At 50.9% G+C, this 64,314-nt stretch overlaps 2 protein-coding genes across 2 annotated transcripts; both read right to left on the bottom strand.

The window, feature by feature from the left end:
• Positions 1 to 13,099: 13,099 nt before the first annotated feature.
• On the bottom strand, positions 13,100 to 29,453 carry LOC139826690 (dynein axonemal heavy chain 9-like). The gene is made up of 5 exons (XM_071803100.1): positions 29,450 to 29,453; positions 20,756 to 20,921; positions 16,564 to 16,666; positions 15,081 to 15,320; positions 13,100 to 13,572 (listed from the first exon to the last, which is right to left on the bottom strand). The coding sequence occupies exons 1-5, from the start codon at positions 29,451 to 29,453 to the stop codon at positions 13,537 to 13,539; spliced, it is 549 nt and encodes a 182-aa protein (XP_071659201.1). The 3' UTR covers positions 13,100 to 13,536.
• A 937-nt stretch (positions 29,454 to 30,390) lies between these two features.
• On the bottom strand, positions 30,391 to 56,029 carry LOC139826721 (procollagen galactosyltransferase 2-like). The gene is made up of 7 exons (XM_071803129.1): positions 55,901 to 56,029; positions 43,765 to 43,852; positions 36,844 to 36,954; positions 36,472 to 36,540; positions 35,485 to 35,591; positions 34,673 to 34,794; positions 30,391 to 31,276 (listed from the first exon to the last, which is right to left on the bottom strand). Exons 3-7 carry the CDS (start codon positions 36,915 to 36,917, stop codon positions 30,971 to 30,973), a joined length of 678 nt encoding a protein of 225 aa, XP_071659230.1. The 5' UTR covers positions 36,918 to 36,954; positions 43,765 to 43,852; positions 55,901 to 56,029; the 3' UTR covers positions 30,391 to 30,970.
• Between the last annotated feature and the right edge of the window lie 8,285 nt (positions 56,030 to 64,314).

Below are 64,314 nucleotides of genomic sequence, written 5' to 3'. Positions count from 1 at the left end.
TGTGAAAAGGTGGAATGGAATCTGTGTTTTGTTGTGCAAGCTCTGTCGGGGCTCTGGCTTCTGTCTGAGTTTTGTGCTTTGTCTTTGTTTCCACTTTGTAGGCTGAAGGGGACCAGTTCCCTGCAGGACACACTGTCAGCCCGGACGAGACGTGCAACAGCAGGGCCCTGAAAGCTGGAACTTTGGAAAAGCTGGTGGAGACGCTTCCGACGGCCTTTGCCGATAATGACTTCACATACATCAGCATCTTCCTCTCCACGTACAGGGCCTTTACCGATAATGACTTCACATACATCAGCATCTTCCTCTCCACGTACAGGGCCTTTGCTTCCACCAGCACAGTCCTGGAACTGCTCCTGGACAGGTGAGAGCCGGGACAGAATGGAAACTGAGCCGTCATTTATTATACACGACAGGGGGACGTTGACAGAAAAGAATCCTGCAAAATTCAGGATTTCAGCGTAAACACACCATGTGTAAATGCACGTTGCCCACATCCCAAATCTCATTAAAGCTTAAGCGCCAGGTGGGGAAAGCGTGCGTGGTCTGAGCGCTAAGGAACCAAACTGAGACCGACACAAGAAAACCAATACAGCTTGTCCCTTAAAAAAAGACCAGTGCACGGGGGATATGTGCAAACCCTTCATCTCTGCCGCAGCTTCCCCAGCCACGGTGGAATTGTCCAGCATGAAGCCCTTGTCTTCATGCCAATTGTATATGAATATGCCAATATCTATATGTTTATGCCAATTGTATATGGATTACGCTGTTTGGGTTGCTCAGTAGAGGTTCCTCTAAACAGCCATCTCATTTTTTCAGATACGGAAACCTGGAGATCTCGGGCTCTGAAGAACATGGAACCCAGAATTCCCCCGGATCCAGCACAGTGCTCAGGACGTAAGTTTGGTTTTGCAGCGCCCAGCGAGCCCCAGTCAGGGTTCGGTGCTGGAGCGGGACGTGGGCAGCAGAGCTGTTGTTTCATTTGACAATTCACAGCCCTGTTTGCTTCAAGGAGCTTGTGTAAAGGCCAAGTATCAGCTGTCTCATAACACATCCAATAATACAACGCAGAGAAAATATGAATGACTGCGCTGGTTTCTCAAGGTGTAATTGAAGAAGCAGCCTTTAGTTTCCTATGAAGTATTATCTTAATAATATTTCTTGCCTAAAAAGAACAAATTAAATTCTGTGCTCACAGAAGTGTCCATACTGCCCTCACGTGGGGGATGAATGTCTCAGTGTTCCTGTTGTTATATTAGGTACAGATCCATGCGATTGCATCAATACCTGCTGCATACAACCCATGTGTTCTCTCTGAATTTGCTCACAGTGCGATGGCATCGATTTTACAAGCCTGGCTCGACCAATGTGCCGACGATTTCCGAGAGCCGCCCGAGTACGTGTGTCTGCAGAAGGTGCTGAGTTATCTGAAGAAGAACATGCCCGGCTCTGACCCGGAGAAGAGGGCGCAGAACCTCCTGGAGCAGTTCCAGAAAGAAGAATGGGAGAATGATGGTAAAGTACCTTTCTCTGCTGTCTGTGTGTTCTCCCAGCGTCAAGCCTGACACATCCCCTTATCCAGGGCACAAAGCTTCCTGTGCCGTGAGCCGAAAAGTCGTAAGAGCTCACGTGGTATGTGAATGAGTACTGGAATCAACTTCCAGCCTTAGTAGGCAGACTGAGTTCTACTACATGCATTTTTCTCACGTTACCTGCGTGTTTCTCAGACCCCGTTGGCTCTGGAGCGCATAACGGTAGGACTGGTGTGCAGAAAAGGCCCAGGTTTAGACTTAGTGCTGCGGCAGCCAAGGCTGCTGATCAATTCTGTACAGCCCTGCAGCCCTGAATCCAGCTCTGGTTTAGTGCCGAGTCCAGCCCAGGGCGTCCGGGGGCCTGTCCTGAAGCTGCTGGAGCCACGATTGGTTTCGTATATTTTGCATTACTTTCTCTCCTCATCAGTAGTACTAGCAAAGCACGTTTTAACTTTCCAACTGGTCTCTCTCCCTTCTCCTCCTCTTCCCTTGAAACGTGGACATAAGAGCATTCTCAGCGTAATATTTTGGGGGTATAATTGCAGTCTTGTCTCTTTGCAGTTCAGCTGTTTTTCAGAGTATAGAATGCATAGATGCTGACAAGCAGATTATCAAAGTTCTGCAGTGTTAATAAGGAGTTGTTGTGGGGGGGTTGGTGGGTTTGTTCTTTCCAAAGAATGGTTAGTGAATGGGTTAAGGCACTTCTCAGCTAAGAGACCCTGAACAGCTCAGTTCTCCCTATTTCTTTTTCTTCTACCTTCTCTTTGCCCATTTAATCTTCTGGACCTTCTCTATCTCCCTAAAATATGCAGCACGGTGAGGCCGTTACCCCAGGCAGGTCCCTTTGCATGTTCTGTTCTTCTATGTAGTGATTTTCCAAATACCTGCTTTGATTACTTGTTTTCTGTATCAATTCACTGACTCGTGTTTTCCCCGCTGGCCAGACGCGTTCCACAGCCTTTCTCCCTGCACCCCGGACGAGGAAGAGGAACTGGAGATCAGCGGCCCAGAAGAATTCTCGCTGTCCCAAGAAGACCTGGTGGCAGAACAGCTGACATACATGGACGCGGTATGTAGATCATAGGTATTACTTGAAATGCTCGGGGAAAGAGTTCTGGGCTTCTCATTGTTTGTTTGTTTGTTTTTTAACTTATATCGGTGTAAGTCTGTTGTTCCAGAACCGCTCTGTTGCTGGGACACAGAGCGCAGCTCTGCTTGGTTATCCAGACTTGCTTCATTGATTGGGCTTTTCCTTCAGTTCTTCTGAAGGTGTTTGTCTTTTTGTTATACAGTGTGGATGTAGACTGTGTGGCCTCTTTTGCAAAGTTTAGCATTTGACCCCTCAGAAATAGCGTATTTTGACTGTATCTTAGGCTACCTCACCTGAAGATGTAGAAGTACTTTGTAACTGTAGAGCTCCGATTTGGCTTATTTGTATCAATCTCTTTCAAAAGTATCATGATATAGAAATCTTTCCCCCTGGTAATGTAAGTGATAGAAAGGTGTCTTTTATTTTTCCAGGACAGTTTAGCTGACACTTCTTTTAGGGCGTCAGGCCTAAAGAGTTATACCAAAGTGTATATTTTAAACTGGAGAGAAAACCAATATTTCCCTTTTAATACCATACTGGATTCAGCTGCAGTTTGTACTGTAACCGTGCATTTCTTGCTGTGGGCAGTAGCGCTCCAGGCTGAGTTGGACACCTCTGTTTCCCTCTAGACACTCTTCCAGAACGTTGTGCCCCACCACTGCCTGGGCTGCATCTGGTCCCGAAGGGACAAGAAAGAGAACAAACAGCTGGCACAGAGCATCAGAGCCACCATCTCGCAGTTCAACGCCGTCACCAACTGCGTGCTCAGCACCATCCTGGAGAGCAAAGAATTAAAGACACAGCCAAGAGCGAAGATCTTGGAGAAGTGGATCCGTATCGGACGTGTAAAGCGTTTATTCACGACTGTTTAACGTTCCTTGTGCGGGTGCCGTGGAGCGGGGGGGGGACAGGGGGGTTGTAGCGGGGAGTGATATTTTTGATGCTCAGTATTTGTAGAGCTGCCCGCTTAGCAGGGAGAATGTGCAGCAAGCAGGACACGGGGCAGACAGAAGAGCACTGACTATTGGTGATGCTGACGTTTAACGCTCCTGTGTTTCTAACCGCTCCTTTCACAGCAATGTAGGATCCTGAACAACTTTTCGTCTCTGAAGGCCATCGTTTCCGCCTTGCAGTCCACTTCGGTTTATCGCCGGAAGAAGACCAGGGCCTGCGTTCCAAAGTAAGGCTGTGCAGTGTGTCACTGGATGTGTTTTGGTGCTTTTATCTTTTCTGTGCCCAACTGTTAACGATTCTTGAGAAAAAAATTGTACCCTGGTCTGATTCAGAGTGCTTACAAACAACTTAAATCATTTAATCTTTTCCTGTACAGGGACACAATGCTGATGTTCGAAGAGCTTTGCGAAATCTTCTCCGACTGTGACAACTTTGCGACGAGCAGGGAGCTGCTGCTGAAGGTGGGAATGAGCTTGAGTTGCCAGGTTGTGATCTCACCCAAAGCCGAGCTCAGCCCTGTTCCTGACCAATGAGCTCCCGTATGCGGTGCTTTGGGGAAGACGGGTCTGTAAATCCCGGCTTTTCTGCTGGGGCGAGAGGTGCCGCACAGCGAGATTTGACGCAGAGGAGTTACGAATGAGCACTTTGGCTTATATACCGCTCTGTGCAGACATGAACCGCTGGCTGAGATACCAAGGATGATGTCGTGAAAGCATCATTTACAAGAGCGCTGTTTGGTGAAGCAGACTAGTTGTGTTTTGTTTGCTTCCACAGGAGTATTCTAATTAGTATAATTATGACTTCTCAGTCAATTAATCCACCATTGCTCTGACCGTTTGCAGGGAGTCACACAAGGCACGGTACCTTACCTGGGTACCTTCCTCACTGACCTCGTCATGCTGGACACAGCCCTTCAGGACTATCTCGAGGTAATTTGGGGCAATTTTTGGAATCCTAAATCTCCTCCCTCCCTTGCAGACACTGTGTCTGCTCCTGCATCTTCCACTGGGTGCTAGTGCAGTTCTTAAAAAGAGAGGAATGTATTTAACAAATAGACTCAGGTACACGAGTGCTGTGGCTTATCCTAGAGCTGGAAACGGGTCTTTGTAGAGGCCTTTGGTCAGGGCAGCTCTGGCCCGTCCCTTGGTGTCGCTACTTCATCCTGTTCATCCTGTTTGTGATTAACTCCAGCCGAGCCTGTGCTCTTCTCCTCCGATCCCTTCTCTGTCCTTCCAACAGGGCGGCCTGATCAGTTTTGAGAAGCGGCGAAGGGTAAGTGGAACGGTGACTGTTCTGTGATCGTTAGTGCCTGACGCTCTCTGCTAGAGCGTTCTCTTGGCGAGGCCTGTTGTCTTTGCTGGGCGTATCCAACAGCCGCTCACGTTACTCAGAGGGTGAGGAAGAAACAGTCCCCGGCACGCTGTGAACCTCTGCCGGGCTGTGCGGGGCGGCGCGGGAAGAGAAATTCCTTTTAGATGCGGGCAGCAGGGGAAGAGGAGCCGCAGGGCACTCGCTGCCGCGGGAGTTACGTCTGGGGCACGTTCCCCCCGTTTGGTGTTCACGGGAACACGTTACACGAGCGTGTTCTGTGTGCTGGGAGCGCATCAGACCTGCTGGCGTGAGACCTTTGCTGGCCACAAGATGCAGTCTGTGACCATCTTCCTTGTGCTGCAGTAAATAGTTGTGGGTCAAAGGTGCAGCGAGCGAAGCGGGTACCTGGGACCGAGAAATCAAGGCTGAGCGTTGCCTTCCAGCCTGAGCCTTGTTGGTCAGAGATCAGTAGGAGCGAAGGTGCCGGGGTTTCCTCTGTCCGAGGGCAGTTTGTCCTGGATCTGTTGCTGCGTGTGTTTAGTGTATTAACGAGACTGGCTTGATTTTTCTAATTAGAATTCCTATTTTATTATTTGTTTTCTTAGGAGTTTGAAGTAATCGCACAAATTAAGCTGTTGCAGTCCTCATGTAACAGCTATTGCGTGACAGGAGATGAGAAATTCGTGCAGTGGTTTAGGAGGCAGCGGCATTGAAGTGATGAGGAGAGGTAGGGTGTCAGCCCAGCTGGCGAAGCAGCTTTTCTTCCCCCGCAGGCAGGTTCAGGTTCTCTCAGCCTTGAGCTCTGCGCTGCCAGGAGCTGCTCCCGGAGAGTGGAAATACACACGCACAGAGCTGCGCTCCTCCTCGTGGGGATGAACCCTCTGGGACGTGGGAGTGACCCAGGGCTTCTCAAATATGGCCACTTTGAGATATTTAACTAACGGTATTGCCTGTTCTGCAGTTTCCATCTGTCACATGAAATCGAAGGAGCAGCTCCTGACCAGAGCACCGCAGCGGGCAGAGCTCAGAAGAGCGTGGTGAAGAGATTCAGCCTGTGAGTACAACGGGGAGGGGGTTTGGTGTGTGAATATGAACTGGAATAAATCAAACACCAGCTGACGAACCTGGCTGGGGATCCAGAGCACTGCAGTGCTGCGAGGAGACACCGCCAGCTAGAAATACGTATTGCTGTTGTCTCTTTCTATTGGTGTAAGTAGCCATGAGGGTTATCGACTAAAGACTTCAGAAATAACTCTAAGGTGTCAAACAAAGGAACGATTTTAGTGCTGGATTATAAATTCAATTCAAATTTGCAGCAGCAAAACAGAGCAAATAAGGATAGAGTCTAATTTGCTATACACACACAAACAATAGGCCACTCGAGATAGGAAAACACAACAGCAGGTCAGATTGTTGAAGCAAGTGACAGCTGTGCTCAGCCCAGCTCTGTTGTGCTTTCTTTTCTCCCCTAGGCCGTTCCTGGGCTTGGGGGTGAGCGCCCTCAGCACCCCCGTCAACGCGCAGCCCAAACCTGCTCCAGGTGGGAGCTCTGGGGACAGCACCGTCACCATCGTCCCTCCCACCGACACTGCTGAGGAGCCTCAGCACAAGGTAGGGCCCGGGCCCTGTGTTCAGCACAAACAGCCTGTGCGAGGCTGCTGACGCTGCCGGCGGCCCCAGGCGCTTGCCCAAGCCTGTGGATCTTGACTGGAGCGTTGCTGGCAGTGGAATGGAGGGACCTGAGCTCTGGGAAAGGCGATTTTGGGGGGAGGGCTCATGTACATCAGCCCAGCCTAATTCTGGGGCAGGCAGAGCAGCTGAGCAAGTGAGAAGCAGGTGAGGTCAGAGCTCACCAGCCCTGTGGTTTGACCTGCCAGGAACTGCCCAGACCAAGCCTGGGCTGGGCTGGGTTCCGTTCCCAGGGAGCTTTGTCCTGCAGACTCTGCTCTCTTGACCTAAGCTGCCTTAACTGGGTTGCCGAAGCCCTTGTTAAGGCTGTTGTGCTGAAGAGTGTCATCTTTAGCTTTTGGATCTTTGAAATTCAATGGTAATGAATGTGTTTGATCTCGTCTCCCCCCTTGCTGCCATCTGATGACAAGTGCTCCAAGAAGTGCCCCGGCCCCGTGACTCCCGTTCCATCAAAAGAAGTGCCGCCAGTCCTGCCAGTCTACAACCAGCAGAGCGGAGAGAGCTGCGTCATCCGCACCAGCGTAGAAGAGGACAGAAGCGGCAACATCTACAGGAGCATCCTGGTGAGCGGTGGGAACAGCAAAGCGCTGTTACTGTGGGTGGTGTTTTCACCCCAGGTGACTTGAATGGTGCTTTTAGTTTCGGAAACACCTATTCCCCGATCAGACCTCCTTGACAGGGAACGTGACCGATGTTACAAATCAAAACATGTGGAGCAGGGGATGAATGAGAGGTTTGCAAAGAGCATCTCTCAAGGTTTCTGGCCTTGAAATTGAAGCTTGTATTTGATCAACAATGCCAAGGGAAGCACTCTGAGCAAGTGCCGGCTTTGCTGCCCCTGCTCTTCTGCCAGCGCCAGCTGTTGTGTGTCCAGCTCAGCACTGGGGTGTGTGAGCTGTGACACAAGGTGCCCCTTCCCCAGCAAACCCAGCTCCAAGGCCCAGAATCTTTGCAGGACATCGCAGAAAGTGTTTAGCAGGGGAGACTGTGGATTAATGGATGTCTGCAAACAGCAGCTGGGGCAGCTCTTGCTGCGGATTCGATGGCTGCTGAGAACAAGGTCTCACCTCTCCGAGCGGTTGCTCAGGAGAGCAGAGGCTGTGATTCCCTGCTGCATTTCTAGAGCAGTGTCTGTTGTCTTGAACTAACTCCACCCCCAGGTGTCGCAAAGAGCGTGTTTTAGCGTCTGGCAGAATCTGCGACTTGGTTACCAAGCGACTCCTTGCAACTCCCTCTTTGCAGCTGAGTAACCAAGAGAAGGCTCCTGCTGTCACCCAGCGAGCCATGGAGAAGCACAACCTGCAGTCTGGCTCGGCCGAGGATTACGAGCTGGTCCAGATCATCTCCGAGGACAAAGGTGGGGAAGCAGAACTCTGCTGCTGCTGCTGCTGGAAGAGCTCTGCTGCATTTTGCCGGCCAGAGTAACATGCGGAGCGACGTCAGAAACGCCATCGCCACGTTGTCCCAGCTGCCGGTGAGAATAAACCCCCAACGCTGAGTGGGGCGCCCATGAACGCTCGCTCTGCTCCCTCTCTTGCGGAGCTGGCGATCCCACCCAAGGCGAACGTGTTCTACGCCATGAGCACCCAGGGCAACTTCGACTGCATCCTGAGAAGAAAAGCTGCAGCACAGGAGGAGCCCGCACTTCATGGGTTGTAATGGCTGAGCTCTGGATAGGATTTACTGTTTATATTATAAGTATGTAAACTTTTTTCCCCCCAGTTTTAGTCTGGAGTTCATATATTTTAATATGTGACCTGTATATAATGTTTGAGCTTTGTATCATATTTAATATTTCTATAACGAGTATATTAACTTTTTTCCAGTGTTTGTCTGCAGTTAATGTATTTTAATACTCGATGTGTTTATCATATTTAATCTTTCCATACTTCTACAGAAACCTTCAATATTATATCATCTTTTTTCTACTGATGTCTGCTTGGAGTTCCTATATTTAAATAGCTTAGCTTTATAGCATATTTTAGCTTGTATAATATTCAGTATTCACAGAATAAGTACGTAAACTTTTTCCACTAATTTCTCCTTGGAGTTAATATATTGAAATGGTTTAGCTGTATATAGTATTTGAGCTTTATTTAATATTTTTTATTTAACATACTGATATTTAATATTTATGTGATATTTTTATTTAATGTACTAATGTTTAATATTTATTTAATATGTTTATTTAATGTACTAATATTTAATATTTATTTACTATGTACATAGACCTTCCCCAATAATTATTTTCTGGAGTTGATATATTTTATTATTAAATCTTTATACAATATTTGATCCTTGTATAATATTTAATATTGATATGATAAGTATATCAACTTTTTTCAACCCATTTTTGTCTGGAGTTAATGTATTTTAATGTTTCTTCTGTAGATAGTGTTTGAGCTTTATATCACATATCTAGAGATGCATGTAAAATAAATAGAGAAACTTTTTTCCACCCTTTTTTTCTGGAGTTAATAGATACCAATAACTGAGCTTTATAGAACACATCATCTTTATTTAATATTTATAGAATAAATACTTGAACTTTTTTCCACCAATTCTTGTCTGGCATTAAAATATTCTAATATTTGATCCCTATGTCATATTCAATCTTTACATGGATGTAACATCTCTATCATAAATACGTCACTTTTTTTCCACTAATTCTTCTCTTGAGTTAATATATATTAAGATTTGAGCTTTTATATCATACATAATCTTTATTTAATACATAATCTTTATTTACATAAGAAATCTGTGAACTTTTTTCCCCCACCAATTCTTGTCTGGCGTTAAAATATTTTAATATTTGATCCTTATGTAGTATTTAGTTTTTATAGATATGTAACATTTCTATGACAAATACGTAACTTTTTTCAACTAATTTTTGTCTGGAGTTAATATAGTTTAATATTTGATCCTTATATCATATTTAATCTCTATATATTATTGAATGTTTCTATAAAAATACGTAAACATTTTTCCAGTATTTTTTGATCTGGAGTTACTAGGATTAATATTTAAGCTTTATATAATACATAATCTTTATTTAATATTTATATAATAAATACTTGAACTTTATTCCACCAATTCTCGTCTGGAGTTAGTAGATTTTAGTGTTTGATCTCTAGATAATATTTGATCTTTATATGATATTTAATCTTCATATAATATTGAATGTTTCTATAATAAATGGATTAACTTTTGACCACTAATTTGTGTCTGGAGTTAATATATTTTAATGTTTGATTTTGTATTCTATTTAATCTTTATTTAATATTTAATACTTATATAATAAATATGCAAACGTTTTCCCACCAATTCTTGTCTGGAGTTAGTAGATTTTAATGTTTGATCTTTAGATCATGTTTGAGCTTTGTATAATATTTAATGTATCTATAATAAATAGATGAACTTTTTAACACTATTTTGTGTCTGGAGCGAATGTATTTAAATATTTGATCTCGTGTAACATTCCATCTCTCTATAACCTTTAATGTTTCTATGATAAATACGTCAACTCTTCCCGCTCATCAGTGTCTCGTTCATCTCTTTTCCTCTCAGACTGCACCGCGGTCTGAGAGTTTCCACCTTTTCCCCGTTGTCTCCATCACGGCATTTGTTGCTCCTGGCAAAAAGACGACCCCGAATTTAAGCTGCCTCTTGCGTTCTGGTTGTACTTCAACTGCCCGGGGAGCCAGCACACTGTTGTCAGGTTGTCAGGTTCTGGTGACAGCCTTAGAACCGGTGACGTGCACCAACCCTGCCTGTGCCCTTGGTGTGAGCAGCTCCACTTGCTCCTCACCCTGGGGAAACTGCTCCTGGCTCCGGGTCTGTCACCCTCGCTGCGGGGTCTGCACCAGCCGGGGCTCCGGGGGCTTCGCTCTCGTGCTCCACAGCAGAGGACAAACCCCACGCTCACAGGAGAACACAATAACTCATGGAGCAGCTGAGCTTCACAGCAAAGGGGAAAAAGAGCAGAAAAAGAGCAGAACAGCGGAGAAGGGTTTGCACTGGCTCCTGCCTTCCCAAAACACAGTCAGTGCTGAGCAGGGAAAGCCCGGACAGCACCAGCCCAGGAGCTGAAAGCACAAGTGCGATCACCTGCTGAAGTGAAGGGTGTTTGGGGTTGCACTGGGAAGCAGTTTTAGTCCTTCTGGGTGAGCAGCCTGGGTGGTGCTCACCGCATTGGGAAGAAGAAACCCAAAAGAACAAACAAGTAGAATTTCTGGTAGATATGGGGGCAACACTAATGAAAACCTGAAAAGAAGAAACTCCAACCCCATGATGGGAGGGACCTTTTCTTGTTTTGTTAACTACAGAAACAGCTGTTGGGAGGGCAGGGAAAGGATGGACACGCGTCTCTCGAGTTAGAGGAGCCCTGACGGAAGAAAGAACCTGGAAAGTAACTCAAGAACCAGGGGAACTGAAATTGAAGTTGACACGGGATTGGTGATGTAACTACTATTAGTGTTATTGATGTGAATGCCCAGTATAAATGAAAATGAGAATGGCTTAATAGCTAAATGTGTTGAACCGAGTTGTATATGTAATTCTCATTTTATATTTGATGTTTAGGTTGTAAATGGACTGTGGTATAAGCATATCCACAAAGGGAACTTACCGACAGGATTGTGTAAGAAATGTCTAAGAACAGAAGATAAGGAAACCGGGGCTCGGTTGAGGATTCCAGTTGCCGCTGGAAGAATAGAAAAAGAATAGCGGAGAATGGTGGGAGGTATTTACTGAAGGGGTGAATGGGAATTTAGAGCCCACCAGTGATGAGGAGAACAGAGTGCAGACAGAGAAACCACATTCCGTGTTGCTCCTGTTGTTCCTGGGAAGTGAAGGCCAAGAGTTGGGAAACGATAAAAAGTCGCCACGCTAACGGTAAAAACAGGAAAGGCGGGGACACGGCCCTTGCTGCCGAGAAGATGACGAACTCGGCTGCGGCTGCAGCCTGGTCGGCCAGAGAGGCAGAGGGTGCAGAACCCTGGACCTGATCCCCTTGCTGGCAGTGGTGACTTATTGTTCCCAACTTAGCCTGGCCAATCCCTGTACCAAGTGCTACGAGCGTGTGAGAATAGGGAGACTAACCCAATATGTTCTACATTATCACGCTCCTATTAATTCTGGATGTTATGATAGAAAAAAATTGGAGAAGTGTGAAATCCAAGGGCAGGAATTATGGGTAGCAACTAACCTAGAGTGTAGTGGCAGAGCCCCCCCCCGCCCCAGGGGGATGGGGTTGTCGCCAGCCTGGCTGAGAGGTGAAGCCAGAGACAAAAGAGACTAAAGGAGCACCATTAGAAGGTAATAATGAGTGAGCAATCGCCGGACACATGCGTGCAGAGCGCGTGGACAGCACATGCAGCCTAGCATGTTATTGTATAACACGAGTTACAACCAATCACGTTGTTGTAAGGCGCGTGGACAGGGCAGCTTTGCTATAAAGCCAGCCCGGTCCGACAATAAAGCGAACTCTGTGAACATCACATTGGTGTGTCAGGTTCCGTGGCTCGCATGGATAAAGCAACAAACGTTATCTGCAGCGCCCTTGGCAGAGGAGCAATGCGGAGGAGCTGGAGCTTCAGCCTGCGAAGCCGCGGTTGGGGGGCAGTGGCTGCAGCAGCAGCTTTGGCTGTTTTGCCTTTTCTCGAGCGGCCAGGAGTGCTTTTTGCTAAAGCTTCCGAAGGCGCACCGCAAATCTCAGGACTAAAAAGAGACGCAAACCTCCTATTGAACCTCATCTCTCTTAACAGTAACACAAACTGACACACATTCAGCAAACCAGATAACACCATCACAGTTCTATCAAAGCTCCAAGGATATTCAAAGTTCTCTAACACATTTGCAAACTGTCCCAGTGAAATCACAAAAGTATTGTTAGTCAGCCTTTCTAAAGATTCGCTTGACCAATTAGCAAATATAGAGCCATTCTGCTTTTTAATCTCTCCTGGAGGTTTTTCAAGGTAAAGCAGAAGCGAGTAGAAATTCATTAGCGGCTGCAGTGTAATGAAATAAACCAGTGCCATACCACACAGAATCATCATGACCGCTGTCCAGTTTCTTGTTGTTATATAATGAATACTTCGATTCAGAAAGAAACACCAACACAGATATGGGATCAGCGAGCACAATGTAGAAAATAACTGATACAACTTTTGCCATAACATCTTTAAATCAATGTAATTCACTTTGCCTTAATACCACTAAAAAATATCCGAAGCAAACAGACGCGCGAGTATCACAACTCTATGAGTTGGCACCGTGCCAAGAAAATTGAAAGGTACGTCAGAGCAGGAGAAAAGCCAAAAATCTCCAAATTTACCCCTTTCTCTTGCCCCACGTTGGGCGCCAATTATCTGTCGAGGGCTAAGATTGCGGGGTGACAATCAAACCCTGGCAGATGTGTTGTCAACCTCCTCTGCCCCCCACTTCCCCCTTTTTGCCCCTCCCTCTCCCCCCTTCCCACTCAGGACAGGCGATCGGGAGGGAAAGAAGGACAGAGAGAAGAGAGTTGGAAAAGTTAAAGATGTTTTACTGATGCTACTGATAAGAATAGAGAAAATAATACAAAATATACAAAACCAATCTTGTAAGTCTGAGCAACTGCAGAGCCAGCACCCAAAGTCCTGGATTGGACTCTGCAGCCAACCGGAGCTGGATTCAGTCTCTCACTGGCCTCCGTTCGCAGGGACGACCAGCAAGGTCCTCTCCTAATGTCAGCCATGAGGAAAAAAAGGGAAAGAGACAAAAGGGGACGAAATCCTCGTGATCTCCCACTTTTATATGAAGTATTCACGTGAATGGAATGTTATTCACCGTTGGTCAGTCTCTCGATCACCAGTTTCTCGTTGCCCCTCTCGCGAGATGTCCATCCGTGCTTATCAATAAGTTTGCATTCCCTTGCTGGGTTTAACCAAAACATGTGTCGGGTTCTCCAGGAAAATGCAGCTAATATGAAGGCTTTAGCTGACAGGCAAAAATTCGCTAAAAGAGAAACTTGTTTTTAACAAAACCAGGACACAGGAGATCTCAAAAACTCAAGAATATTTAATGTGAAGGAATAATCAAGAATGAATCCAAAAGGTAAGGAAGGATTTCAAGAAAAATTGGACCACTATTTCAATAAACATTATGAAGCCCAGGAGCCAGACTCCCCCACTCCTGAAGCCACGTGATAAACAAAACAACACCTGAGCTCAGTCGCTGCTCCTGCCCCAGCATCCAGACCTGGCAGGACATTTCCTAATATCCCACAACCTGAGCACCTTTCAAGCAGGTTACAGTTAAAATTAAAGCTTCCCATGGAAATGCTGCTTTTCTCTCTCTGCCTTTCAAAGCACAGATTAACTAGAAGTCAGGAGTTAACACGACCCACATCTAACATCAAAAGCTGCTGATGTTTAGCTGAGCATAAGTGACAGGTCTGATTCTTTCTTGGCACAAAAGAGTTATTAACTTTTTCAAGGCCCTGTTTTTGCATTTCCCACTACGTCATTACTTCAGTTCTTGTGTGATGGACCAGACCACAAGGCACCAAACTTTCAGTACGTACTTAGGAGAACAGGTGTTAAGAAGGACAGCAACAAGTTACAAACCGGGGTTCTACAAGAGTTTATGGTGTTCCAAACCTCTCGATTCGGCTGCTGAGAACCTTCTCAAATTTTACTAATCAGCCTTAAACTCTGAAAGGCTCTTTGAGCAGTAATATCTACTGCTTCAAAGTATGAGATTTCAGGGGAAAAAAAAGTCTCTCCGTTGTTGGAAGAAAATATTTCTGAATCTGAACAACTTCCCCTTGGTACAGAACTGGCTCTGGTGGAAATTCAGTTTTAGCAATTAAGTCAAAGCTGGGTTTGATTCAATTATCACCTTTTTAAATGCCACCCTTCATGCACATACTGAGCATCTGACCATCAAGAAGCTCAGAGGACATGCCAGTACAGGCCAACAAGCTAAGCTGGATCTAACTTCAGGGCCAGTAACCCACTAACTATCCACCACCTGCTTCAGTACAATAAAATAATTTGCCTGTGTGGTGGAACAGTGCCATTAATCCCCACATTTACACGTGTGGAACTGAGGCTCCCAAAGATGAGCGCAGCTCCATCGCACTCACCATCAGTCATTTAAGTACTGAAGTCGGAAGCCCAAAGCTCCCTTCAGCTGGTCCCTTCTACAGCCAGAGGGCGTTTCAACCCACCCCAAACCTGCACATCCATCTGGAACTACTCATCCCTCCCCGCTGACCACAAGAGGCTGGAAAGTAACTAAGCTTCTCAAAGCCATGGGCAATGGTTCTGGAATCCATCCAAAACTAACAAGGAATTAAGGAATGGCCTAAGGTCACCCACTTTACTCAGGGCACACATGTGCTGTGTCATTTTTAGGTAGGAGACTGCATTCTGCCCACCAGAGCTAGAGGAACACAGCTCCGCAGCCTCTTGTAGCATCGGGACAAGCTTCAAGTCCCACAGGACAGCAACTGCACTTACTTGGAAGATATTGGAGAAGTCTCTCAAGTTGAAAATGTAGTGGAACTTGATGGCTGTTGGAAGGAATGTAGCGGCTACTTTCTGGTGCAGTCCCAGGGCAAGGGCAATCAGCTGCTGAGCTGATTTTTGCACAGCCCCCGAGAAATTTCCACTTGTCAGGTGCTGCGTTAAAATGGTGCTATAGATCCTGGACAAGGCATCCTGCCCAGGGATGGACAGCGCGAAGACACAGAAGTGACGCTGAGGGAGAGAAAGGAAGGCATGGAAAGGTCAGAGAGGTAGAAAAACACCTTTCAAGCAAAATGCCCTTGGGGATTTGCTGTGATAATCTCATCTAGGCTCCCTTTCCCATGAAATGCTGGACCAGATGATCTTTTGAGGTCCCTTCCAACCTGGGTTGTTCTATGATTCTCTGATTTGCAGTCCACCTGAACAAGGTTATTTCCCTCTCCCAGTTTGCCAGCAGAGCTCAGGTGGGAAGTGACATCACTCTGCTCACTAAACCAGGGATTTTCAACTGCATCTCACCAATGCTACACTGGAAGTGCAGTCCATTGAAGAGCCAAAGGGCTCTGAAGGTCCCACCGACCTCTGACAAAGCCCAGTCACTGTCTCTATTAAGAGCAGCCCCTGGAAGGTGCCATCTCCCAGAGGACCTCTTTACTAATTTGGAACTTGCAAAGTTGCCCATGGGACACTTCATTTTAACTCCACACCTTGCTGAAGAGGAGCCAGGGTCCAAGCTGACTCTGGTCATTAGGTTTCTCCATGATGAAATGAATTTTGCTCACTGCTACCCAGTCCCTCCATCGGTTGGCAGCTCCCAAAAATCAAAGTCTAATGTTTAAGATCTCTTCCCAAATCTTCTGTTATCAGCAGCGCTTGAACTGCTTTTTGTTTGGCTTGGGGTTTTTTTGTTCGGTTAGGTTTTTGGGGGGATTTGGTTGGTTGGTTGGTTTTGGTGTTCTTTGTTTTGTTGGTTTTGTTTGGTTGCTTGGTTTGGGGTTTGTTGGGGTTTTTGTTGTTGTTGTGTTTTGGTGTGGCTTGGGTTTTTTTTTAGTTTTGTCTGTTTTCTTCGTTTGGGTTTCTCCCCCACACCTCTTTTTACTGACAGCTGCATCAGACAATTCTGGAAAGCAGGCGGCGTTAATGCACCATGCTTCAGAGCTAAATACGAGCTAAATGAAGGCAAAATCTGCCTGTATGGACCAGAAGGTTGTCCTGAAAGTAGGTGTTAAGCTGGCTGGCAACTTTTGACTTCCTCCTCTGACGGAGCTGCAGAATGCGAGGAAAAACAAACAAGGGAATAAGGGACCCAGTTCGGTGCTTCACTATTAGGAATCACAGTCACTCGACAGATTCGTGCCATTTGTACTGATAAAACAACAGCAGGATCTGCCAGTGGTTGTCCTCTAACCTCACGTTTAAATGATCCACCCCAAAATAAACCCAGCGATGCACCTGCCGTTGTGCAGGGCTTTACCTGCAGCCGAGGGTTGATGGTGAAGCTCCCCGCCGTCGGGTTCATGCACGACACATACTGCACGTTCGTGATCTCCTTCAGCGACAGCTTGGTCCGGTCGTACCTTCGGGCAAAACACAAGCAGCAGCACAGTGACCACGGCCACTGCCTCTCTCAGTACGTGTCCCTGGGCTGCCAGAGGCCGCTTGTCTTCAGGGGGTCAAATTCTGCGTCTTGCCAAGATGAGGCCCAGGCCCAGGTTGCCGGCCTATCTGTACACGGCCTGGCACACGCGAGTCCTGCTCCTGGTGGAAATCCTTCAGCTTCAACAACCTGTAGCTAATATTTCTATCAGTAATAAGCACTGAGCAAAGCCCCTGGGCCATACTCTTCACTTGCATGGAAATGGCAGAAAACAGCAGGAGTGTCTCTGGTTTGATCCCAACCCGGGACAGGGTGTGAGAGACTACAAGGGTGACTCTCAAACACTGTGGCAAACCCAGCCCTGCAACACCCAGTCATGGGAGACGGGCCATCGTGAGCAGGTGAATGGTGATTTACACGTCAAGGCCGAGGTGACAGCCACAGACAAAGGCTGGGTGACACAGGCAGTGCTGTGTTGAAGGACACGCAGCCTGTGCGCTGACAGGCCCGACACGGTGTCAAGGCCCAGGCTGAGAGACCCTTCGGGCCTCCCCCATCTTCCACAATCACCCCCAGTGACGCCTGCACAAAAGCCCAGGTGATCCCGAGGGCTATAAACCCTATAAAACCTGTGCCAGCACGGGCAGGGTGCCACCCCGGGGACCCTTCCACCCACCGGGCTGACCACGGGAACCGAACCACACACCACAGGGTGCTGAACCCTGACTACAGACCCAAGCATTCCTGCATAGGAACTGGGCCTGAGACTACAAACCCCTCAAACACACCACGGAGCCCTAAGGGTGGTGAGACCTTTCCTTTCCCTTTCCTTTTCCTTCCCTTCCCATTTCCTTCCCCCTTCCTTTCCCCTTCTTTTCTTCCTCTCTCTTTCCTTCCTATATTCCTATTTCTTTGCCTTCCTTTTTGTGAGTAATACAGTAACATAAGGTTTAGAGCCCCACTTGTGCCACAAAACTCTTTCATGTGAATCTTTTCGCTGCTAAACTGTTTATCGATTGAGCTTAAGTAACATAAATCCTTCTGCCACTGAGTCATTTGCCAATTGGACCAAGCTACAAAAAATAAAGGTCTTTTGTTTGTGGACCTTCAGGATTGTATGTACTTTTTTCCAACCCAGGGGACTGACAAATCTCAGTCACACTTCCCCCAACCATAGCGCCAGGTGGGACATGACAAGGGTCAGCAGGCTGCTGCTGCCGGGGGAGGACAGGGAGTCCTGGGCTCCCTGGTTTAAGAAGGACAAGGAATTACTGGAGAGAGTCCAGCGGTGGCTACAAAGATGCTAAGGGATCTGGAGCACCTTTCTTGTGACAAGAAACTGAGAGAGCTGGGGCTGTTGAGCTGGAGAAGAGAAGCTGAGAGGGATCTGATCAATGGGATCAATATCTCAGGGTGGGTGTCAGAGGATGGACCAGACTCTGTTCAGTGGTGCCCAACGCCAGGGTGAGGGGCAACGGGCACAGACTGAAACACAGGAGGCTCCATCTGAACATGAGCAGAAACTTGTTTGCTGGGAGGTGCCAGAGCCTGGCCCAGGCTGCCCAGAGCAGGTGTGGAGGAATTGAAAACCATTCCAGTGGTTAAAATTCAGACAGTCAAGAAAACACACCTTCAATGAAAATAAAGAAATAATGGGAAGGGTTATTAGAATGGAGTCGTGAGACAGGTAAACTGAGCCTTGGCAGCTAGGAAGTGTCAGGTAGTCTGTAAACCCTGCCGTACCCAACCAACGGGGAACTGGGGAGGGAATTTGCAGTTGGGATTAGGGGTGGATATAAGCAGTGGCTTTTTGCCCTGTTTTGTGTGCCTACCTTTAGGTGGAACACCCGACCTTGCAAAATCGTTAATAAAATATGCTGTGCTGAGAGATCCTACCTGAGCCTATTATATTGGTGAGATGATAACTTCCTGCATGCAATACAGTGCCCAGTGGGCACTGCTGAGCACAAGGGCAGAAGGCCTCGATGTGTCTGGGAGGGGACCCATGGCATCGCTGCATCCGCCCGCACCTCGCTGCATCCCCTATACGTTGCTGCATCCGCCCGCACCTCGCTGCATCCCCTGTACGTTGCTGCATCCCCCCGCACCTCGCTGCATCCCCTGTATGTTGCTGCATCCCCCCGCACCTCGCTGCATCCCCTGTACGTTGCTGCATCCGCCCGCACCTCGCTGCATCCCCTGTACGTTGCTGCATCCGCCCGCACCTCGCTGCATCCCCTGTACGTTGCTGCATCCCCCCGCACCTCGCTGCATCCCCTGTACGTTGCTGCATCCGCCCGCACCTCGCTGCATCCCCTGTACGTTGCTGCATCCGCCCGCACCTCGCTGCATCCCCTGTACGTTGCTGCATCCCCCCGCACCTCGCTGCATCCCCTGTACGTTGCTGCATCCGCCCGCACCTCGCCGCATCCCCTGTACGTTGCTGCATCCGCCCGCACCTCGCTGCATCCCCTGTACGTTGCTGCATCCGCCCGCACCTCGCTGCATCCCCTGTACGTTGCTGCATCCCACCGCACCTCGCTGCATCCCCTGTACGTTGCTGCATCCGCCCGCACCTCGCTGCATCCCCTGTACGTTGCTGCATCCGCCCGCACCTCGCTGCATCCCCTGTACGTTGCTGCATCCCACCGCACCTCGCTGCATCCCCTGTACGTTGCTGCATCCGCCCGCACCTCGCTGCATCCCCTGTACGTTGCTGCATCCGCCCGCACCTCGCTGCATCCCCTGTACGTTGCTGCATCCCCCCGCACCTCGCTGCATCCCCTGTACGTTGCTGCATCCGCCCGCACCTCGCTGCATCCCCTGTACGTTGCTGCATCCCACCGCACCTCGCTGCATCCCCTGTACGTTGCTGCATCCGCCCGCACCTCGCTGCATCCCCTGTACGTTGCTGCATCCCCCCGCACCTCGCTGCATCCCCTGTACGTTGCTGCATCCCCCCGCACCTCGCTGCATCCCCTGTACGTTGCTGCATCCCCCCGCACCTCGCTGCATCCCCTGTACGTTGCTGCATCCCCCCGCACCTCGCTGCATCCCCTGTACGTTGCTGCATCCCCCCGCACCTCGCTGCATCCCCTGTACGTTGCTGCATCCCACCGCACCTCGCTGCATCCCCCATGCCTCACTCCATCCCCCACACCTCGTTGCATCCCTCTGCGCCTCACTGCATCCCCCTACTCCTCGCTGCAGCCCCTTGTGCCTCCAACGCTCCCTCGCAGCTCCCTCACCCTCTATCTGCCTGACTTCCCTGACACCCACAGCCCAAGATTTCTGCCTCCGCTCCACTGTCTCTGTTCCTCGGAAGCTTTTGGCAGAGCTCAGGCATGCACACAGCTGAGGAGAGTGGAAATTGCAATGCGTCCCTGCCCTGTATTCCCTGTGGAGAGATGCAAATATTCATGTCCCACACAGAGCTGCTGGCTAAAGTGTAAAACACACCAATCTCCTTCCAAAACAGTCACTGCTTTTCCTTCAAATCCCCTCTGCCTAGATAATGGTTGTTTGCTGCTGCCTGACAGAAGACAATGTTAGGTGCTCACAGCAGGGGGGTTCACCCCAGCTGAGGCCAAATCCACAGCCGCCTCTGCTCTCAGCGTCGCGGGGCAGCAAGGCCGAGCATCGCGCTCCCCTCGCAGGCTTTGCACTGGGACCACAGTCACAAGCCACAGCAAGAGCAGAGCAAAGCTCCTCTCAACCCAGCTATGAGTAAGCAATCAAGCGGTATTAAAGAAGCGATGGACAACGTCCTCGGACACACGGTGTGAACTGTGGGGTTGTCCTGTGCAGGGACAGGAGCTGGACTCGATGATCCTTGCGGGTCCCTTCCAGCTCAGGACGTTTTGTGATTCTAAGTGAATTTGTTTGCTGGGGACAGGGGAAGCCCTGAGGGTGCTCAACTCTCAGTTCACCCAGAGCCTCCCAACCAGCTCTAGCCCAGCAGTATGCAATGGGAAGAGGGACCCACGCTTCGAGATTCTCTCAAACCCACTCCCCAGCACTGGAGCTGAACAAAAAGGTCTCCGACAACCAAGCCCAAGCAGGCTCCTACCAGTGGCCGTAGTCCAGGTGCTGCCGGATCAGCGTATGGGGCTGCACTGTCCCGTAAGCGTCCACCTCGGGCATGTTGAGATCATCAATGAAGTACACGAGCTTCTTGGTACCTGGAGGGCCATAATTCCTACCAGCCTTTTTCTCCAGAGGTTTCTCAAGCATACCTGTAGGGAGGCAGAGGTGCAAAGCTCATCTACTGGGAGAGCAACTGCTGCAAAATAAAAATGATTTCTCAGCCCAGCTCAATGCTGTGCTGTGTGTAGCTACAGCGGCCCCTCAAGGAGCTGAGATGTCCCCCAGCTGCAGCTGTATGAGGAGCAGCTGAGGGGCCTGGGGGTTCAGCTGGAGAACAGGAGCTGAGGGGAGACCTTCTGATCTCTGAACTGCCTGGAAGGAGCTTGGAGCCAGGGGGGGTCAGGCTCTGCTCCCCAGGAACAAGCGCCAGGAGCAGAGGAAATGGTCTCAAGTTGCACCAGGGGAGGCTGAGGCTGGATCTGGGGAACAATTTCTTCCCCAAAGGGCTGTGGGGCATTGGAACAGGCTGCCCAGGGCAGTGCTGGAGTCACCAGCCCTGGAGGGTTGGACAGACGTGGAGATGAGGTTCTCAGGGACTAGAGTGCTAGAGCTGGGTTACGGTTGGACTCGATGATCCTGAAGGTCTCTTCCAACCAAACTGATTCTATGATTCTACAGTGCAGCTGGGAGCCCTGCAGGGACCCTTGGTCAGCACTTTGGTTTGACTTAATCAGAAAGCTCTCAACTCTTCCTTCCAAACAAAAATACAACAAACTTCGTCTGCTACAAAACATGTCTACCTCAGAGCAAACAAGAGCTTTTCATGCAAGATAAAGCCTTTTGAATCTCTTCTGCATAATTTTTTAAACGAAATCTTGCTTGCAGAGGTGGCTGTGCCAGAGCAGTGAGCATCCCCTGCTGCCTGCCCCGGCGATGCGGCAACTGCAGCGTGGCCAGGGCAGCAGGCACTGGGCGCTGCGATGGAGAAAGGGAGATGGATGCTGTGGGCACAGAAGCCCACGAGCAAAGCTGCTGGTTTTGTGAATATATGCATCTTTTACCCTGTTAGACAAAAATAGGCGATCTCAGGGCCAAATTCCTGGACATCTTCAGAACAACCAACATGACACTTTTATTTAAATGCATCAAATAATCATAAGTTCCCTGATCTTCTCACCAGCGTTACCCAACCCTCCAGATAATGTGACAAGACTTAATTCCAACACGAGCTGTCAAATTACCACCTAGTTTCAAGTAGGGTCACGCACACGCAAAGGAAAGCACGGAGAGAACAGTTTCGCATTTCAAAGCCTTGGAAGACTTTAATTTGTTTTAGCAGAAGGCTGGGGTCATATGTTGCTCTAGCTCATAAAACGTGGGGAATATTTATAATCCTGGGCTGATATTTAATAAAAATCACCCCACGTCGCTGCACATCATGTTCTATAGGTTATTGATTCCTCTGATTGCAGCCCAGGCAACCTTTACTGTCTCAGTAAGTGGAAAAGCAAACGGAAGCAACGCTCCTCTGCCCAGACCCCGGGTGGGTTTTCTGCCCTGTGCTTACTCGAAGAATTTGTTTCATTAGCAGTTTTGGGTTGGCAACAGACCTATAAGGTGCTATAAAGCAGCACACGGTAAGTAGCAATTCTTTGTAATTAGGGAAGACTGGCAAATGTAAACGGGACTGGGAGTTTTTTTAAGCCATTTATTATCACGTGCAAAAGTTGTTAAGGAAGATTTATATTCCGTTGGTTTGTTTCAGATCACAGACCTTTCAAAACGCTGGGTTTTTCCTGCTTGGGTGCACTGCAGACAGCTCGCCTTGCTCACCACTCAAAACGCAGCTGATTTCTTGTCACAGACAGGTGCTGCACAAAGGAATGGATTGTGCTACGAAAAATGATGAATCTTTCCTCAGCGGAGCCTCTCTCCCCGTTCAATAAAACCACAATATTTGAAATTTCTGGTAGCAAGTTAAATTAAGTGTTTCAAATAAGCATTTAATTTAAATTTAATTAGTCCCTAATTAACATATAAAATCAGCCCTTTTTGAGGTTAAACAAGTACGCAAGAGATTCATCACACTGAAATGCAATTACTGGGGATCAAGTGACATGTTCGTGGAAGTGGTATTTTAATTCAAAGCCGTATCTCACAATAATAATAAGGGGCGGTGTGTCTGTGTGAGATCCTGACACATACTCAAACCAGCACCTCAAAGAAACAGTCTGGACACCTCGTACCTTCTGGTTGGTGAGCAAGGGAGAGGGAAAAAAAGAACCCAAACAAAAAAACCCACAAGATTTATTGCAATTTCTCTGAATGACAGAAGTCAGGGCCACATCTGATGGAGGGGCAGAGGCCCAAGAGGGCACGAAGCAGAGCGAGGCCCAGGGCAAATGCCACAGAATGTGGTATTTAGTCACAATAAACTACAGAAAATCCCCAAACTGGCCCCAGGTTCAGGCAGAGAGAGTGTTGGGCTCCTTTTAACCCCTGTGCACATGGCGCTTCTGGAAGCCACAGGATGCAGGGATGGGTTGAACAACAACTCTGCTTCCCCTAAGGGCTGCATCTTATACATCTCTGCAGCAACAGGCACCTTGTCTAAGGAACTACTGGAACTCAGGTTAGGATCTTTTTTAAGTAAGAAAAAATCCAAAATTACTTTGTGCCCATGTTTTACAAATTTAAAGATGTGCCTGCTGGGGAAAAGAATAAAGCAGCCAAGTGACAAACTACACAAAAAGGGACAAATTAACTCTAAAAAATGAGCAGCAGGGATCCAGGCCAAGCAGTATAAATCATGCTTCTCAATGCAAATCTCACCACCACATCTTCATCCACACACAAGACAACTTGCTCCTCTGTGCAGGGGAAGAAAATCACTGACTCAGCCCACAGCTCATGACCAGGGACACGGTGCCAGGTCTGCCTGTACAAATAACACCTGCACACACTCGCCCATCCAGCTGGAGACAAACGGCTGCACATTCACAGAATCACAGGATCCCAGGCTGGTTGGGCTGAAGGGACCTCTGCAGATCACAGAATCACAGAATCACAGAATTGGCTAGGTTGGAAAAGACCTCAGAGATCATCAAGTCCAACCCTTGGTCCAACTTCAGCCCATTTACTAGATCATGGCACTAAGAGCCATGTCCAATCTCAGTTTAAAAACCTCCAGGGACGGTGAGTCCACCACCTCCCTAGGCAGGCCATTCCAATGCCTGATCACTCTTTCCGTAAAGAACTTCTTCCTAATATCCAGCCTAAACTTCCCCTGGCAGAGTTTAAGCCCATGTCCCCTTGTCCTATTGCTAACTGCCTGGGAGAAGAGACCAGTTCCCACCTGACTATAACTTCCCTTCAGGTAGTTATAGAGAGCAATGAGGTCACCTCTAAGCCTCCTCCTCTCCAGGCTGAACAACCCCAGCTCCCTCAGCCTCTCACCATAGGTCATGTGCTCAAGTCCCTTCCCCAGTCTTGTTGCTCTTCTCTGGACCCGCTCCAGCACCTCAATATCCCTCCTGAACTGAGAGGCCCAGAACTGAACACAATACTCCAGGTGTGGCCTCACCAATGCAGAGTACAGGGGAAGGATCACTTCCCTTGTCCTGCTGACCACACTATTTTTGATACAGGCCAGGATACCATTGGCCTTCTTGGCCACCTGGGCACACTGTTGGCTCATGTTGAGCTTGCTGTCAATCAGTACCCCCAGGTCCCTTTCTGTCTGGCTGCTCTCCAGCCACTCTGTGCCCAGCCTGTAGCGCTGAAGGGGGTTGTTGTGGCCAAAGTGCAGGACCCGGCACTTGGCCTTGTTGAACTTCATCCCATTGGAATCAGCCCATTTTTCCAGTCTATCCAGATCTCTTTGCAGAGCCCTCCTGCCTTCCAGCAGGTCAACACTGCCCCCCAACTTGGTGTCATCAGCAAATTTGCTGATGGTGGTCTCAATCCCCTCATCTAAATCATCAATAAAGATGTTAAACAGGACTGGACCCAACACTGACCCCTGGGGGACACCACTAGTGACTGGCCGCCAGCTAGATGCAGCCCCATTTACCAGCACTCTCTGGGCCCGGCCCTCCAGCCAGTTCTTAACCCAGCAGAGAGTGCACTTGTCCAAGCCATGGGCTATCAGCTTTTGAAGGAGTATATTATGGGAGACAGTGTCAAAGGCTTTGCTGAAGTCTAGATAGATCACATCTACAGCTTTCCCCTCATCCACTAGGTGGGTCACCTGATCATAAAAGGAAATCAGGTTGGTCAGACAGGACCTGCCCCTCCTAAACCCATGCTGGCTGGGTCTGATCCCTGGTCCATCCTGGAGGTGCTGTGTGATTGCATTCAGGATGATCTGCTCCATCACCCTGCCAGGCACCGAGGTCAGGCTGACAGGCCTGTAGTTGCCAGGGTCAGCTTTGCAGCCCTTTTTGTGGATTGGGGTAACATTTGCCAGTTTCCAATCATTTGGGACCTCCCCAGTGAGCCAAGACTGTTGGAAGATGATGGAGAGCGGCTTGGCGAGCTCTTCTGCTAGCTCCCTCATCACCCTAGGATGGATCCCGTCTGGTCCCATAGACTTATGAGGATCCAGATGGCTCAGTAAGCCACCAACTATTTCCTCTTGGAATACAAGGGGACTATTTGGCTTCCTATTCCTGTCAACCATCTCCAGAGGCCAGTTATCCTGAGGGCCATCTGTTTGACTGGTAAATATTGAGGCAAAGTAGGTATTAAGTACCTCAGCTTTCTCCTCATCTTTGTTAACTATATTTCCCTCAAAGTCCAGTAGAGAATGGAGGTTTTCCTTGCCCCTCCTTTTGTTATTAACATATTTAAAGAAGGACTTTTTATTATCCCTAACAGAATTGGCCAAATTAACTTCAAACTGCACTTTTGTTTCCCTGATTTTTTTCCTGCACGATCTAGCTATTTTCCTAAATTCTTCATAGGTAGCCAGCCCTTTTTTCCACAGTCTGTAAACTCTCTTTTTATTTCTGATTTCCTTCAAAATCTCCCTGTTTAGCCAAGCCGGTTGTCTTCCCTGTCGGCTAGCCTTTCGGCGCACTGGTATAGCCTGATCCTGTGCCCTCAAAACCTCCCGCTTGAAGTATGTCCAACCCTCCTGGGCCCCCTTGTTTTTAAGCATTGTTTCCCAGGGTATGCTCTGAACTAGACTTCTGAATAGGCAAAAATCTGCCCTCCGGAAGTCCAGTGTAGAGGTTTTATTGGTGGCTCTCCTTGCATCTCTAACTATTGAAAATTCTATTATTTCGTGGTCGCTATGCCCCAGGCGGTCGCCAACCACTACATCTCCCACCAGCCCTTCTTTGTTTGTAAACAGTAGGTCTAGCAAGGCCTTACCCCGGGTAGGCTCATTTACCAGCTGATGAAGGAAATTGTCCTCTATACACTCTAGGAAATTCCTAGACTGCCTCTTCTGTGCAGTATTGAGCTCCCAGCAGATATCTGGCAGGTTAAAGTCCCCCACAAGAACAAGGGCTGTCGATTTTGAGACATCTGCCAGCTGCTTGTAGAATAATTCATCTCCTTCATCATCCTGGTCGGGTGGTCTATAACAGACACCCACAAGGACATCAGCCTTGTCGGACTTGCCCCTGATTCTGGTCCACAGGCACTCAACCTTGTCACTACTGACCTCAAGTTTAACAGAGTCAAGAGACTCTCTAACATATAAAGCCACCCCTCCACCTCTCCTGCCCTGCCTGTCTTTTCTGAAGAGCCTGTAGCCACCCATAGCAGCACTCCAGTCATACGAGTCATCCCACCACGTTTCTGTGATGGCAACTATGTCATAGCTTTCCTGCTGCACGATGGCTTCCAGCTCCTCTTGTTTGTTGCCCATACTGCGTGCATTAGTGTACATGCACTTCAAGTGGGCTGCTGATTTCACTCTTAATTCAGGCTTTTTGTCCTTAGGCTGATCTTTGGAGAGCCCAGTTTCAATCCCTTCCCCCTTCAAACCTAGTTTAAAGCCCTCTTGATCAGTGCTGCCAACTTATGGGCTATAGTCCTCTTGCTCTTCCCAGAGGGATGAAGCCCATCTGATTTCATGAGACTAGGTACCATGGAGTTTGCCCCATGGTCAAAAAAAACAAAATTTTTATGGTGGCACCAATCCTTTAGCCATCTGTTAATGAGATGGGCTTTTCTGTTTCTCTCTTTATTTGCCTCCTCATCCATTCCGGATAGCACAGGAACTGAGGCAAATATCACCTGTGCTCCTGTCCCATGAACTGACTGACCCAGTGCTTTAAAGTCTTTTTTAATTGCCCTGATACTTCTTCTGTTAATGTCCTCACTGCCAGCTTGGACTACTAACAGGGGATAATAATCTGTGGGCTGAATTAGCTCCGGCAGTCTTCTATTGATATCCCTCACCCTGGCCCCAGGAAGGCAGCAGACCTCCCTGTGGGATGGGTCTGGGCGACATATAGGGCCCTCTGTTCCCCTCAGAAGGGAGTCACCGACTACAACCACCCTTCTTTGTTTTTTCCTTATAGTTGCGGTTGTAATTCTTTTTGTAAATGAGGTCTGTCTAGGAGGCTCTCCAGGCAGATCTTCTTGGCTGTTCTCTGATGGACTTTCTGGGTCCAGGGCCTCGTATCTATTTGTTAAGGGCACCAAGGGTGGTGATGGTGTTCGAGAGAGTGCTCTTTTGCCTCTCCGATCAGGGACCCGTTTCCATTCCCCCTCATCAGCTAGTTCTGCTCCATCCGCCTTATGGCAGGAAGGATGGGGCTTCACCATCTCTGGTTGCACACCCTTAGGAGCCAAGAGGGTTTGACTCCACCAGTCAATTTCCACTTCACTTTCCCTAATGCTCCTTAGTCTCTCCACCTCTTCCTTGAGCTCTGCCACTAGGCACAGTAAGTCATTGACCTGCTCGCATCGTACACAGGTGCCTCCCACACCATCCTCTGGTACCAATGCCAGGCACAGACACTCTGCACAGCCAGAAACCTGGGTGGCTGCATCCTTCTTGGAGGGTAGTGTCTGTGTAGACACCTCCTGTGTAGACACACTCTTTGTATCAGCAGCAGCAACAGCTTTCCTTTTTCTAGAAACCATTACTGCCTTTATTTAAAAACAAACAAACAAACAAAAAAGACCACCCAAACGAAATGAAACCCCCAACAAACTCACCTAAAAGAGCTGGTTGTGTCCAGCCTACCTGCACTGCCACGCCCCAGTCTGTGTCACCAGCAACAGGTGAGAGGTCTAACAGCAAGGGGGAACAGAACCTCTGCACCCCACTGCACGAGCTACCACCGTCGTTGCTGCGGCAGAGCGTGGGTAGCACCCTCCTGCCTCACAGGCTGGCTCACCTCCCAGCACCTGGTGGGCAGCGACGCGTCGCTCCCCTCCCACAGGCTTTTTCAAGGCAAAGTGGAGGGGGCGTAACCACCGTCACCGTGGTAACGCCCACGCCACGTCAGCCGCCTCCGCAACGGCTGCCGGGGGCTTCCGGGTAGCGAAATCGAAAACGAAAACGCGACCTGAAACCCCTTTCTTTACCCTCACCCACCTCTGTAGCGTCGAGATTTCGCTCGCACTCCGGTCGAGCTGGCTTCAGGCAGCTGATCCCAGGAACTGAGTTGATATTAATGGATTTGGCACTGATCTAATCAACTAATCTTATCTGATCTCCGTTTTTATCTTCCGCTGGCTTAAACACAGTTCATCTGCATAGATTCACACCAGTATTTCTGTTTCTTCTGGGATAAAAGTTACTTCAAAATGGTAAATCTACCTTAAAACGGGGAGGGGGACTCACTCTCCGGCTCTGTTTTTATAACAAAATAAAAGTTTGCTACAAAGGACAGAAGGTTAGAGATACTGGTGTTACTATCAGCCTTTGTAAGGCAGTGAGCAGGGTTCACAGTCATATGCCTTAAATAAATCCACAGTCATATTTAGGCAACCTAAATTTCCCCCACATCCCTGCGACTGGACATTCCTGGTTGGCCTGAGGTCTTCAGAGCCTCAGGCTGAAGGAAGCTCAGAAGGTCTGGCCAGCTCAACATCATCTTGCCAGTGCAAAGGGCTCTACGGAGACCGCCCTCCTCAATAAAACACCTGCGCTGGGTTTTGTTCTGTGCTCCGCAGCCCACGCCCTCTCGGCAGAAGTGGGACGGGTGGGATGGTCTCTGTGGAGCATCACAAACCGCCTGCTTCGAGCAGAAGATTCACTGCTGGAAAAATCAATGGGTTGACCTGAGGCGTTAAGCGCAGTACTTGGCCCAGACAAAAGCCAACATCGTTTATGGTTTCAGGGAAATAAGTGGAATTACTCTGAAGAGAAGTATACCTCAAAGTCCATACATTTTTCACATTTCTGAACTTGGATGTCATCCTTTTGTCCTGGGTGACAAAACTCAGCCCAGGACACAAGCCAACAATCTGAGAAGATCAGCGGGCCAGACTGCCGAGGTCAGCTCTGGAAAAAGCTGAAGTGTTCTAGGATGGAAGGAAAAAATGATGGGTTTGGATCCCTGAAATATTTCTGAAGCAGCTGGAGCTGATGCAATGCAGTTCCCAGACTAATTGGATGCTGTCAGAGGGAACAAGGGGCAGGTAGATTTGAGGGAACCTGCTTTGCTCACTGGACCTAAACCTCTGTTCTCTTTTGGAGCCAACATACCCATGTCCTGACTCAAAAGGTCAGGGCCCCAAAAGTGCCCTGCAAACTCCCATCTTCCTCTGCCTCCCAAGGGCTCAATTTCAGCTCTTGTTGCGTCTCCTCTCCCACTCATCCATGCTCCACATCCCCTGGAAGCTGAGTTTTAAAAAGCCCTGCTTATCATGCCAAGAACACTGTCTTTCGCAGTGCTGTTTGCAACAGGAAGGATCACTCAAAAGAAAGCTGCCAACAGTCGCTGCACTGCTCTGTAAGTGGTGGGAAAGGCAGATTGCTCAGCCTGGCTCTTCTCTAGAAGCCACTGTTGAGAAGCCACACTTCTTCACTTTCCCTCTACTTGTCTGCACCCCAAGAACAGCCCCTCCTTCTCACCTTAACTTTTTACAAGGAGAGGACAGATAACACCAGCTGCACATCACTCAGAAGACCCAAAACCCGACTTTCCCCAAGTAATTCACCCCAGTAAGCCAGCAAGCCAGTTGTGAAGCTCTGAACAGAAGCGCGTTTCATCAGTGCCGCTGAGGTTTCATCAGTCATTTTTTCCTTTATAAGGCCCCAAACTTTGCCCTTTTCAACACAGGAGGGCAAAGAACAATACAGATGGTCATTAAAAACATACCCTTCCCAGGAGCTCCTTTCATAGATGGGACACAGTTCTGCCAGCCAGGACTTCGCTAGAGACAGAATACCCACCAGATCCAAAAATAAACAGGACTAATCATCCTCAGCAGAAGAACAAGCAGCTGTAGCAGTGGTATCGTGCACTAAGAGACAGCGAATCCCCCAAGATACACGGAGCTCTGCACACACCAACAGCCGTTCCAGGTAGAAGAAGACACTGAGGTGGTGCCTTGGCCCGAAAGGACTCCTGAGTTTCAGATCTAATTGAAATCCTCCCAATGTCTGGTAGAAACTGGTCCCAGTACCAGCTGGAGCCCCAAACATCTCAAGGACTGGTTCTTGACTCATTCTCCCAAAGTCCCAGTGAGGCGTCAGTTCTGTGGAGATTTTACCGCTCTCACGCCAGCACGAAATTTCCTCTGAGCACGGCCCACAGACCCCACATCACTCCCTGAAAGTTGCACTGATTTTGCTTAAAGCAAACAGAACCAACAAAAGAAAAACCTCTTAACTCTCAGACAATTCCTGCTGAGCTGCCACAAAGCAAAGCTTCATCAAGCACTGCAGGCAAGCAACTTGGGTTTTATTTTGCACAAACACTGCAACGTCTAAAAAGTGTCTCTTGTCCTCACCCCTTCCTCATGGAGTCTCCTGGAAGTGGTGAATTTAGACAACTACAGAGTGCCTTCCACTCTCACAGCATTCACTTGTGCTCGCTATCATCTCACTGTGACAAAAAACAAAGGTAGATGCCACTAATTTTGTCTCTGAAACATTGCCTTCGGCCCTAGAATAGTTCCCATGTCTTTTGAAGCTATCTGTGATTCAAAACTGCACTGCCACTCACTTGCTGCTGGTTGTCCCTGACCAGATCCAGAAGAGAAAAGGGAACAGGGTCTTAACTCACCACTGAAGCCAAAAAATTGGCTTTTGGCCTGTGAACTCCAAAGTAAAGATCTGCATGTCTACGAGTGAATCCTGCCCAGCAAAGTCTCCAGACACACCTGCCTGGCGACTGGAGAAGGCAAAGACCATGATATCGTCAAAGCTCCAGGTGTAGTCCTGATGCGGGGGGTAGAACATCAGCTTGGTGGAGGCTTCTTTCCTCAAGTCGATGAGGAAGGTGGAATGAATCATCGGGACAGCAAACCAGCCTGTCCTCTTCCATTCCCGGATCAGGGGGTAATCCAGGGTCCTTTTGTAATAGCCCTGCAAACAGAAGCAGAGGGCTGGATGTGACAGAAGACTTCAGTTTCACAGCTGCTCCCCAGCAAAAGCTCCTGCCCTTAGTCCCGCTCAGCAGAGACGGATCAGTGCTCAGTTCTCAGATTTTGAAGTGTCCCCATTTTGAAAAGGGCTCAGTCAAGTATTCAGAAACAATCTTCAACCAAAAAGGTTAAAATATGACCTTCTCTCTGCTTTTCAGCAGCTAATGGAAATCCAAGCCTTTCTGCTACAAAATTCCCTTGCAACAGAGCTTCAAATCTCGGATTTTTTTCCCCTGGCTCTCTGGAAACCTTTTTTTTGCACATAGACTCTCAGCTCTGACCCTGGAAGCTGCTGAGCGTCTGTGGCATCCTCTGTGTTCAACAAGCACAAAGGACATTCAGTGTCTCACCGAATAGGACCTGCAAAGTATTTCTGGCCATGACCTAAAGAGCTTTGCCAACCTTTCGGCACTGAGGGTGCGACACCCGCCTTGTGCAGCTCACAGCTGGGTCTGCAGGTGCCATATGTCTAAAGCTATCAGATTTGGAAATCAATACACTGAATTCCCCCTGAAAGAAAGTCCTAATGCACCAATTAGACATCTGAACATGGCTGACGGTTGGGTCCGTAGTGGATTCTGGTCTTTACAGAAATGATGAGTCACTACAATCAGTTGAAGTTACTTTTGATTTATATTTTCCAAGAGCATCCTAGCAACAGCCGAGCAAATCACTGCAGAACCACTTTACCCTGCCCTTGCGCAGAAGCACCGTGTGGTGCGTTTGTCTGTTTGTGCATCTGTTGGTCTGCCCTTCAGAAACCTTCTGACCACGCTGTGAGGCCTGGATGTCTCAGATGTCCACGAAGAGCAGAGAGCGGGCAGAGCCCTCACCGGCATTCCCGCTGCGGGAAGGGTTAAAACATCCAACGTTAACAGACAGCCGAGAGTGCCCACAGGTGAAAGATGCTGGAAACTTCATTTTTGTCCTCCTCCACTTGCTCACTACGGGCTTGTGGGGCTTTTCATGGCTCATAAATCACCTGTAGCCAAGAAAGACTCCAACTTGTCAGCACTGCTGTGCTCTCCTAAGGACAGCTTCACGACAGCTGAATGTCAGGCTGTCTGCAGCTGGGTTTGGCTTTGTGTTTTAGGGCATTCTCCAGTTCCTGCTCCCTCCCCAAGTCTCCAGGGAGAGCAAGGCTGAGAGCACGAAGCTGCAGGACTGCGAGCACAGAAACAAGCAGCAGTAACTAAGAGAAAAGGAAAAGAAGTGGGAACTTTCCTCTTCATCTGAGCAGCTTTTTTCAGCAAATCCTGCAAGATGCATTTGCTGCTAGGTTTTTTTTCCCCTCCTTTTCTCAGTAATCCTGGTAATGATGGAGATTTTCTGCTGGAGAGGTAACAGCAGGGGCCGGGGCTGGGGCTGGCGCACACTGGCAGAGCCCCATGCCAGGCTGTGGAGAACTGCTGGTTTACATCAGGACTTCACCTTAAACACTTAAAGGACAATGCCTTTCCTATAAAGTTTATTTCTCCATTTTAAAACAAAAACTGAAACAAGTAAACACACCCCTTTTCTTATCTGTGTATTTACTTCCCAAGAATTTGGCGAGTTCAGGACCTTTTCCTGCTATTTTTACTCAATTAGTTGGTCTGACTTGTGGAACTCCTTGTCATAAGATGGTGTGGGGGCCAAAAGAGAAAAGATTCGGTGGTTTCTGTAAAAGAAAAAATATAATCACCGAGAGCTTTAAAAACAAAGACCTTCCTCAAGAAATCCTACAGAAGGAGACTGCCAGAGGATGTTTTACACCAGAAGTGGGAAATGGAGTTTGTTCTTCATTTCACTCCAGCAATAATGACAATAATTAGTAACCGGGTAGCTCTCTGGAGCAAAGCAAGAGGGCAGGAAATGGCTGGAGCATGGAGCCTCTCCAACATCCCCAAGGGATGACGGAACACCTGCCAGCAGCAGAGCAGCAAACAGGTCAAAAACCCGATCTCACTATTGAGATTTACCTGTGGGCTTGGAGAAACGAGTATTAATTATAGTCCTCACCTCAGACTGTGCGGGAGAAGAATGGACTCCGACAACTCTATGAGAGTTATAAACTGAAGCTGTTTAATGTAAAGTTTGATCAGGTTATATAGTCTTAAACTGCTGATTTTGTAGTTACATTATTTATACTTGGATAATTATAGTTAGATTACGCGCTGCTTACATTTCTCTAGCTAATACATGATTGATTGCTACCTTAGACAATCATCACCTCTCATGTCTCACCACAAACTACTTCAACTCCTCATTCTCCTCTTGCCTCATCAACTTTCTACCCCATTCTGTGTGGTCAAGGACCTTTCAATGACCCTTCCCTTGTGGCCTAGATCAGCTCGATGCAGTCTTGCTCACTGCACCGATGTCCATTTGTTTCCAGAAACGATCCCACGAGGCTGAATGTCTGAGGAAGCCCATCTAGAGCTTAGTCAAGAACATTCCAAAGAAAAAGAGTGAAAAAAGGCAAAAAATCACCGCTGACCCACACTGACCACAGCGATGTGGATCTACTTGTCAAGTGATAGCTCAATCTCATTCTGGCTCTAAAAATGATGTTACTCCTACTAGGCAGCATCTTTGTACCAATATTTACTGCAGCATCTATGATTTGAGAAAGAAGCACTAAACTAATTTCTACAAGGCAAACGATGTTGCCCCAACACATAAATCTTGTTCATGTGTGAGAAAAACAACCTATATACAACACAAAGCTGTAGAAAGAAAAGCAAATTCCTCTCTGATTAGCATCACTATACAGGAAAGCTTGTCTAAAATTATGTACCAAGAGATTTAAGGCCATTAAACAAACATATGGAGTGACCTCAAATAAATTCTGGTGTGTGTATCAGTATTTTTGATGTAGTTAGTGGGATTGTATCATTTCCCAGGACTTTTGGCTAAACAAGCTCAGCTTCCTCCAGATTCAGCTTTTTCAAGCGAGAAATCTCAGACCAGGCAGCAAGTTCCAGCTACGTGCCTGCACACCCAATGCAGAACACGCGTTGCTCTGCTCGTACCTACAGCTCGGTTAGAAAACAAAGCCTGAAAAACACTGATAGACCGCAGTGTCCTCTCTGCCCTCATTCCCAGATTTCCTATAAACGTATGGACCTTTCCCAAAGGTACCCACCAAGATTTGGGATGCTGCCACTCAGAGAGGCGCAAGCTGAGCTGAGTGCACGGCACCGAGCTACAGCAGCTTCTTTTCAGAAAAGGACGCTACAAAAACAGCCAGGAAAGCCCACAGGACAGAAACCACAACCCACCACTTCACAGACACAAGAGGCCTTTGCAAACACAGCTTGCACAGTCGCCCAGTAGCGTTCAGGAGGTCACTTGCCTGGGGGGTGATGCCACACCAGAAATTTGAGTAGAGAGAGCGAGACTCGAGCATTGGTGCCACCAAGGTCTTGTTTTCTGCTATCAACAGGGTCAGGGTTTCTGCGTTGGTCAGTGAGTTATCTGTATCAATAAATTAGAGAAGAGGGGAAGAGAAAAATAAATTTGTTATTAGATTAAATGATATGCTTGCCCTGATGCTTTCTTGGGAACAAGGCAGCCAGAGGCATGAGGTTGTCAAAAAAAACCCAAAAAGCACTGAGCTGCTGGTTTTGATACCGTAGGACACATCTCTGTTAAAGGTACATTATGAGACGGGAAGAGATGCGGAGTTTCCCTCGCACTCCACGGAATGTTCCTCCAACACTGGGGCAACGGAGCTGCGGGGGAAAACATCACTGCTGAAAATTCAGGGTGCATTTATTCTGCAAAGAGGATCACTCTTAAAAAGTGGCTGCTGCAGTCACCAAAGCCACACATCTGTTCACAACTGTTCCGTAGAACTATTCCCCTTACATTCCATCACTAACAGGTGGGGTTTCCATCTGAGGGCCCCTTGCAGGTACCTACCCACCACCAGGACTACGTTCAGTCCTGACCGCTGGGCAACAAACCTTGGGTTTACCCATGGACTTCTCTCTCCAGCTGCAAACTCTCTTGCTCATCAGACCAAGAAACGATACACGGCATCTCACTGCAGAGAGCTTTGTCTTTAGATGGACAGGAAACTTTTTGGCAGCCCCGGAGTTATCAGAGTGACCATCTGAAAAGCTTTTGCCTGAGGACAGTTAATAAATCAAACCGTGTACTTACCAGGATGTGGTCTGACCCCTTCTCTCGTGCAGCACGCAGGGCTGCCGGTCGGAGTTTCGTCACGTGAGTGAATCGGGAGCTTGGCCAATGTTTTGGCCCAAATTCTTCTGGGTAAGACGTAGCAAAAAAAACCAAAAGAAAGTGACTGCAACCCATGTCTAGAAACCTATTGCGCTAGTTAGAAAAATAAAAAGTTCCCTTACTATCTTCTTTCCAAAATAAAAACAGTGTTAGAGTCACCTCAGGCAACCCAGGAGCGGTTTTGAGAGAGAAAGATTCCAAGTTTCGTGCTGGCGTGTGTACACAGGGCACTGGAAAACAAGCAGCGCTGCAGCGTTTTGGGCTGACCAAGTGACTGAAAGCAAAACAGCACCATCAAACACACCCAGGAGTTTCTTCAGCAGCAACAGGCCCTGATGGAAGCAGAGGTTACACCACCAAAATGGGCTGAAGCTGATTTACCTCACCTGACCCTCTGGTAGAAAGTCATCTCTCCTCTGCTACAATTCAAGTTTAAACTATAAACACAGCTTCCTTGAGCCCAGTAGAATCAACAGAACGGAGGATGAGAAGATGAAGGCAATCTGGATTCCCTTGGGGTCTGGGCATCACGAGCAACTGTTAACACATCCTGCTAACAGCTCTGAAATCTACAGACACCCAACGCCCAGCGCCAGGGGCCCAAGCACGTGAGTGAAGTTACCCACGTGTCTCTGTTCTCAGGATCAGGTCCAAAAGCAAACGCTTTGTTACAAAGATGGAAGGAAACACCGGGACAGAGCCCTGTGTGGAATAACAAGTCAGGATACAAACCAAACACACAGAGTTCTTCCTCTTTGAAATTCTGCATATAAATAGGTGTTGCTTTTCATTCCTTATAGGAGGATGCTCTTTAAACCTACTATCGTATTTCAAAGCAATGATCCTGCAAGTCATGCAAAGGCATAATATGCTGAATTAAATCTAGTTCTCTGGCTCAGAACTTACTGAGAATTCGATGTCTCGAACAGAACTTTCATAGACACTAATGGGAATGGGCTACGATTTCTCTGCTTCCTTGAAAATAAAGAATGACAGTTTTTATTCCCTGTAGTTTTTGATGTGATTTGTTTTCCAGGCACAGAGAGCAGCTGCAGACGTTAAATAACTGAACGGAAAATATTTGCTAAAGTTCTGCATGAGTTGCTTCACTGAAGTCAGAGACCTTTTTATGGGCTCCATAAGGACACAGTTTAAATGGGACAGACCCGCCTCCCCCCGCAAAATCTACATTTTAAGTACACCTCCTTATTTGAGAACAGAAAATCTAGAAAACCGGAGATACAGACCAAACAGTCAGCCCCTCACTGCAGTGCTCACCGGGGCTCTTCCATCGGCCTCCACTCCACACCGTGGTAGAGGTTCTGCACGTTCTTCAGCCACTCTCTAAGCATTGCTGTGGTGGTGTCAACATTGTGGGCAGTGGCCACCCTGGAAAAATGAGAGCACAAAGAGCCCCATTAACACACGGTTTAGGTCCTTCGCTTTTTCCCAGCCAGCAATTGAGTCAAACAGAGGCACGAGCTATTTATTACAGGCACATCCAGTTCCTGGAAGAACTCGGGGCAGCTCCACAGAGGTGCAAGTCCTTGTTTAAGCACAGAGCAAAGCCCAGATTGCCCACAAAGCCAGAACGCGGGCATCCTTGCACATCTCTCCCCTCTGCTCATCTCCTCCTGCCTCATCGAGACCACAGCAGCTTTAGCATCAAGCAGGTACAGGACTGAATTCTGTTCTTAATGACCACACGGTGAATTCTCCTTGCCAACTGTCACCGTCCCTGGGAAGGTTTAAAAGACGCATAGATGAGGCTCTCGGGGACGTGGATTAGAGGTGGACTTGGCAGTGTGAGGTCAACGGTTGGACTTGATGATCTTAAACATCTTCTCCAACCAAAACGGTTCTATGATTCTAGCCATGTCCCTTTAAATGTCCAGTTCACCCACTGGGAAAGACACGACAGGCCACCACAACATGAATGGCCGCAGGTAAGTTATTACAGCTGTGAAGATCCCACCTCTAGAGGCACGGGGATTTTGTTCTGCTTGCTGTATTGTCCCCATACTCTGTGTTTAAGCTGAAAAGGCTGGGGCTCAGAGACGGCTGCTGTTTCCTCACATGGAGGTTCTAAGTTTGTAAAAACACACAGAGGAGCTTTGTGCAGATGCTGTGCTCTCTTAAAACGCTGCAATAGCGCTCAGTCTCAAACAGCGGGGTGGAAGGAACCCGCCTGCTCCTTCCCCCACCCTCCCCAAAAGCAGCATCTGAAGAATGTTGGTTTTTTTTCCTCCTTGGGGTTGAGCTGTGCAGCTGCACAAACTGGAACAGGATGCACAGATCCATGTTCCTGATGGGAATCACATGGAAACGCTCCCAAAGAAGCCAGGAGCTCATCGGCACAGCCCGGCTCCTCATTCCCAGCCTGCGCTTCCCTGGGACCACGACTTTGCGGATCCGACACCTGGCCATGGTGGATCCCACCGAAAATTCCCTCCAGCCAAAGGGCTGCTCATTTTTCCCTAGGCAAACGGCAGCACAGCCCCGTGGCAGGACACAACCTGCGCAGCCACAGCTCCACTGAGAATTTACAATCCCTTTAAATTCCTCTGGGAGTAGAAATACTCCCAAAAGGTCTCGTGGAGAGACAGCAAAGAGGGTATGGAACACATCCCCAAGGGGAGGGGGCTGGAAGGCTGTGCTGAGCCCCTGTCAGCTGCTCTTAATCGCCTCTCTTGTCCTCCAGCTCCAGAGACCCAAAGGCATCTCCCACAGCATCCTCCATCCTACTTGAAGTCAGAGATCCCTGTAGCTGGGAGGGAAGAAAGGAGGGAGGGGAGACACTGAAGGGAGAAAGGGAGCACATCCCAAACCCCAGAGCTACTCCAAACTATTTCAGGAAAATACCTCCACCCCAAGTCATCGTGTGATCCTCCAGACGACGATCAGACCATGAACCCTTTCCAGTTCATGCAATGAGAGGACATCAATCCCGTGGGGTTTAGCCTGGTTTAATTTAAAAATAAAAGGAATCAAGAACGCAGAAGAATGCAATAATTTAAGGACAGGAAGCTTATTTGTTGAGTATTTATTCCTGTCTAGCAAAGCAATAAATAAGGAAAGTTCAGCGAGCGAATGAGGGTTGGTTTCTTTGCTATTAGCTGCTCTCCTATGCCAGAGCAAGGCTGGGTTTCGTCATAACTTCGGGGTTTGCTTTTGACCAAGACCCTGGGTTGGACTGCACTGCAAATCCAGCTTCGCGAGGATGTTTAACTGAACTAAACCGTCAGTGTTGACTTGGTAGAACAGACTGGTGTCCAACTTGCTCCATGTATTTCACAGATCGCAGACTCCACCCCAGTCCCTGTTCTAATACACTTGCTTGGGCTTCCTGCTGCCCTTGCGCATTTCACTGCTCTTGTTCAGCTTTCCTCCCACACGCCGGCTGCACAGTCAACAGCTCCAAAATTCCTAAAATACCAAAGAACCGTGAAAATGGTTTTGTTGTTCATTGTCATTGCTGGAGCTGCAGTGGCACCAGGAAGCTCCTGCCACACAGTAGGACCACACTGCAAGTGCGTGTCATGCAAACCAAGCAAAGATGATGGTGGCCTTCCTGAAGAACGTCAGAGTCCATCTTACACCACAGAATCACAGTTTGGGTTGAAGGGACCTTCAAAGCTCCCCCAGTGCCCCCCCTGCCATGACAGGGACATCTTCACCAGCTCAGGTTGCTCAGAGCCCCGTCCAGCCTGGCCTGGGATGTCTCCAGGGATGGTTCATCCACCACCTCTCTGGCTGGTGTTTTACCACCTCTTTGCCAGGCCCAGGCCAGTCTTAAAGATCTTGCAAACCCTTAAAGTAAGCCTACAAATCCTAGAGTCTGGTGTACATGCCCGTTTCTCTCATCAGGCCCCATCCCAGACCTTCTATCCTTGTGTAAGATCAGTGGGGACAACCAGACCCCATACACCTGGGGTTCTCCATCCTGCTCCTGGCAGGGCAGCATGCTCTGCACACAATCCACCCCAGAAGACCCCAACACCTGACAACCCCCAGACAGACGTGAGACACAGGAATCTCTACATCTACCCACAAAGAAACTGCCAGAAGAAAAATGGCATTTTACTGCCCAAGCTGTAATGGTGGTGTTATTTAAAAGGTAAATTCACAGCCCAGTAGACCTTTAACAAGGACACTGATGGGACAAAACTGGCGCAAATACCTAACTCAAGTCTCCAGGACCATCCACCCAGCAGCATTTCTAAGCCCAAGAGTTCTCAAAGGCAGTAAAATTTGTCACACCCTGGACGAAACATGCCCTACGACCAGCACATTGGCAAACCTTTGTTTTTCCAGCTTGGAGCCTCAAAAACAACACAATTTAAAAAAAAACCCAACAAATGACTCAAGCTATTCTGAAAAGTAATTATCACTATTAGTCTCTGAACAATTAACATTTAAGATCAAACAAAATCTGCGCTTACTCCTATTTTAATATCTGAACCAGTCCACCTATCCCCCCGGAGAAAAAATAGCAGCTATGGTATTTGCGTTATCACTGTATGGAAAAACAGACACTTCTTTTTTTCCTCCCTTTTTTGAAATAACAACCCCCGCACAGGAAAAAACAGGCAAATAAAAATATGAGCAGGACTTCCCACTGGCAGTGAGAGCTCCTCAAGCCGTAAGAGGAACATCAGGACAGGCCCCATCGTACACATTCTGTAATAGTTTGTAGGATGTCAAGAAGCTGAGCAGACAGTTAAAACTTCATTGTTCTAACTCGGATGGACCACTTGGATTCTAAATCCATTTTGGAGACTCATAAGGGCATTTCTGCTGCAGATGTCACCACCGTCACTGGTGGTCTGTTGTCCATGGTGCACATCTCCTTGTTTCTGGCAAACTGAGCGTCCTTTCCCTGGGTGAGGACAGTCAGGAAGGGTTGAGATGCAGGGATGGAGTTGTCAACGCTTGTGACAGGGCTGGTACAGTGAGACGAGGCCATGAGATGAGACCGTAGGTGTGATAAACCAAGGGTAAGAAAGCACCACATGGAGGACACTGCTGGCAGCATCCCGTGCTGACTCCCCTTGGGAAATGCTCCTGATCGGTGAGGTAAATCACATTTTTGGAGTGGATTAGTTAGTCCCCAGCCTACATCCCTGTGAAGGGTTCTTCCACCCCAGGTGCAGGACCTGATGAAGTTCAGGAGATGCCCTGCAGGCACCTCTCAAGCCAAGGCCAACACACTCCGCCTGCAACCAGTTATTGGGGGAGACGGCTTCAACAGCAGGATTCCCTCAAAAGAGACCAGTTAGACCCACAACCTTTGCACTAAAAGGGAGGCAACTTCATGTTCAAGAGCTGATTAACAAAGGCTAAAATTTAAAGAAAAAAGGTCTCCTGCAAGATTTACAACCTACAGCCTGTGCGACACAACCAGTTAAGGTTGGGGGAGTGACAAGGAAGAAACAACAACGAAATATATATTAAATTCCTGCCACTCTTTTCTGAAGATAAAGCTTAATAAATTAAACTGGAACAGCTCTACAGATGGACACACCTATTCCAGTAACACGGCAACTTTTTCCATTCAGATTTAAACCTATTTCCAATAAATAGAAGTTAAATTTTAGAAAAGCTTGAGCAAGAATGTTCATATAGGGGCTTATGTCGGTATAACTATAACCACCTCAATATTTACTTTGGCTTTAAGCAGAAGTCTTACCATGGACACAAACCCTCATTGTCCATGTTCAGTAAAGTAGCCCCCTCCCAAAAAAACACAAGTACCGCTAATAGCGGAAAAGTAAGCGCAACATTAAGCTCCTACTGTTTTAATTGAGTAACATGTGAGCAGTAGCACCGGAGGAAAACTGCTCCTTTTACAGACTGCTCATATATTTAGCCTGATAATGTCTGATCAAACTGTGTTTGCAAGAGGGAGTTAATTTAGGCTTCGATGGTTCTCCTCCTGTTTTCCTCCACACCCTTGAGAATAAAAATCACCCTTTTTTACTCCTCCACATCCCAGCCTGCTCTCCCAAGCTATTTACAGTTTATTTACCTCAGGCACTAGGGCAAAGGGAAAAAAATCACCTTCACCATCTGTATAGGAAAAGTACTACAGGACAAAACCAACCCTGTGTGCCTCTGGTTCGTCAGAATCTGGGTCACCTCGTAACACAAATTGTGGGAAACTCTATGGCCAGGGGCCTGCGGTGATTTTGCTACTGAATTTAACATTTATCAATTCTTCCCTTTGGCAAACAGGCAGGGAGAAAGGGCTTTGAAGAGATGTAAGCACTTCACATTCAAGAAGTGCATCCTGCAAAGCAGAGCCAGAACTGGAGGCAGTTTCTATGATTCTATGGAAAATTGAAGTTCCTTAGAGGATCCTTTCCCATCCTGATGATGTTTCAAAGACTGTAAAGGCTTGAGGAGGGCAATGGGTTCTGCCCCCATCCCAGTGTAACATAACACAGCAAAAAAATGTACACAGAGAATGGATCAGCACTGTCTGAGTCATCTGCTCCCAAATCCTTGATTGCTACGAGAGCCAAATTCAGCCCCTCCGGTCCAAGCGGCCCCTTCCCATCGCCCTGCCAAGCACGTACATGGATGACGATGGTCAGGGTGCTGCTGACGGCTGGGGCTGCATTGAGAACGGCTCCCAGGAGGAGGACATCCTTGGCTTTCCAGGGTTGCTGCAGGACTGAGCTGGGCACGTAACCAAGTCCCAGGAAAAGCCACAGATATCCAGTTTAGCCATCCCTCTCGCTTTTTCTCCGCTTGCAGCCAGAGATCCAGTTTACCCACCAGGCTTGCTATGGGATGTAGTCCAAGATTGAGTTCCACTGAAACAAGAGCCATAAGTTGGCCACGTGCCCTAAATCTGCGGAGCCTCGTCCAAAGCGAAGCCCAAAGTCAATGGAAAGCCTGTTAGCAGATCACTCCTAACAACCATAGCACAGAAACTGGTGACAAAAGCACCAGTAGCTCCCCTTGGCCATCCTCCACAAAGCAGAGCAGCAATAAAGCATTCAGAGAGACTCTATGTCTCAAAAGAAACAGCGATGGAGGAAGCATATCTCTGCATGCCAGAGATACCCAAATACTCAGGTTGGACCTTGAACCCCTCCGTGCCCTCACATGTTTGAAGGAGCAAGACAGAATAGGAAGGAGATCACCTGCAGAGCCCCATCTTTCCTCTTTTATTAGAAATAATACAGACTCACAGGCTATGGCAGCTCGGGCCCTGCTCTCTTACTGTTGGTTAAAGTTTGGCAAGGTCAATTGACCTGCCACCTTCCAGCCTACTAAAAAAGGCTGAATTCTACAGTTATTTCTAAGAAGTTTCCTCACACAAGCATAAACCCTCATGGGGAATCTGGCTAGTCTGGGATCTCCAGAGAAGTCTAGGAGACAAAAAGGTTCTGTCACTGTCACCAAATGGCTTGGTCTTTGAGTCAGAGCTGTGTCCCCCACTCTTGCTATGAGGGCTACAGCCAAAGCTGGTCCCACCCGATGTTTCCGGAGAGCTCAGCCCTCTAAAGCAGGACTCAGCATGTTTGTGAGAGACTAAAGAAGATGGCAAGGTACTTTTGGCTTTGTAAGGGTCGCTAGAGCCCTCAGAATCATTTAGATGCTGCAGCAAAGGCCCACTTCAGCTTTCAGTCACTTTGGGCAGCTCCAAAAGCCGTCTGGTCCAAGCAGAGAACCGAGCTTAGTGTCACACAGACCGATGACTGCGCTTATTCTGGAGGTGAATTCGGCCCTGCCAACAATGGCAAAAAGAAAAATAAAATCCAGCACTGGAGTCCTAATATGAGTCCCATACACATTTGGATTTAGATTTCCCAAAACAAGCATTAAATTAAGTAACAGACGAGTCATTTCTCCCTGTCTTTGTGTTTGGATGCTGCCAGACTTAGAAAACTAACTCAAAACATAAAACCCACCAAACTGGCAGTTTCCACTGTGAATCAGTGACGAATTAGCTTGACTAGGAAACACTGCGGCTGGGAGAGCCCAGAAGAGAAGGTATGGATCCTAAAGGGAAAAAAACATTCAAAACACGACAGAGGCAAAACACTTTTAAAATCCAGCGAGAGGGAGTCTGCCAAGGCAGCGGAGAGCGACCAAAAAAGCAGCTGTACTATTACAATGGCTTAAGACAAAGCTTTTGTAGGTCTGGCTCCATCACCTTCCTGCCAAGAAACAGAACACACTACTCACCCCGTGGCTTGATGCACAAGTGAAGAGCTGTTCAGCACCCGGCTGGGCAGTATACCCAGATTTCCCAAATTCTGGTGTTTTATTCCAGCTGTGAAAACGTCCTTCTTTACCACACAATAACAAGTGGCATTGCTACTATTCATGACTTATGTTCTCCAGCTCAGCACCTTTCCCAAAATTCTGCAAACCAAGCAGGGTTCATTATATTTTTTCAAGCACTCCTGCAGCAACAGGCAGGTATGAGGCTCTTGTTCACCCAGCACTGACCGAGGAGGCTCAACTAATTAACAATTTTCTTTTAATTAGAAACACTCTGTTGCTTTGTAGATATTTTTGTGTGTGCCTGTCCTACCTTGCATGCATTAATCTGGGACTTGACACCTCAAATCCTGCAGATACCAACAGATCAGGGGATAACAAAGCTGGTGAGGGGCTGGAGCACAAGTGTGATGGAGCAGCTGAGGACCTGGGGGTTCAGCTGGAGAACAGGAGCTGAGGGGAGACCTTCTGATCTCTGAACTGCCTGAAAGGAAAAGTTTCTTCACTAAAGGGGCTGTTGAGCATTGGAACGGCTGCCCAGGGCAGTGGTGGAGTCACCATCCCTGGAGGGGTTTAGAACACACGTAGGTGTGGTGCTTAGGGACCTGGTTCAGTGGTGGACTCAGCAGTGTTGGGTTAACAGTTGGATTCAATTATATTAAAGCTCATTTCCAACCTATATGATTCTATAACGCATCACGAGATGTCACCGAGCTATCTCACAACAACGCAGTTCAGCGCCTGTGAGCAGATTTAAACCTTCCTTGCCACCACTTATTTTACCACAATTATACTCACACAATTAATAAAGCCTGATCCTTCAGGCCCGAGTTCAAATATTGTTTAAGCATTTAATCAACTTGCTAAAAATCTGAATGTACGCGTAAGACTTTTTGGCTTCATGGGGACTTGGCATTTGTTCTAGGGTTTCCATAATTAAGGACAGACTTTTGGAAGTACCTTATTTTTTAACCACTTTACCTTGGTCCCCCAGACGTCAGCTCCTGTGCAGAGATGGTCTGAGCCCCGAGCAGCGGCAGGAGTTGTGTGGGAGTGTGGAACCAGTGACAAGAGCAGCAACGCTCCCGGCTGGGCAGCTGGACAAAAACAGGACCTCACAGCCCAGGAATGCAACAAATAGCTCTCTTCTCTGACTTTTTCCCTATGCCCTTCAGCAGCTTGTGGATAATGCATTCTGCTGGCAGCAGCAGCGATTTTAAAGCCTTCAATGATCTTCCAAGGCCAAGGGAATGATTCACAGCTGTACATTATTGCATACATACGTTGAAACACACCAGGATCTTGGCTCTTTCCACACAACCTCAAACCAGACATGGGGAAGACATTTTTTTTTACACCAAGGGTAGTGAGAGCCTGGCCAGAGAGGTGGTGGCTGAACCATCCCTGGAGACATCCCAGGCCAGGCTGGACGGGGCTCTGAGCACCCTGAGCTGGTGAAGATGTCCCTGTCATGGCAGGGGTGGCACTGAGGGAGCTGGGGAGGTCCCTTCAACCCAAACTGTTCTGTGATTTTATGACACAACAAGGGAAACAACATCTCCCCAGAAAATCCATCAGGCTGAGGCTGCTTATGGTTCTCTCATGCCCATAGTTACAAATCCCCATGTAACAGCTTCTTTGGCATCTGTGTGAGGGGAATTGTCTTACAGTGCAGCAGAGGTTCTGACGGCTCCAGCCCCAAGTTCTCTCTTCATCTTACTTTAGTTCTCCCCACGGTCACCCTGTTGCAGACAAAGCTTTAGAAGCAATAAAAAAAACCCCAAAACAACAAAAAACCATCTGCATCTGGCCTTGTCAATATTTCCAAGCAGACTTGGCTTCCAGGAAACAATTCCCATAAGGAAAGCCCAGGAAATCTCATACGCACAGGATCAGGGCTGTGAGGAGCCTCTGAAATCAATTTGCTCAAACAAAGAATTAACTACAGCAGCGCTGTAATTTCTGAGGGGATAGTTTGTTCCCACCAATGCTAATTGAGACACCAGCTAATGCAGCTGTTCAAGATTAATGAAAGTGAGTAAGCCACTGGGAAGGAACACTGGTGTTTAGAAATATTCTTGGCTCTGCTCATGCAAAATGGACAGGTTTTTCAAAGAGCAGAATCAGCTCAAATTTAGGTGCCCAGCACCACTGATTTTTCAATGGGCACATTGAAGATGGACCCATACCACGTTACCAAGGGTCCCCCAAAATAGGAACATCTGCAAAGCTCTCCATCTCCGTACCAAGCTGGCAGAAGAACGAGCACAAGGCTCCCACCAGACACCCGGTATTGGAGTGAAAGGCAGACCCAGTTTATTGCACCCAGTGGCTTACTTTTTTAATTTAGTGGTGTGTTTTGTTCTGTTTTTTAATGTTTTTTCTCCCCAAAAAAGTGAGAACCATGCCCTGTAAGTACTGGTAAGCACACAGCGCTTACCTCCCAGCCCGAGATTTCATCCTCAGGTAGATCTTACAGTTCTACATACACAATACTGAGATTTTCAGAATGGAAAAAGTAGGTTTTGCGATCAGGAAAGAAAACCTAATACCTCTCTACATCTTCCTTTACCTTCCCTTGACCCTCACCTCCTTTCCAAGATTAAAGGTCCAAAGCTTGTCAGTATTACTGCAGACCAACATCTGTTTTGTGACAGTTCTGGTATGGATGGACAGACTTATTTTCCTTCAAAGTAGGCAACAAATAGTGGCATATTTATTTCACTATTATTTATCTCAGCATTACCCCACCCTGCAGAGAACAGGCTTAGCTGAACACAGCCAGGTTATGGGGTTGAGACAGTGTCCTGGTTTTGTTAAAAACAAGTTTCTCTTTTAGTGAATTTGCCTGTCAGCTCAAGCCTTCATGTCAGCTGCATTTTCCTGGAGAACCCAACACATGTTTTGGTTAAACCCAGCAAGGGAATGCAAACTTATTGATAAGCACGGATGGACATCTCGCGAGGGGGGCAATGAGAAAACTGATGACCGAGAGACTGACCAACGGTGAATAACATTCCGTTCACGTGAATACTTCATATAAAAGTGGGAGATCACGAGGATCTCGCCCCTTTTCCCTTTTTTCCCTCATGGCCGACATTAGGAGAGGACCTTGCTGGTCGTCCCTGCGAACTGAGGCCAGTGAGAGACTGAATCCAGCCCCGGTTGGCTACAGAGCCTAATCCAGGACTTTGGGTGCTGGCTCTGCAGTTGCTGAGACTTACAAGATGGGTTTTGTATATTTTGTATTATTTTCTCTATTTTATCAGTAGCATCAGTAAAACATCTTTAACTTTTCCAACTCTCTTCTCTCTGTCCTTCTTTCCCTCCCAATCACCTGCCCGGAGTGGGAAGGGGGGAGAGGGAGGGGCAAAAGGGGGAAGTGGGGGGGAGAGGAGGTTGACAACACATCTGCCAGGGTTTGATTGTCACCCCGCAATCTTAACCCTCGACAGGGACAAAAGGGGTCCCCAGGATGTCACAATGGGCCCTGGGGACAAGGGGGGGTCCTCGGACGTCACAACAGACCCTGGGGACAAAGGGGGTACACACGGTGTCAATAGTGGCCCTGGGGACAATGGGGGGTCCTGGGATGTCACAAGGGACCCTGGGGACAAAGGGGGCTCTCCAGGATATCACAATGGGCTCCGGTGACAAAGGGGTCCCCAGGATGTCACAATGGGCCCTGGGGACAAAGGGGGGTCCCCTGAATGTCACAATGGGCTCTGGGGACAAAGTGGGGTCCTGGGTTGTCACAAAAGGCCCCAGTGACAAAGGGAGTCCCCAGGATGTCAAAATAGGCCCTGGGGACAACGGGGGGTCCTGGGACGTCACAGTGGGCCATGGGGACAAACGGGGTCCCAAGGATGTCACAATGGCCCCTGGGGACAAAGGGGGGTCCTGGGATGTCACACTGGGCCCTGGAGACAAGGGGGGGTCCCCAAGATGTCACAATAGGCCCTGGAGACAAAGAGAGGTCCCCTGAAATTCACAACGGGCCCTGGGGACAAGCGGGGTCCCCACGGTGTCACAATGGACCCTGGGGACAAAGGGGGTCCCCATAGTGCCACAATGGGCTCTGGGGACAAAGGGGTCCCCAGGATATCACAATGGACCCTGGGGACAAAGGGGGTCCCCATGGTGTCACAATGGGCTCTGTGGACAAGGGGGGTCCCCAGGATGTTCACAATGGACCCTGGGGACAATGGGGGGTCCTGGGATGTCACAATGGGCCTTGGAGACAACGGGGATCCACATAGTGCCACAATGGGCCCTGGGGACAAACGGGGTCCCCAGGATGTCACAAGGGGCCCTGGGGACAAAGGGGGGTCTCCTGAATGTCACAATTGGCTCTGGGGACAAGGGGGATCCCCAAGATGTCACAATGGGCCCTGGGGACAACGGGGAGTCCTTGGACATCACAATGGACCCTGGGGACAAAGGGCGTCCTCAGGATGTCACAATGGGCCCTGGGGACCAAGGGGGCTCCCCAGAATTTCACAATGGGCTCTGCGGACAAAGGGGGTCCCCAGGATGTCACAATGGGCCCTGGGGACAAGAGGGGATCCTGGGATGTCGCAATTGGCCCTGGGGACAAAGAGGGGTCCCCTCAATGTCCCAATGGGTCTTGGGGACAAAGTGGGGTCCTGGGATGTCACAATGGTCCCCAATGACAAAGCGGGTCCCCAGGATGTCACAATGGGTCCTGGGGACAAAGGAGGTCCCCAAGATGTCACAATGGGCCCTGGGGACAAAGGGCGTCCTCATGATGTCAAAATGGACCCTTGGGACAATGTGGGGTCCTGGGATGTCACAATGGGCACTGGGGACAAAGAGGGGTCCCCTGAATGTCACAATGGGCCCTTAGGACAATGGGGGGTCCTGGGATGTTCACAATGAGCCCTGCAGACAAGGGTGGTACCCACGGTGTCACAATGGGACCTGGGGAAAAGGGGGTCCTCAGGATGTTACAATGGGCCCTGGGCACAACGGGGGGTCCCCATAGTGTCACAATGGGTCCCCAGTGACAAGTGGGGTCCCCACGGTGCCACGATGGGCCCTGGGGACAAGGGGGGGTCCCCATGGTGTCACAAAGGGCCCTGGGGTCAAAGGGGGTTCCCAGGACATTACAATGGGCTCTGGGGACAATGGGGATCCTGGGACACCACAATGAGCCCTGGGGACAAGGGGGGTCCTGGGATGTTGCAATGGACTGTGGGGACAAAGGGGGGTCCTGGGATGTCACAATGGGCCCTGGAGACAAAGAGGGGGTCCCCAAAATTTCACAATGGGCCCTGGGAACAATAGGGAGTCCTGGGACGTCACAATGGGCCCTGGAGACAAGGGGGGGTCCCCTGGATGTCACAATAGGCCCTGGAGACAAAAAGGGGTCCCCTGAATGTCACAATGGGCCCTGAGGACAAGCAGGGTCTCCACGGTGTCACAATGGGCCCTGGGGACAAAGAGAGCTCCCCAGGAAATCACAATGGGCGCTGGGGATAAAAAGAGGGGTCCCCAGGATGTTCACAATGGGCCCTGGGGACAATGGGGGGTCCTGGGTTGTCACAATGGGCCCTGGGAACAAAGGGGGCTCCCCAGGATATCACAATGGACTCTGGTGACAAAGGGGTCCCCAGGATGTCACAACAGGACTTGGGGACAAGGGGTGTCCCACCCTGTCACAATGGGCGTTGGGGACAATGGGGGGTCCTGGGATGTCACAATGGCCCCTGGGGACAAAGGGGGGTCCCCAGGAGGTCACAATGGGCCCTGGGGACAACGGGGCGTCCTGGGACGTCACAGTGGGCCATGGGGACAAACGGGGTCCCAAGGATGTCACAATGGCCCCTGGGAACAAAGGGGGTCCCCATGGTGTCAATATGGGCCCTGGGGACAAAGGGGGTCCCCAGGATGTCACAATGGGCCCTGGGGACAAAGGGGTCCCCAGGATGTCACAATTGGCCCTGGGGACAAGGGGTGTCCCACCCTGTCACAATGGACCCTGTGGACAAAGGGGGTCCCCACGATGTCACAATGGGGCCTGGGGACAAAGGGGATTCCCAGGACCTCACAATGGGCTCTGGGGAGAATGGGCATTCCTGGAATGTCACAATGGGCCCTGGAGAGAAAGGGAGGTCCCCAGGATGTCACAATGGGCCCTGGAGACAATGGGGGGTTTTGGGATGTCAGGATGGGCTCTGAGGACAAGGGGACATCCCCATGGTGTCACAATGGGTCCCCAGTGAGAAGGGGGGTCCCCATGGTGTCACAATTGGCCCTGGGGACTAAGTGGGGTCCTGGGATGTCACAATGGGACCTGGGGACAAAGGGGGTCCCCACGGTGTCACAATGGGCCCTGGAGACAATGGGGGATCCTTTGATGTCACAAGGGGCCCTGGAGACAAGGGGGGGTCCCCAGGATGTCACAATGGGCCTTGGGAGAAAAGGGGGGTCCTGGGATGTCACAATGAGCCCTGCGGACAAGGGAGGTACCCACGGTGTCACAATGGGACCTGGGGAAAAGGGGGTCCCCAGGATGTTACAATGGGCCCTGGGCACAAGGGGGGGTCCCCATAGTGTCACAATGGGTCCCCAGTGACAAGTGGGGTCCCCACGGTGCCACGATGGGCCCTGGGGACAAGGGGGGGTCCCCATGGTGTCACAAAGGGCCCTGGGGTCAAAGGGGATTCCCAGGACATCACAATGGGCTCTGGGGACAATGGGGATCCTGGGACATCAAAATGAGTCCTGGGGACAAGGGGGAGTCCTGGGACGTCACAATGGGCCCTGGGGACAAAGAGGGGGTCCCCAGGATTTCGCAATGGGCCCTGGTAACAATAGGGAGTCCTGGGACGTCACAATGGGCCCTGGAGACAAGGGGGGTCCCCAGGATGTCACAATAGGCCCTGGGGACAAAGAGAGCTCCCCAGGATATCACAATGGGCCCTGGGGAAAAAGAGGGGTCCCCAGAATGTCACAATGGGCCCTGGGGACAACGGGGGCTCCTGGGATGTCACAATGGGCCCTGGGGACAACGGGGGATCCTGGGATGTCACAATGGGCCCTGGGGATAAAGGGGGTCCCCATGGTGTCACAACACACTGGGGACAATGGGGGGTCCCCAGGATGTCACAATGGCCCCTGGGGACAAGACGGGTCCCCGCGGTGTCACAACGGACACTGGGGACAATGGGGGGTCCTGGGATGTCACAATGGGCCCTGAGGAAAAAGAATGGTCCCTAGGATGTCATAATGGGCCCTGTGGACAAAGCGGGGTCCTGGTATGTCACAATGGGCCCCAGTGACAAAGGGGGTCCCCATGGTGCCACAATGGGTCCTTTGGCCAATAGGGGTCCCCAGGATGTCACAATGGGCCCTGGGGACAAAGGGGGTCCCGACGGTGTCACAATGGGCCCTGGGGATAAAGGGCATGCCCAGGATGTCACAATGGGCCTTGGGGACAAAGAGGGGTCCTGGGATGTCAAAATGGGCCCCAGTGACAAATTGGGTCCCCATGGGGTCACAATGGGCCCTGGGGACAAAGGGGGGTCCTAGGACATAACAATGGGCCCTGGGGACAAAGAGGGGTACCCAGGATGTTAACAATGGGCTCTGGAGACAATGGGGGGTCCTGGGATGTCACAAGGTGCTCTGGGGACAAATGGGGGATCCCCATGGTGTCACAATGGGCCCTGGGGACAAGGGGGGGTCCCCAGGATGTCACAATGGGCCCTGGGCCCTGGGGACAAAGAGGGTCCCCATGGTGCCGCAATGGTCCCTGGGGACAAATGGGGTCCCAGGGATGTCACAATGGCCTCTGGGCACAAAGTGGGGTCCTGGGATGTCACAATGGGTCCTGGGGACAAAGGGGGTCCTAATGGTGCCACGACGGGTCCTGGGGACAAAAGGGTTCCCCAGGATGTCACAATGGGCCCTGGGGACAGAGGGGGTTCTCACGGTGTCACAACGGTCCCTAGGGACAAATGGGGGGTCCTCTCGGTGCCATGATGGGGCCTGGGGACAAGGGGGTCCCCAGGATGTCATAATGGGTCCTGGGGACAAATTGGGGTCCTGGAATGTCACAATGGGCCCCAGTGACAAAGGGGGTCCCCATGGTGCCACAATGGGCCTTGGGGACAAAGGGAGTCCCCAGAACACCACAATGGGTCCTGGGGACAAGAGGGATCCCCAGGATGTCACAATGGGCACTGGGGACAAAGGGGGGTTCCCCATGGTGTCACAATGGACCCAAGTGCCAATATGCGTCCCCACAGTGCCACTATGGGCCCTGGAGACAAGGGGGTCCCCCGGATGTCACAATGGGCCCTGGGGACAAAGGGGTTCCCCAGGATGTCACAATGGGCCCTGGGGACAAGGGGGGTCCCCAAGATGTCACGATGGGCCCTGGGGACAACGAGGGGTCCTGGGACGTCACAATGAGCCCTGGGGACAAAGGGTGGTCCCCATGATGTCACAATGGACCCTGGGGACAAAGGGGAGTCCTGGGATGTCACAATGCGCCACAGGGACAAATGGAGTCCCCATGGCATCACAATGGGCCCTGGGGACAAAGGGGGTCCCAATCGTGCCACGATGGGCCGTGGGGAGAATAGGGTGCCCAGGATGCCACAATGGACCCTGGGGACAGACGGGGTCCCCACGGTGTCACAAAGGTCTCTGGGGACAAAGCGGGGGTCCCCTCGGTGCCACGATGGGCCCTGGGGACAAGGGGGTCCCCAGGATGTCACAATGGGTCCTGGGGACAAAGGGGGTCCCCAGGATGTCACAATGGCCCCTGGGGACAAGAGGGGTCCCCACGGTGTCACAATAGGCACTGGGGATAAAGGGCATCCCCAGGATGTCACAATGGGCCCCAGTGACAAAGGGGGTCCCCATTGTGCCACAATGGGCTCTAGGGACAAAGGGGGTCCCAATCGTGCCACGACGGGCCGTGGGGAGAATAGGGTCCCCAGGATGTCACAATTGGCCCTGGGGACAGACGGGGTCCCCACAGTGTCACAGTGGTCCCTGGGGACAAAGGGGGGGTCCCCTCGGTGCCACGATGGGCCCTGGGACAAGGGGGTCCCCAGGATGTCACAATGGGCCCTGGGGACAAATGGGGTCCTGGGATGTCACAATGTGTTCTGGGGACAAAGGCGGTCCCCAGGATGTCATAATGGCCCCTGGGGACAAGAGGGGTCCCCACAGTGTCACAATAGGCACTGGGGACAAGGGGGGTCCCGACGGTGTCACAATGGGCCCTGGGGATAAAGGGCATCCCCAGAATGTCACAATGCGCCCCAGTGACAAAGGGGGTCCCCATGGTGGCACAATGGGCCCTGGGGACAAAGGGGGGACCCCAGAATGCCAGAATGGGCCCTGGGGACATTTGGGGTCCCCAGAATGTCACAATGGGCCTTGGGGACAACGGGGGATCCTGAGACCTCACAATGGGCCCTGGGACCAAAGGGGGTCCCCATGGTGTCACAACACCCTGGGGACAATGAGGGGTCCCCCGGATGTCACAATGGCCCCTGGGGACAAGAGGGGTCCACACGGTGTCACAATGGGCACTGGGGACAATGAGGGTCCCCATGGTGCCGCAATGGTCCTTGGGGACAAATGGGGTTCCCAGGATATCACAATGGGTCCTGGGGACAGAGGGGGCCCCACGATGTCACAATGGTCCCTGGGGACAAAGGGGGGGTCCCCTCGGTGCCACGATGGGCCCTGGGGACAACGGGGGATCCTGAGACGTCACAAGGGCCCTGGGGACAAAGGGGGTCCCCATGGTGTCACAACACCCTGAGGATAATGGGGGGTCCCCAGGATGTCACAATGGCCCCTGGGGACAAGAGGGGTCCCCACGGTGTCACAATGGGCACTGGGGACTATTGGGGGTCCTGGTATGTCACAGTGGGTCCCAATGACAAAGGGGGTCCCCATGGTGCCACAATGGGCCCTGGGGCCAATAGGGGTGCCCTGGATGTCACAATGGGCCCTGGGGATAAAGGGGGGTCCTGGGATGTCAAAATGGGCCCCAGTGACAAATGGGGTCCCCATGGTGTTCACAATGGTCCCTGGGGAAAAAGAGGGGTCCTAGGACATCACAACGGGCCCTGGGGACAAAGAGGGGTCCCCAGGATGCCACAATGGGCTCTGGGGACAATGGGGGGTCCTGGGATGTCACAATGTGCTCTGGGGACAAAGGGGGAGTCCCCATGGTGTCACAATGGCCCCGGGGGACGAAGGGGGGTCCCCAGGATGTCACAATGGGGTCTTGTGACATCCTGGGGGTCCCCAGGATGTCACAATGGTCCCTGGGGGCAAAGTGGGGTCCTGGGATGTCACAATGGGCCCTGGGGACAATGGGGGTCCCTTAATTGTCACAATCAGCCCTGGGGACAAAGGGGGTCCCCATGGTGTCACAATGGACCCTGAGGACAAAGTGGGGTCCTGGAATGCCACAATGGGTCCTGAGGACAATGGGGGTCCCCATAGTGCCACAATGGGCCCTGGGGACAAAGTGGGTCCTGAGACGTCACAATGAGCCCTGGGGAAAAGGCGGGGTTCCCAGGATTTCACAATGGGCCCTGGGGATAAGGGGGGTGTCACAATGGGACATGGGGACAATGGGGGGTTCTGACATGTCACAATGGTCCCCAGTGACAAAGGGGTTCCCCATGGTGCCACAATGAGTTCTGGGGATAAAGGGGGTCCCCAGGATGTCACAATGGGCCATGGGGACAAAGGGGGGTCCCCAGGATGTCACAATTGGTCCTGGGGACAATGGGAGGTCCTGGGATGTCACAATGGGCCCTGGGGACAAAGGGGGTCCCAGGATGTCACAATGGGCCCTGGGGAAAAAGTGGGGGCCCCATGGTATCACAATGGGTCCTCAGTAACAAGGGGGGTCCCCATGGTGTCAGTATGGGCCCTGGGGACAAGGGGTTCCCCAGGATGTCACAATGGGCCCTGGGGACAATGGGGGGTCCCCATGGTTTCACAATGGGTCTCCAGTGACAAGGGGGGCCCCATCCTGTCACAATGGGCCCTGGGGACAATGGGGGGTCCTGGGATGTCACAATGGGCCCTGAGGACAAGGGGGGTCCCAACCCTGTCACAATGGGCCCTGGGAAAAAAGGGGGTTCCCAGGATGTCACAATGGGCCCTGAGGACAAGGCAGGGTCCCCATGGTGTCACAATGGGCTCTGGGGACAAAGTGGGGTCCTGGGATATCATAATGGGCACTGGGGACAAGAGGGGTCCTGGAACGTCACAGTGGATGCTGGGGACAAGGGGGGGTCCCCAGGATGCCTTTGAGGTGCAAGGTTTGGAGGTGCAAGGTTTGGGAGGGAATTCTTTGGGGTGCAGGGTTTGGGGACAGGTTTAGGGGTGTAGGGTATAGGACGGAAGGATTTGGGAATGCAGGGTTTGGGGTGCAGGTTTCGGGGTTCAGGAAGGTAGGGAGGGCAGGATTAGGGGGTGCAAGGTTTCAGTTGTAGGGTTTAGGGGTGCAGAGTTTGGTGGGGCCGAATTTGGGGGTGCAGGATTTGGGGTGCAGGGTTTGGGAAGACAGGATCGGGGTGGGGGATTTGGGGGTGCAGGATTGAGGGGCAGGGTCTTGGTGCAGGGCTTGGGGTCAGGATCTAGGGTGCAGGATTTTGGGTGCCATGTTTGCGGGGCAGGTTTGGGGTGATCACTGCTGATCCGCACACACTCGCTCTCTCTGGTATTCACCTCCACTCCTGCTCCTCCACCTCCCCACTGTTCTCTCCATCTCCTCTCTTCTCATTCCCACCACACTCTGCACACAGACCCGACCACTGAGAATGTTCCAGAACACGCTGATCCAAACCCCGCTGGGACCTCCAGGCTCCATGGCAATGTGAAAATTGAGTGTGCCACAGAATCCCTTTGGGTGTCAAACACCTTGAAGGTGTCCAAGCACAACCCCCCGGCGCTGCCCACGGCCCTCAGGAGCTCCTGTGGAAACCCCTCCAGGGATGGCGGCTCCAGCCCTGCCCTGGGCAGCCCGTTCAGTGCCCGACAGCCCTCGCTGGGAGGAACAGCTCCCAGGCTCCAGCCAGAAGCTCACCCGGTACCGCTGGGGCCGTCTCCTCTCCTCCTGCCGCTCGTTCCCGGGCAGAGTCCCCGAAGCCCGCTCTCCGGGCGCTCTGCGGGCGGCTCCTGGCCCGGCCGCCCCCCGCACTCCCGCTCTGGCTCCGCCCCAAGGCTCAGGCGGGAACGGCCGCTGCGGCCCGCCCGGCCAATCGCAGCTCGCCGCCTCAGCCTCCCGCGCCGCCGGCCGGTGGCCCCGCCCCCTCATCCCCCATCCCCTCAGGAGGGGCCGCACCCGCTGGTGCTGAGCGCGGAGCTGCTGGCGCCACTCGGAGAGGCTCCAGGGGACACCCCCAAAGGCAATGGAGCCCTGCCCTGTTGGGCAGAGGGGGAGGACCTGAGACAGCCCCTGCCCTGTCGCTGTCGGGCACCGCTAGGGGACCGAAAAGATGACGAGGGTTGGAGGCGAGTTCCAGTTCGGCGCCACGGGCATCCTGGGAAAAATAGGCAGGCTGACCCAGAAAGGTACAGCGACCGAGAAGAGCTTAGCTGAGAGAAAATCACTGAAAGAGACCCGGTCTGGTTTGTGACAAAACCAGGACACCCCCAAATTGTGTACTTTGCCCAAAAAATGGGCCCCAAAAATGCTTTTTCCCCATAAAAATGGGTTCCCCGCAAAACTGAGTGTTTTCCCCCAAAAATGGACCTCAAGTATTGGAAGTATTGGTTTTTTCCCAAAACAATGGGTCTTGTTCCCTCCAGAATGGGTACTACCCCACGAAAAATGGGACTGAAAATGGGTGTTTCATTCCAAAAATGTGTCCAAAAAATGGTGTTTGCCCACAAAATGTGGGCCCAAAAGTTGTTTTTCCCCCCCAAAAAAATGAGTGCACCCAAAACTGTGTGCACCCTCCGAAAATGGGTCCAAAGATGGGTGTTTCTCCCCAAATATGGCCCTAAAATTGGGGTTTTCCCCAAAACATGCACTTGTTTCTAATAAAAAAATGTGTTTCCTCTGAAAAAATGGATCAAAAAATGAGTGTTTCCCCCAAAAAGGTTATAAATTTTTTTGCAAGATTTGCCAAGTTTGGGCAAAAGTACGGATTTTCTTGTCAAGATTTGTAGATTTTGGCGCAAAATTGCAAGGTTTTGGGGCAAGATTTGCAATTGGGGGGGAAATTAGTATTTTGAGGCAAGATTTGCGCATTTTTTGGTTAAATTACAAATTTATTTGCGAGAGTTTGGAAGATTTGCAATTTCTTTTTGGCAAAACTACTCAGTTTGGGGGCGTTATTGTGCAAGATGATGAGAGAGGTTCTCCTGCCCCCCTGCTCTGCCCTGGGGAGACCACCCCTGGAATGTTGTGTCCAGTTCTCCCTCAGCTCCAGAAGGACAGGGAACTGCTGCAGAGAGTCCAGCGCAGCCACCAAGATGCTGGAGGGAGTGGAGCATCTGCCGTGTGAGGAAAGGCTGAGGGAGCTGGGGCTCTGGAGCTGGAGAAGAGGAGACTGAGGGGGGACTCATTCCTGGGGATCAATATGGAAAGGGGGGTGTCCCAGAGGCACCCCAGGTTCGTTTAAGGGACAACAGGGTCCAAAACAACTTCTGTTAAACCGGTGAGAAACAGGGTTTTAGCATCCAAAAGTGACTTGAATACAGGTTTGGATACCAGTTGAGGAAAATGATGAAGGGGCAGCAACCAATACGACAGGCGGTGCACAGAGTGCATGCACGTGGCTTCACCAAAACAGTGCCGGAGCCGTCCCTGAGTCCGGGAGGAGTCCGCACTTGCCTGAACACGGTGTGGGGTTATTTTGAAGAGATACACGTGCTGTAGTGAGTACGGAAAGTGCACACTCGCGATTCTGCGAGGGTAAATTTACAATAAACTCGCAATCCTGCGAGGGTTAATACACGTGCAGATGTGCACGGAAAGTTACACGTGCTTGTGCGGAAGCAGGGGAGGAAAACACACCCGCGATTGTGCAAGGAAATAATTGATACACGTGCTTGTATTAAGCACGGAAAGTACGCGTGCAAACGTGCACGGTGTTACAGACGATCACGATAAACAGCACGCACCCGTCGGAATAAATTGCTTAGAATTTATTGCAGCAAGCGGGCAAAAGAGCGCTGGGCGGCCGGGGAGCCTGCGCTGCACCACGGCGCCTTTCCAGGAGCGGCCAGCTTGGTTACATGTGGTAAAGGATTACGTATTCATGGTTATTCCAGGAACGCCTATACACATTCATAACTTTTCCTCGAAAAGGCCGTTCTTATTAAAATGAGTTCCAAGGAATTATATCTATAGTCTTCAGCTCTGGCTCTTTCCTGTTGCGCCTGCGCAGTGTCTGCGGGTGGTCACGGGCGGGGGTCTTTTGGATGAAGGCTGCGGTCCGTTCTTTTGTGCATTTCTTATCCTTGGCCTAGCACGCTGGGTTTGGCCAGGGCTCCAAGGCCTTGAGCTGGTTTTCCTCCCGCTTTGTGCTGAAGACCCCGTTATCCCGTTCACACAAGGATGCAACTGGGCCCTTCTCTCTGTCAGTCTCTTCCTGAATGTTCTGCAGGGTACGCTAAATTAGGCTTTTACACATATCTGTGGAACAAGTTTTTTACAAAGACTACGTACAGGTTGCATTGTTTAATGGCAGCATATACTAATATCACACGCTCAGGTTTCACAGCCACTGATAACATATCCATTTAGACCGGTTTGATTAACAAATATATCGTTAAGTCTATTACAGTCCCTAACCCCAGGAAAAATACACCCACGTGTTTAGAGAGAAATTATCTTATGGATATACGCTTGCCTGAATCTGGCAAGGAATTCTTCAAGAAAATCCACAGGTCCACAAGGCAGAAAGGCCGGGGCACTGCCTGTGTGGCCCCAGGGATGGGTCCCCAGCTTGGTGACCTGCAAACCACGTTTTTGTGCAGACGGGGAGGAATGGGGACTGAATCATTGTTAGGGAGGACGAGACAGGAGGGTGCTGGGGACCCGGAGGGTTCTGAGGAAAGGATTGTCAGCGTTGTGCGATGAGGAACGATTCACACAGACGCAGACGGGGCGCACAGGCACAGGGTTCTTGTTGGCAGCAAGAGCAGAGCCGGGCAGAGCTGAGCTCTCTTTTATTAACGGTTCTCCATTTATAGATTTACAGGGATGAGCTTGGGCTAAGAGGTTAGACAAATGACTTTGTTCAATAATTGTTATTCTAAACACACCACACTCCTATTGTGACTGGTTTCAGTCACGTTCCCATGCATATCTTGTGGGCAGCATTCCGACCCACTCGTTCACACGCCCAGGCCCAACATTCACACATCGCACACACGGGGGTGGTTTTCTGACCCGAGATATCGTTCTCACTGGTCTGGGCCATCACGTCTTACACCCATAGAAAACACTTCTGTGTAATCTGTCCAAGGCCCTTTAGCTGGAACCGCACACCCTGCCATTCCCGCAAGAGTTATCGACCCTGAGCCCTTCGACGGCCCGTGGGACCAGGCGGGCGGCCTGGAGCCGGGCGACCTGTGGCACGGAGCGTTAATGAGCCCTAGGGCACCGCGAGTGCTGCTGCATGGACCAGGCCTCTCTCCTGGGAACACCAAGGGAGCAGCGGCCATCCATCACCACCCTGTTTGGTTCGGCAGCCTGAACCCCCTCCCCGAGTTTGGCAACGGCACCCCCCTCAGCACCTTCAGCAAATCAGAGCAGTCCTCTCCATGGCACTGGGAACCGTGAGCAGCGGGAGCTGCAGCGGGACCCGTGTGGGAGCAGGTCCGGTGCTGCCGGGGCCGGTGGGAGAGGGGTGCAGCCGGCTCCAAAGCCGGTGTGAGCAGCCATCGCCTGCCCAAGCTGCGCCAGGCAGGGCAGCCGCGCTCCCCGCTGCAGACACGTTGGGTGAGAGGGGCAGGAAGAAGCGGGGAAGGGTGGAAGGAAGCCCATCGGCCCTTGCAGCCCGGTGTCCCCATGTGGGGACATGGCAGGGGTGGCCTGGGGAAACCCCTCCCGCTCAGGAGACAGTGGGGTGGGGGCAGCTCCCGGAAGCCCCTGCCCACTGCAGAGCCCCTGGCAGGGCCTGGGGGGAGGGTGTGTGCAGCCCCTCTGTGACACGGTCCGGGGTCACAGTGGGACAGCCAGACGTCACAGTGGTGACAGCCCCCCTGTCCCTGTCGTGACCAGCGTCTGCCCCACTCACCCGGTGAGGCCGAGTGGACTCCAAGTGCTGAGAGCTGCTCTCGCACCGCTCTGCTCTGGAGTAGCTGCTCTGCAGTGAGGAGGAGAAGGCGGAGAGAGGGAGCAGGACAGCACCAAGGAGGTGAAGGGTGGAGAAGGAGAAGGAGGAGGAGGAGGAGAGAAAAAGAAGGAGGAGGAGGAGGAGGAGAAGGAGAAGGATCAGGAGAAGAAGGAGGAGGAGAAGGACGAGGACAAGGAGAAGCAGTAAAGCCATTGTCCAGCCACTCTCTGCAGTTGTTGACTTGAAGCAGGAGTGGAACTAAGATGGCAAGACAGCTCTTCTTGCAGCCTCACCTGAGCCCAACTATTGAGAAGCTGGAGCGTTATGGTAAGGCCTTCAGGCCCAATTTCACATGTGTGTCTGGGTCAAGGACATCTCTGAAATCAGGCATGGAAACCCGAGGACTGTGGGGGGTGGTTGCTCAGGAGTGGTGAGTGCAAGGAGGGACCTGCTTGACCATCCCAAAGGGCTGAGGGGCTGATGTGGCAGCCAGGGCTCCTGGTTCCCTCCCTGACGTGGCCCCTGCCTTCCTGGGGCAGCCCAGGCAGAAGCCCCTGACCCCAAGGGGCTGCCCTTGCCTGGCGCTGGGCATTGCCCACGCTGAGCTCACGTCTGAATGGAAGAGCTGAAGGTGCTCGTGGGCCACGTGGGCTCTGTGTGTTCAGAGATGTGACCCGGCAAAACCGGCCCCTGCTGGGGAGACACCAGGGCCTGCCCTGAGCCTCCGAGAGCCGCGTGGAGCGCAGCCCCGTGCCCCCGCGGGCAGGGCAGAGCACTGCCGGCTTCCCGTGGGAGTGGGTCACACCCTGGAGAGCTGCACCCGCAAGGAAAGGAGCCCCTTGGAGGCAGCAGGAGGTGTCCCTTGGTTCTTGCCGGGCTGGAGAGAGACCACCTGAAATGCCTGAGTGGAAGATGCATCGCTCCTTGGACAGGAGTGGGCCGAATGGTCTTGAGCTTGCTGCCTCAGAGCATGACGGGTCTTTCCCTTGTTCTTCCAGAGTTCGCTAAGATTTGGGCCAGCACATCGTATCACCTCAGCCTGCAGCTGGCTCTCCACCAGGTGGGCCTCACCTCCTTCTCCCCTCACACCCTGATGAACGCTGATCAAGTCCTGACAGCCCTTTGCCATCGGGTGCAGCTGTTCTTCCCCTCATTGAAAGCAGGAGCAACGCCCCAGCACAGCACTGCAATGCACACCGTGACATGGACACCTTCTCTGTCCATTCAGATGTACAAGAAGGTCCCCCCGTCAGAGTTGCATGTGAAAACCTGGAAGCCTGGGACACATCTGGATTTATTCCAAGCGTGGGAACCCCCTGCCTTCTATCTGATTGAGCCAGAGGGTGTTTGTCAGCTTTCCCTCACCTATTTGGTTCTTCGTAGCTGAAGGGGGGTGCGAGGGAAAAGCGCAGCCCCTGTTTGTGTTCTCCCAAGGAGCCCATCTTGCTCCTTTGTACCTCAGGCCAGGGCAGGGCACTAAGCACCATCAGCCTCCTCTGACAAGTCACCCGTCTGCCCCTCCAAGGCTTCTTCCCATCCGCCATCTCCTCTGTTCCAGGCTGTCCGCGTTCCCGGAATCGGGACTTTTGCGGTTGTCACACAGCGAGTAGCCCTCAGTGACCAGGATCTGGTGATCGTGGAGAGACCCGTGTTCCAACCTGAAAAGGCTGTTGCGCAGGACCGTGAGCTCCGCTGTGCTTGCACAGACTTTCCTGGTGAGCAGCGTGAAAGCGGCGCTGGCCTTGAGCAGGGTGGGAGGGGTGCTGTGCTCTCCAGAGGTGACTGAGGGGAGCACCAACCACCCACCGCGGCCCTGCCAAGAGCTCCACTCGACAAAGCCAGCCGGCTGTGGAAGGACCCTGCCCAGCTGTTTGTTTTAAAGAATCACCAGAGGACAATGCAGCTAAGAGCGCACTCTCTTTGTCCTGCTTCAACAACAGGGTCCCTCACAGCTTCCTTGGTGTGGTGTCTTCTGGTTCCATGATGCTTCAACTCTTGCTCCCCCTTTCCGCTGCTCTAGACCTCGTCCAGGCAAATGCCGGGGCTCTTCCAGCTCCCTCAGCCTCCTTGCACGGGGGAAAAGCAGGGGAAACCCAGGGGGGAAAGACGGTTCCTTCCAAAAGCCACTGGCGGGACACCTGCGCCTTCTGGTCACTGCTGCCTTTGGGGCAGCTGTTGTGGGACCCCGGGGAGCACCAGGAGCTTGGGGCTGTGTTTGGGGTGCGTTTCTCTCTAAAGACAACGACAGCACCGAGTGTGGGCTGGCACCCTCCAGCTGCCCTGGGACCTGGCGCCTATCTCCCCACTTTGTCCCGCAGTCACTCTTCTTCCCACCAAGTGCCTAAGACTCTTTGTTTCCCTTTCTGTATCAGAGAAGCCACCGCTGTCTGCTCCGCACCTCACTGTCCGCTTTAAGAGGAAGGGACAAGCCGAGCGTCTCCTCAGAGGCGCTGGCCCAGCCAGACAGCCCAGCACCAAAGTGTTGCCCGAGGGCCCGGAGGCTGCAGACCTTTGATTGTAGCCTGCCCAGCAGGTCTGCAAGCTCATGTGTTCCTCTTCTCTCATCTTTCAGGCCACCAAGATTTCGAGCAACTGCCGTATGCTCAGATAGCCTCAGAGAACGCTGTCTCTGAGGGCACCGTGCAGCTCTACATGGAAAGGACCACACACCTTTTCCATGCCTGCGTAGAGAACGGGCAGAACGTTGCCATCATCTGGAGGGACGTGGGCATGCTGATTGTCCAGGGAAAAGACGTGAAAATGAGATTTTACTTAGACTTTCTGGAAAGGCTGAATGGTGCTGGCAAGATGCTGCAAGCTCTTCTCGAGGTAGGATTTTCACTTTCCCAGCGCCACTCCTGCTGCTTCTGAAATGCTTTCTGGGGGCTGCTTTCCCCTGGCCGGCCATGCCTCGTTCAGCCCCTGGGCTCCTGGAGCTCTAGAGCACAGCAGGCTCTCTGCAGAGCACCTCCCTGGCGTGCAATGGCCCGGCTTTGCAAGAGCCGCCCCCAGAGGAGCTGCCCTTTGCGAGAAAAGGCCGGCGTTGATGGCGGGGAGCGCTGCGTGCCCCACTCTGGGGGCCGGGAGCAGAGGCACAGGCAGAGCAAGGCTTGCTGAGCCCAGAGCCCTTGGGCGGCTCTGGCTCTTTGCTGGCGCTGGGCTGAGGCGGAGCGAGCAGCCGGCCCTTCCCAGCGTCCGCTCCTCCCGTCATCCGCCTCTGTCCTCGTTGCAGATGCCGGAGATGAGGGACTCGGTCATCTCACGCCATGACACCGCTGCTTCCCAGACCTCTTCTGGACGTGTTGTCGTCCTGCCATGGTACGTTTGACTTCACTTGAGGAACGGGGGACAGTGGCACAGCTTCTGCATCTGTCCTGCTGTGGGCCTAGAGACGCATTTAGGCAACATTTCCCGCTACGTTTCTCCTGCTCCTTTTCTTTCCTCTCTGGGAGAGACTGCTCTTAGGTCTGGAAACGTTAATCTGCAAGGCTCTACGAGGAACTCGGAGGGCAAGATCAGAATTCAAAGGCGTCTTAGAAAACCAGAGCACTAGATAATACTCTGCTCTCCATGTGCGCGATGAGCAGAGTCATTTCCCCAGCAGCAGCAAGGGGGTTTTGTGGGAGGACGGCCATTCTCAGGGAAGGATGGAGAAACGCGGGCACAGGCTGACGGGGCCTCTCCCGGCACTGGAGCTTCTGCTGCGTCCCTCCGGGTTGGGCTGCGGTGGGAAACAACGTGGTGTCCTTTCTTCAGCCTGCTGCCTTCTTCCTCTGCCAGGTACCAACTTGAGACCGTGCCCAAAGTGCCAGCGCTGATAGACCTGAACGGATGTGTGAAGGGAAAAGGTGATGGCCTGTGGTGTGAACCTGCCCCAGCAGCAAATCTGTGTGCACGGGACCAAGGCAGAAACCCCAGAGCCGGGTTCCCTTGAGATAAATGATTCCCCTCCCCAGAATGACTCCTGGACAGCACCAGTATCTCCCATGGAACCCCCCATTTCAGCACACGGATGAGAGAAAGCCATGCAAACAGTCTTCCCCAGGGAATAACGGTGCACTGTAGGCATGGGGCGTTGGATGAAAAAACAGTGTCAGAAAAGGCCTAAGACCTCCCAGGAAACATGGCTTTCCCCCAAAGGGATGAAAAGGACCACCTTCCCCAGTGTTACCACAGCCCTGAGCAGACCCGCACGTCACTCTCCTTG

The sequence above is a fragment of the Patagioenas fasciata genome, unplaced genomic scaffold (genome assembly GCF_037038585.1).
Source record: "Patagioenas fasciata isolate bPatFas1 unplaced genomic scaffold, bPatFas1.hap1 Unplaced_1, whole genome shotgun sequence".
Lineage (NCBI taxonomy): Eukaryota > Metazoa > Chordata > Aves > Columbiformes > Columbidae > Patagioenas > Patagioenas fasciata.
This window is presented reverse-complemented; position numbering and strand designations above follow the sequence as displayed.

Bases quoted from the DNA above. Each gene is read 5' to 3' on its own strand.
- LOC139826690 (XM_071803100.1), bottom strand. The intron at 16,667-20,755 runs GTAGGAGCCTGC...TTTTGCCCGAAG, and splicing joins CACCTGGACTACGGCCACTG to GTACGACCGGACCAAGCTGT. The intron at 15,321-16,563 runs GTAAAGCCCTGC...TCTCTCCCTCAG, and splicing joins CCATCAACCCTCGGCTGCAG to CGTCACTTCTGTGTCTTCGC.
- LOC139826721 (XM_071803129.1), bottom strand. From the start codon at position 36,917: ATGCTTAGAGAGTGGCTGAAGAACGTGCAGAACCTCTACCACGGTGTG. The intron at 36,541-36,843 runs GTGAGCACTGCA...TTTATTTTCAAG, and splicing joins AGGCCGATGGAAGAGCCCCG to GAAGCAGAGAAATCGTAGCC. The intron at 31,277-34,672 runs GCAAGTGACCTC...TTCTGTTTGCAG, and splicing joins GGTGTGGCATCACCCCCCAG to GGCTATTACAAAAGGACCCT.